This window comes from Eschrichtius robustus, chromosome 3 (assembly GCF_028021215.1).
Source record: "Eschrichtius robustus isolate mEscRob2 chromosome 3, mEscRob2.pri, whole genome shotgun sequence".
NCBI classification, from domain to species: Eukaryota; Metazoa; Chordata; class Mammalia; order Artiodactyla; family Eschrichtiidae; genus Eschrichtius; species Eschrichtius robustus.
Window position 1 is genome coordinate 101,726,155 of NC_090826.1, and position 72,089 is coordinate 101,798,243.

The 72,089-nt window shown below is 43.8% G+C and overlaps 1 protein-coding gene across 2 annotated transcripts; it reads right to left on the reverse strand.

Moving 5' to 3' along the window:
* Positions 1–1,138: 1,138 nt before the first annotated feature.
* Positions 1,139–43,999, reverse strand: TSPAN2 (tetraspanin 2). Of its 2 annotated transcripts, XR_011073570.1 has the most exons (9): positions 43,874–43,999; positions 28,391–28,493; positions 19,885–19,982; positions 18,296–18,370; positions 16,899–16,997; positions 15,602–15,673; positions 13,240–13,323; positions 4,513–4,707; positions 1,139–1,418 (listed from the first exon to the last, which is right to left on the reverse strand). XR_011073570.1 is itself a non-coding variant. In XM_068540566.1 (8 exons), the coding sequence occupies exons 1-8, from the start codon at positions 43,940–43,942 to the stop codon at positions 4,642–4,644; spliced, it is 666 nt and encodes a 221-aa protein (XP_068396667.1). In that variant the 5' UTR covers positions 43,943–43,999; the 3' UTR covers positions 3,399–4,641. The 2 variants fall into 2 exon arrangements, 1 of the variants encoding a protein (XP_068396667.1); XM_068540566.1 differs by lacking the exon at positions 1,139–1,418 and having other exon boundaries at positions 3,399–4,707.
* Between the last annotated feature and the right edge of the window lie 28,090 nt (positions 44,000–72,089).

A 72,089-nucleotide genomic window follows, 5' to 3' on the forward strand; every position in this document is an offset into this window, starting at 1 on the left:
GTTGCAGATTCCTCAACTACAGTTCTAGTCTAGACTTCTTTCCTGAGCTTCAGAGTCATATGTCCAGTGCCTGTTTATATATCCTCTTGGATGTCCTGTAGTCATCTCCAACTTGCATCATCACTACAATCTGCTTTTCTTCCTGTACACCACTATCTTCCAGCTGCCAAGAAACCTAGGCATGACTCTAGGTTCCTCTTTCCCTCAATTTCTCTTGCATCTGTCTACTACTTCTTGGTAGAATTTGCAGTTCATTAGTTAGAAATCCTCATGACTCTGGCTTTTGCCCTCCAATCATTGTTTATACTAAAGCTGAGTAATCTTTAAAAGGCTGAAATTTGATTTTGTAAAAATTAATTTGATTAAAATCAATTAATCAAATTAATTTGATTTTGTTTAAAAATTTCCCAAGGACCTCTGTACAAAACCTAAGACTCCTTAGCACAGTTTAACAGGGCCCTTTATCAACTCACTTCTTGACCTTCCCTCTTTGAATGTTTCCATGCTTTCTCTGTTTCAGGGCCTTCTTCATACTGTTCCTCAGTAATCCCCTTTTCTTTTCTACCTCTATTACTTTTTACTTGACTCATTTGTATGGGTTCTTCAGGACTCAGTGTGGTGACCTCAAAATTCAGGAAACCTCTTTCCTCTGACCATCCTTCCCAAGGTTGAATGGATCCACTCTGGGTTAATGATTATCATAGCACTTACCTCATGGTAATTATACTTGCCTTTTTTCCACTCTAACCTCCTTGAGGACAGAGACTTGTCTTGTTCATCTTAGCATATCAGCATTCTTATAAAGAGTTTTTTCAAGTGTACAAAATAGTAGTTCCAAAACAAAGTAAGAAAACAATTCTAATATTAGAATGGGTTGCGTCTTACAAGGCAGAGCAGGCCCAGAGAATTACAAGGCAGAGAGTAGGCCCAGAGAAAAATATAGGAACTGTAGCTATGGCTCTTGATATGTAGTCTTTAAATTAAAATAGAATTGGGAAATATATAAAAAACTATTCATTAATTCAGCAAATGAATGTGTTCAAATAGGTATTTGGTATCATGCAAAAGTATCTTTAGTTATACACAATTACACATGTTTGATTTATAATTGACAAAAACTCATAAACATAATAATTGTAACAATAGGTAATATTCATTAGTGCCAGGCATGCTAGGCACTTTGTTGGTTATTTCTTTTAATTTAATTTAAATTTCTTCTATTTAATATAAGTAAAACCATCATAAATTATACAGGACAAAAACAAAAACAACACCAAAGTTTTGGAAGTGTTTCTGGCATATTAGCTAAAAACTTTGTGAAATCAGCATAGATTTTGCTTTGCAACATTCAGGACATATTACTTCTATTCTTCATGTATTCCATGTCCGCAGGAGATAGCCATCTGAATAGTGGATTCCTGAAATGTATTTAGTGGTTGTTGTTAAAATGAGAAAACCAACAAAATGATTAATAACAACATTTTGCATTGTAGTCTTTTTACCTTTCAAAAGACACATACATACAGTACCTCACAAGTACATTTTATAGAAAAAAAAATTCTTGTTGAAAGAAAATAGAAACCATTTGTCTATCTTAAAATATACCTTAACACAAATTTGATTTTGATGAGCCCAAACTAAGATGATGTAGTTAAATGACTAGCTTCAAGGGTTCACTAGTGCTCCCTCCTAGGGGTGGGGAAAATGGGGCTGCTGAAATCAAGGGGCTGGTGGTTACATGGGAGTGGTGAACCGGGAAAGCTGGGGTGCACCTCCTGAATACTCAAGGGCTGCCCTTGGGGCCATGGAAACCACATTTTACCCATAACACGGAGGGGGTCTCTTCCTTTTAATCTCTGATAAACTTACTTCAGAAGGGAAAATATGCTATCTCCTTCACTGCCATCTTTCCAGGAGCCTCATTCTCACCACGCCAAACCTACTGGCACTGCTCACAGGGGAAAGGAGAGCACCTGTCATTGATGACTGCATGGGCGGTTACACTGGCCTCTGTATCAGTGTGTAATTTTACAGGTTGTACTATGGATGACAAAGGAGCTGCTCTGGGGAAAAGAGGTGTAATTCAGGTGAAACAATATCAATTGAAATATAACTATATGCAATAACTTTGTTAGAGTGTTGTTTTTAAGCCCAGCTGCTATTAGTAACACTATAGAAAGGTTACTACTCTTTCCTTTTTTCACCATATTATTTGGGTTGATTGATAGGCATTTAGATAAGTTGAATGAGTGTGTGTAAAGATATAACAGGATTTTAAGATAAATCAAACAAGAAATTCTGGTACATAGAAAATTTAATTTGAAATAAGTTAAAATATTTCATCAAGAAGTTTTAATTCTGTGCCTTGGCACCATACATTTAAGAAAATCTTTGGGCCTGATCTCAAATTAGGTCAGGTAAACAGATATAACCAAAACTTTATACGTGTGTGTATATATTTGTACACATATATGTATACATGTATGTGTGTGTATATACATATATACACACACACGTATACATATGTTCAAGTTATATATGTATATATATTCAAGAGATATATATTCAAGATGCATATGTAGATTCAAGATATATATATATATATAATTCTACCCTCACTCAGAGATGAAATTCTCTAATTTTACTCATGGCACATATTTTAGAAAAATTACTCCCAAAAGTCACACTTTAATCACATATGGAACAAATCTCTACTCTTCCACTTTTAGCTAGACTTCTTTAAGGTTAATTCAGATATAGAATGAAACTCACTTTTGTTGAATCCCAGAAGATTCTGAGCTGGAAGAAACCTAAGTATGCCCTTAAGCCTGTTTCCTGTCTTCAGGCAGACAGGTGAAATAAGCCACCAAGAGAGATGGTGGCTTTTTGTTCTTTACTTAAAAAGCTCTACTTCTCAACTACCAGGGTAGAAGCATCTATTTCATGAAGTGAGTTTCTTAAAATAATCTTTCTGTTAGCTACAGACACAGCAAAGTAGCCATGCACAATTAAATTTTTGGCTTGCTTCCAGTCTGACTTTTTTTCTAGAAATCTTCCTCCACAGTTAGTAGCAGTAGCAAGTATGGCAGGAGAAATGTGGTTCCCTGTGGGAGTGAGATTATTTCAAATGGTTACGTGTTCTCAGCAAAATGTTTTGTAAAACTTTCTCGGAGTGCACACTCTCCTTTAGTGCAGACCCAAAGATTTGTGTTCTCACATGAGTACAAACTTACTTGGGGGTTTCCAAAAGTCCCCCATACTTTCATTTTTGTGTGGCCTTTTAAAATGTAATTTGAAAAAATCCATGATTTACTAAATGTACCAAGTTGCTATTTAAAAATGGACGTATATGTCAATTTAGATTGTAAATTTGGGATTACAATGAAGCATCAAGACCATAAAGAACACAAACATTTTATTTTTATAGGAGACCTGCACAGAAGGAACATATTTCTGTTGTGTGTGTATTTTTGTTTCCTTAGCTTGTCTCTGTTGTGTGCACAAAACTAGGAGAGGATGTTTTTCTTTATTTTGGTTTGGCTAAGGATGCTCATGATATAGTATATTTTAAGTGGCAAAAACTGTAGTTCTTAATCTATAAAGAAGAATTCTCTAGGTGAATAAATAAGAAAAATACCAAAAAATTAGGAAAATATGTAAACTCAAGTTATGAGGTATTTCAAAGATACAGTGCCAGTAAAAATTCTCTTTCCCACAATTTGCAACTGCCAGATCTCTTGCTTTAGTCTTTCTATGCTTACATCTGAAGAAACACAGAAAAGTTGGAGATAAAAGCCCTTTTGTGTATGTGGGGGTTACAGTAGTTCAGAGAAGCGTAAGAAAAGGAAAGTCATAAAGCAATATTTAAATGTCTTTATATAAGAACAAAAATATTTCCTTAAAAAGTTGTTAAAAGATTTTCTTTCTAGTCCTAAAAACACTTAGTTTTATAGGGCATGTGATTGTCTGTGTGACACCTCTTTCCAGAGCAAGGTTTTTTTTGTTTTGTTTTGTTTTTTAAATACTAGGAAAGTATGACTTAGTCAAATTAGATTTTCCAAGCTATATTTAGTTTTACAGATGTGTTTAGTCCTAAATTCTGGGGAGAGTATGTATATAAAAAAAATCCCAGGAAACCCTTACACCTAACCCAAACACAGTTACTTTTAACACTGCACCATGATCTCTCAATTCCTGTAGCTTATTGCTTCAATAAACTAGAAATCCCTGAATTCTCTGTATCTAACTTCCTATGGCTAGAGTCTGAGAAACTGACCCACTATCATATTTTTTTCCTAAATAACCAAGATTTTAAAGTTTATCAAAGCTCTTTGATCTTTTTCTGAGAGTTAAATATGTGTTTCTCTCACATAACAAGAATCAGGAATCCCCAGCAAAAAGATTTCATTATGCATATACCAGAAACATGCAGATCACACATGAATATGCTTCAGTCAACATACATAGGCATTCACTCAAGGGGTAAACCAGTAATGAGCCAAACATACATACATGTGCAAATGTACAATTAACAGCAAATTATTTTAGATCCTAATGTCCTTTGAATATTAAAAATGAGCCAGGAGACAGCTCCTGTGACATTTGTATGCTCTAGATTACAATTTTCATGTAGAAGTAGCTTCATATGACATCTCGTGAATTTCGTATCGCACAGCAAAGGACCATGCTGAATATCATGCCAAAGATCTGAAACAGAAGGAACCACTTGTTAATGACTTTCAAATGATGAAAATTGATTTAAAAAAAAGGCCAGCAAACTGCTTGCATGTTTAACTCATGTTAACAAATAATTATAACCAATAATTACTGAATATAAGTGGCACTTTCATATGTGCTGTTTAATTATGGCTACTGGTTAAAGACTTCTGTTAACTGCTTAAAATACATTCCTATTTTATTATTGTTAAAAAATAGCAAGACTCTGCTTTAAGAAAAGGGCTCTATTTCTAGCTTATAGGGCAGTTCTTAATAATTATAAAAGACTCATACACTACTGGTTTTAGAATTTTATATTTCAGGTTAATCCCAGATCTAATTTATATATATGTTTTTGAAATTTTGAATTTTATTTTATTTATTTTTTTATACAGCAGGTTCTTATTAGTCATCCATTTTATACACATCAGTGTATACATGTCAATCCCAATCTCCCAACTCATCACACCACCACCCCCAGCCCCCCACCACTTTCCCCCCTTGGTGGGCATACATTTGTTCTCTACATCTGTGTCTCAATTTCTGCCCTGCAAACTGGTTCATCTGTACCATTTTTCTAGGTTCCACATATATGCGTTAGTATACGGTATTTGTTTTTCTCTTTCTGACTTACTTCACTCTGTATGACAGTCTCTAGATCTATCCATGTCTCTACAAATGACCCAATTTCATTCCGTTTTATGGTTGAGTAATATTCTATTGTATATATGTACCACATCTTCTTTATCCATTCGTCTGTCGATGAGCATTTAGGTTGCTTCCATGTCCTGGCTATTGTAAATAGTGCTGCAATGAACATTGGGGTGCACATGTCTTTTTGAATTATGGTTTTCTCTGGGTATATGACCAGTAGTGGGATCGCTGGGTCATATGCTAATTCTATTTTTAGTTTTTTAAGGAAACTCCATACTGTTCTCCATAGTGGCTGTATCAATTTACATTCCCACCAAGAGTGCAAGAGGGTTCCCTTTTCTCCACACCCTCTCCAGCATTTGTTGTTTGTAGATTTTCTGATGATGCCCATTCTAACTGGTGTGAGGTGATACCTCATTGTAGTTTTGATTTGCATTTCTCTAATAATTAGTGATGTTGAGTAGCTTTTCATGTGCTTCTTGGCCATCTGTATGTCTTCTTTTGAGAAATGTCTATTTAGGTCTTCTGCCCATTTTTGGATTGGGTTGTGTGTTTTTTCAATATTGAGCTGCATGAGCTGTTTATATATTTTGGAGATGAATCCTTTGTCCATTGAATCGTTTGCAAATATTTTCTCCCATTCTGAGGGTTGTCTTTTCATCTTGTTTGTAGTTTCCTTTGCTGTGCAAAAGCTTTGAAGTTTCATTAAGTCCCATTTGTTTATTTTTGTTTTTATTTCCATTACTCTAAGAGGTGGATCAAAAAAGATCTTGCTGTGATTTATGTCAGAGTGTTCTTCCTTTGTTGTCCTCTAAGAGTTTGATAGTGTCCGGTCTTACATTTAGGTCTCTAATCCATTTTGAGTTTACTTTTGTGTATGGTGTTAGGGAGTGTTCTAATTCCATTGTTTTACATGTAGCTGTCCAGTTTTCCCAGCACCACCTATTGAAGAGACTGTCTTTTCTCCATTGTATATCCTTGCCTCCTTTGTCATAGATTAGTTGACCATAGGTGCGTGGGTTTATCTCTGGGCTTTCTATGCTGTTCCATTGATCTATATTTCTGTTTCTGTGCCAGTACCATATTGTCTTGATTACTGTAGCTTTGTAGTATAGTCTGAAGTCTGGGTGCCTGATTCCTCCAGCTCTGTTTTTTTCCCTCAAGACTGCTTTGGCTATTCGGGGTCTTTTGTTTCTCCATACAAATTTTAAGGGTTTTTGTTCTAGTTCTGTAAAAAAATGCCATTGGTAATTTGATAGGGATTGAATTGAATCTGTAGATTGCTTTGGGTAGTATAGTCATTTTCACAATGTTGATTCTTCCAATCAAAGAACATGCTATATCTCTCCATCTGTTGGTATCATCTTTAATTTCTTTCAACAGTGTCTTATAGTTTTCTGCATACAGGTCTTTTGTCTCTCTAGGTAGGTTTATTCCTAGGTATTTTATTCTTTTTGTTGCAATGGTAAATGGCAATGTTTCCTTAATTTCTTTCTGATTTTTCATCATTAGTGTATAGGAATGCAAGAGATTTCTGTGCATTAATTTTGTATCCTGTAACTTTACCAAATTCATTGACTAGCTCTAGTAATTTTCTGGTGGCATCTTCAAGATTCTCTGTGTATAGTATCGCGTCATCTGCAAATAGTGACAGTTTTACTTCTTCTTTTTCAATTTGAATTCCTTTTATTTCTTTTTCTTCTCTGATTGCCATGGCTAGGACTTCCAAAACTGTGTTGAATAATAGTGGTGAGAGTGGACATCCTTGTCTTGTTCCTGATCTTAGAGGAAATGCTTTCAGGTTTTAACCATTGAGAATGATGTTTGCTATAGGTTTGTCGTATATGACCTGTATTATGTTGAGGTAGGTCCTTCTATGCCCACGTTCTGGACAGTTTTTATCATAAATGGGTGTTGAATTTTGTCAAAAGCTTTTTCTGCATCTATTGAGATGATCATATGGTTTTTATTCTTCAATTTGTTAATATGGTGTTTCACATTGATTCATTTGCGTATATTGAAGAATCCTTGCATCCCTGGGATAAATCCCACTTGATCGTGGTGTATGACCCTTTTAATGTGTTGTTGGATTCTGATTGCTAGTATTTTGTTGAGGATTTTTGCATCTATATTCATCAGTGATATTGGTCTGTAATTTTCTTTTTTTGTAGTATCTTTGTCTGGTTTTGGTATCAGGGTGACGGTGGCCTCACAGACTGAGTTTGGGAGTGTTCCTTCCTCTGCAATTTTTTGGAAGAATTTGAGAAGGATGGGTGTTAGCTCTTCTCTAAATGTTTGATAGAATTCACCTGTGAAGCCATCTGGTCCTGGACTTTTGTTTATTAGAAGATTTTTAATCACAGTTTCAATTTCATTACTTGTGATTGGTCTGTTCATATTTTCTGTTTCTTCCTGGTTCAGTCTTGGAAGGTTATACCTTTCTAAAAATTTGTCCATTTCTTCCAGGTTGTCCATTTTATTGGCATAGAGTTGCTTGTAGTAGTCTCTTAGGATGCTTTGTACTTTTGCGGTGTCTGTTGTAACTTCTCCTTTTTCATTTCTGATTTTATTGATTTGAGCCTCTCCCTCTTTTTCTTGATGAGTCTGGCTAATGGTTTATCAATTTTTTTTATCTTCTCAAAGAACCAGCTTTTAGTTGTATTGATCTTTGCTTTTTTTTTCTTCATTTCTTTTTCATTTATTTCTGATCTGATCTTTATGATTTCTTTCCTTCTACTAACTTTGGGTTTTGTTTGTTCTTCTTTCTCTAGTTTCTTTAGGTGTAAGGTTAGATTGCTTATTTGAGATTTTTCTTGTGTCTTGAGGTAGGCTTGTATTGCTATAAACTTCCCTCTTAGAACTGCTTTTGCTGCATCCCATAGGTTTTGGATGGTCGTGTTTTCCTTGTCATTTGTCTCTAGGTAGTTTTTGATTTCCTCTTTGATTTCTTCAGTCATCTCTTGGTTATTTAGTAACGTATTGTTTAGCCTCCATGTGTTTGTGTTTTTTACATTTTTTTCCCTGTAATTGATCTCTAATCTCATAGCGTGTGGTCAGAAAATATGCTTGATATGATTTCAATTTTCTTAAATTTACCAAGGCTTGATTTGTGACCCAAGATGTGATCTATCCTGGAGAATGTTCCGTGCGCACTTGAGAAGAAAGTGTAATCTGCTGTTTTTGGATGGAATGTCCTATAAATATCAATTAAATCTATCTGGTCTATTGTGTCATTTAAAGTTTCTGTTTCCTTATTAATTTTCTGTCTGGATGATCTGTCCATTGGTGTAAGTGAGGTGTTAAAGTCCCCCACTATTATCGTGTTACTGTTGATTTCCTCCTTTATAGCTGTCAGCAGTTGCCTTATGTATTGAGGTGCTCTTATGTTGGGTGCATATATATTTATAATTGCTATATCTTCTCAGATTGATCCCTTGATCATTATGTAGTGTCCTTCCTTGTCTCTTGTAACATTCTTTATTTTAAAGTCTATTTTATCTGATATGAGTATTGCTACTCCAGCGTTCTTTTGGTTTCCATTTGCATGGAATATCTTTTTCCATCCCCTCACTTTCAGTCTGTATGTATCCCTAGGTCTGAAGTGGGTCTCTTGTAGACAGCATATATATGGGTCTTGTTTTTGTATCCGTTCAGCAAGCCTGTGTCTTTTGGTTGGAGCATTTAATCCATTCACGTTTAAGGTAATTATCGATATGTATGTTCCTATTACCATTTTCTTAATTGTTATGGGTTTGTTTTTGTAGGTTCTTTTCTTCTCTTGTGTTTCCCACTTAGAGAAGTTCCTTTAGCATTTGTTGTAGAGCTGGTTTGGTGGTGCTGAATTCTCTTAGCTTTTGCTTGTCTGTAAAGCTTTTGATTTCTCCGTCGAATCTGAATGAGATCCTTGCCAGGTAGAGTAATCTTGGTTGTAGGTTCTTCCTCTTCATTACTTTAAATATGTCATGCCACTCTCTTCTGGCTTGTAGAGTTTCTGCTAGAAAATCAGCTGTTAACCTTATGGGAGTTCTCTTGTATGTTATTTGTCATTTTTCCCTTGTTGCTTTCAATAATATTTCTTTGTCTTTAATTTTTGTCAATTTGATTACTATGTGTCCTGGCATGTTTCTCCTTGGGTTTATCCTGTATGGGACTCTCTGCACTTCCTGGACTTGGGTGGCTATTTCCTTTCCCATGTTAGGGAAGTTTTCGACTATAATCTCTTCAAATATTTTCTCGGGTCCTTTCTCTCTCTCTTCTCCTTCTGGGACCCCTATAATGCGAATGTTGTTGCATTTAATGTTGTCCCAGAGGTCTCTTAGGCTGTCTTCATTTCTTTTCATTCTTTTTTCTTTATTCTGTTCTGCAGCAGTGAATTCCACCATTCCGTCTTCCAGGTCACTTATCCGTTCTTCTGCCTCAGTTATTCTGCTATTGATTCCTTCAAGTGTAGTTTTCATTTCAGTTATTGTATTGTTCATCTCTGTTTGTTCTTTAATCCTTCTAGGTGTTTGTTCTTTAATTCTTCTAGGTCTTTGTTAAACATTCCTTGCATCTTCTTGATCTTTGCCTCCATTCTGTTTCTGAGGTCCTGGATCATCTTCACTATCATTATTCTGAATTCTTTTTCTGGAAGGTTGCCTATCTCCACTTCATTTAGTTGTTTTTCTGGGGTTTTATCTTGTTTCTTCATCTGGTACATAGCCCTCTGCCTTTTCATCTTGTGTATCTTTCTGTGAATGTGGTTTTTGTTCCACAGGCTGCAGGATTGTAGTTCTTCTTGCTTCTGCTGTCTGCCCTCTGGTGGATGAGGCTATCTAAGAGGCTTGTCCAAGTTTCCTGATGGGAGGGACTGGTGGTAGGTAGAGCTTGGTGTTGCTCTGGTGGGCAGAGCTCAGTAAAACTTTAATCTGCTTGTCTGCTGATGGGTGGGGCTGGGTTCCCTCCCTGTTGGTTGTTTGGCCTGAGGCGACCCAATACTGGAGCCTACCCGGCTCTTTGATGGGGCTAATGGCGGACTCTGGGAGGGCTCATGCCAAGGAGTACTTCCCAGAACTTCTGCTGCCAGTGTCCTTGTCCTCACGGTGAGCCACAGCCACCCCCTGCCTCTGCAGGAGACCCTCCAACACTAGCAGGTAGGTCTTGTTCAGTCTCCTATGGAGTCATTGCTCCTTCCCCTGCGTCCTGATGTGCACACTACTTTGTTTGTGCCCTCCAAGAGTGGAGTCTCTGTTTCCCCCAGTCCTGTCAAAGTCCTGCAATCAAATCCCGCTAGGCTTCAAAGTCTGATTCTCTAGGAATTGCTTCTCCAGTTGCCGGACCCCCAGGTTGGGAAGCCCGACATGGGGCTCAGAACCTTCACTCCAGTGGGTGGACTTCTGTGGTATAAATGTTCTCCAGTCTGTGAGTCACCCACCCGGCAGTTATGGGATTTGATTTTATTGTGATTGCGCCCCTCCTACCATCTCATTGTGGCTCCTCCTTTGTCCTTGGATGTGGGGTATCTTTTTTGGTGAGTTCCAGTGTCTTCCTGTCGATGATTGTTCAGCAGTTAGTTGTGATTCCAGTGCTCTTGCAAGAGGGAGTGAGTGCACGTCCTTCTACTCCACCATCTTGAACCAATCTCTCTCATTTATATGTTTATTTTGGAAAATGTGTTTGTAACCACTTGTTTAAATACACTTGTGGTCTAAATAGTTTTCTATTGCCGGCAAAGCTGTGAATTTTTGCAACAGTGACCACATATTAAAAAGTGGAGCATCTCTTCATTCCCAGTTCATTTTTAAGTGTACATTATGCTTTAATATTTAACTCAATAGTTTTACCATAGCATAAATTGAGGTGTTTGTACTATGGTATTACTGACATTTTCTACCACTTGGATGCTTCTTTGAAAAGCCAAATATTTAGCAAAATTAATAGCTACTTAAATGGTTTGAATAGAAGGATGGCAAAAAATCCTTCTTGTCCTCAATCGCTTCCCCTATTAATTTTACAGAGCCTATGATATGCTATCTGTAGGTGCGTTGTTCATAGACTACTATAATGTTTCTTCAAAGAAATCAGTACCATAACTCTCTGATTCTCTACTCAATCCCATCCTACATTAGACTAGGATCTGTAAATGCTGAATTTAAAAAGGCATGTGTTATCAGTTATTGGAAGGGAAGGGGCAGACTTAAGGGAATAGCTGGGATCATGGCTCCAAGCTTTTGGCTGACAGAACTCAGTACCAGTGTGTGGCAGGGGAGACACCTAATGGACATTTTGTTAGCTGATTACATTGTGAAACTCTTACCTTATGAAGAAAAGAATTAAAGAAGGAACTCTGGGGGTTTCTTATGAGTCAAGATGGCCAACACAGGGCCTTCCCCTTTTCCGTGGTTGTAAGGTTGGATGCAACCCCTGCTTAGACCTCTTTGTACCTAAAGGGATCCCCTCAGAAAGAAACTTTTTCAGTCTCATCCTGCCACTGTCATGAGTCAGGGGTGACCACTTCTAGAATGCTCATTCCTTGGGATTGTAGAATTGTTGGGAGGGTCTATTTGATACCTCTGTTAATGCAGAATATTTTCAAATCTTCTGCCTCAGAATTGTCCTTGGGAAGCCGCAGACTGGCCATCAGGCTAGCCCCAGGGCGGGTGGGGAGGCCCTGAGAGAAGTCCCTGGATTGGGAGGTCCTCAGCATAGTATTTTCACCCACTGCCCCAGTCCTCTGTGCTCTAAATACAGAAAGGAGGGAAGATGATTGTGTGTCCCCTGAGAACTGCCAATTCATTGATTTCCTCACAATTCCATTGCCCCTGCCTCAGCTTAGGCCATGAATTAATCTACATAGGAGGGCTAGAGGGTAAGTACTATCTTAGCATTAGCTATTATCACTCAGCTCCTGGACAATGGGAACCTCTTTATGGGCTTACATGACTCCAATCTTACTTCCCTCCAACTTTATCTCCACACTGCACTACAGGTCCTTCCAAACCTGGGTGGCTCCCCTCTACCTTAAGGATAAAGCCCAACCTATCAAAAAGGCACACAAAGAACTCAATTATGTGGACCCTCATAACCCTCTCCAGTGTCATCTCTTGCTACACTTACCATAGCCTTCTGCCCCTATGAACTCTTGCACACTCTTCTTTTGTACTTTAGAAGTACTGAGCTAACTACAGGTGCAAGGATGCACTATGTTTCACACTTCCATATATGGTTTGCCTGGGTTCTGGGTTTGGGAACACTCAGATTCTATGTAGAGCTAGCATTTATTGAGTGCTATGTTCCAGACCCTTTATATGAATTAATTCCTAATAATACTTTATATGTATTATCCCACTTAATTGTCACAACAATTTTCTGAGGTTGGTATATTAAAATCCCCATTTTGCAGATGAGGGAATTGAGACATAGAGAAATTAAGAAACTTTCTAGTGACCCCAGGGCTTGTAAGTAGTGGAGCTAGCAGTTGAATCCAGACAGTGTGATGCCAGAGTTTGCACTGTTAATCACTACACTGTGCTACCTCTGCAAATCATAGGTGAGAGAGTTTAATCTATGTTATCTTAAATATCTAACAAAGGAAGAGACCCAGAATTAAAAATCACTCATCTAGTTTAAGCTTGGTGGCCTTAAAATGGGAAGTTATTGCAATGATAAACTCAAAGTCATAATTAGCTTAAAACTGAAATTTGTATCATATTTGAGAGAACTATTGATGTATTTAATTAGCTTTGTTCTTAGATATTCTGTCAAAAACATCTTTGTCTTTTATGAAAAATCTCTCCTAAGATACTGCCATATCACACTTGAAGAGAAATAAGGTACAAAGGTTCAAGGCTTCTTAGGGGTCAAAGAAGGTACGTTCTGGAACTTTCTCACCGTGAGACCTGCGATTCCAATACCGACAATTCCGATGAGCTGGAGCTTAACACTGATTATGCTCTCAATTTCATCAATGCAATTCTGTTTTGGAAAAGAAAAAGTCAGGAGTAACAACTGATGGTATGTGTGAATCATCACCCTGATTCAATCCTTTCCCTCTCTACAGAGCATCCTGTGAGAGTTAACCCATGTCAGCTTCTGTTCATATTTAAACCATTCCTCCCAGATATCACTCTGCTAACTTTAAAGCAAAAATGTTGTTGGGGGAAAAATGATAATACTCTCCTTTTGGTGGAATTTTCCTATTTAGGCCAATGGCTGCTTCAAAGCCCTGAAACCTGGCTGGATGAAGCTATTCTGGGATCTGAGGCATTAAAAATTGGGGGCTTCTTCTTACTTTCAGCAAATAAAAAAAAGGTAAAATATCCCCAAAATAATAGCCCCTTGCTTTTGGATTGTTATTTATAGTTTAAAAGACTTTCTACATACTTGGTCCAATTTACTATGCAAGGTAGGCATCACGTAGTAAGAAGCTATAAAGTCTGTATAGGTTCAAATTTAAAAAAGGAAAGCCAAGTGTTGGGGGCTGGAGGACTGTTCTCTTCTATGGCGGCTGGGCTGGGTGGCCCTATTCTTTCATCTGTGTCCCATAGAGACTTGTGCAGTGTAGGTCCAAAGAACCTTCATGGATGGAGGAATATTGGACAGGGGGCAGAACAGATCACTTGTAATTGCAATTAGTTTCTCCAACTTCTATTTGGTCCTCTTAAATACAGAGGTATTCTCTCAACCCAATTTTGTCCTTAGGCTGCCCAGGTCCTTTTACTTGTCAATGGTCAGCTCTCTCTGATACCCACCTAAGCAATATGAAACTCTTACTGCTATCCTCACATCTCCTGTCATACTTCATTCATTCATCATCCATTCATTCAACAAACATTTCTTGAGCATCTGCCTTGCGTTAGTCACCAGAATGGCATGGTGGATGTGGAGAAAATAAGACATGGTTACTTTTGCCCTCAGGGAGCTCATAGTTTAGAGAAGGACACAGACTCACAAAAATAATTACAATACATTCTGGTAAAAGTTGAGAACCACTGCTCTAGACAGTGGCTCCCTTACTTATTGGAGTCAAGCCGTAGAAATTCTTCCAACCTTCCTCACCTGTACCTATAAACTTACACACTCCATTCATCAGGTGCCAGGTACTGCTGTAGGCAGCGAGCATGCAGATGAGAAAGGCACACTGCTTCTTACTTCCCTCTCTCTCATTACAGCCAAAGAAGTGCCCTGCTCTGTTGAAAGTCAACCCCTTTACTGGCTCTGGATCTTATTCTCTCATCTCCTCAGGAAGGCTGTGCTGTCACTTATCTCCTTTCCTTCCTACACACTCAGCCTCTCCTTCTCTGTAGCCAAGCAGGCATCTGAAGTCTTAGCTTCCTCCCTTTCACTCCCCACTCACACCCAGTCAGTCACCTGTGCCTGTTGATTCCACCCCTGGACGTCTCTGAATCTGTCGCTTCCTCTCCCTCCCCACGGTATGTGACTTGCTCTAGCTCCTCATCCTCTCTTACCAGGAAAAACATAAGTGCCACCTAAGCGGCCTCCCTCCATTGGCCTCCAGCCTTCTGTTCTACCAGTCACACCCAGCAGCCTGAGTGCTCTTTCTACAATGCAAAACGGATTATGTTAATCCTCTGCTAAGTGCAACGGCTTCTCTAAACTTCCAGGTATAAAACCATGCCATTGCATGCCTTTTCAAAAATGTCCCTCACCATTCCCTCTGGACTCCCTATTCTCTTTCAGTCCTGGAATTTCATGCTTCTGTTCTTGCTGCTTTCTGGGCCTGGAATGACCTTCCTTTGTCAAAACTCGGCTCAAGGATCCATCCTCTGCAAGCTTTCCTGACTCCACTGTATTCTGTACAGATACTCTGCTCTGCCGAGCATCAGCTCCCTTGACTAGTCAGGGACCACTGAAGCAGGGACCATGTGTTTTTCACCTTAGAGTTTCCAGAACCTGGCATACTGCCTGCCATGCAGCACTTAATAAAGGAAGCATTTATCAGTGCGATGACACCCATGGAAGGGTACAGGGCAACATCCTTAGGGTGCACACCTCTGGCCCTGGTGAGCTTAGTTAATGCCACTGCATTTGTATCATTACTGGCAAGTCAGCACACCATTACTCCCCAGGGTACCAGGAGACTGGGACTCATCATTGCTTCACTTATTCTACATAGAATAAAGCTGAGGCTAGAAGCCACTGGCAGAGGGCCTCCCAGAATCACCCCTCCACCCCGAGGGCAAGAACCATCTTAACACCACAGGCAGGATAGGAACCTGGTAGAGAAGATTACCTTGTGTCCTAGGAGCTCCTTTGGGCAGGTGGGTTGGACCTGTTCAGAGCTTTCTTTTCCACAGCACTGAAACTAGAGAGTCAGAAAAGAGATTTTAGGACAAGGAGGGAGAAGCTGCAGCTTCAAGTCTGGGTATCACTGCTAAGGACTGGGTGTGCTGAGGCCGCAAAACAGCTCTGAGGCCTGACACTACAACCCAGTGGCCATTCTGGAGACAGTATGAAGAGTCACATAGTCATGCTAGCAAAGCAAGAAACGACTTCACCAAATCTGTCCAAGTTTTATGACAGGATGTGACTGAAGGCAATCCAAACAAGGCAAGAAGCTAGCTGACAGTGTCTGTGTAACTTGCTGTTTTTTAGACAGGAGTTGGGTCTTTAGACTCTTTCTCTCAGCCTTGCTGAGTAGCTAAAGTTTTATGAGCTTCAGGAAAGGCTCATTAACTGAGGAGAGCCTGGGACGGACAGGAGAAGTGGCCACAGTAAACCCCAGGGGCTAAAAGACTGGGGCTTGAATACTGGCCAGCCAACAGGTGTCCTGCCTTAGGGCTACCCTTCAAAGACAAAGGAACCTGTGTGCTGTCTGATGTCCCTGGGGCAGCTGAAGCTGAACAGGATAAATGGTTGGCACCTTCCAGGACAGATCTGAGACAGACAAGAACTGGGCTACCTGAAAACACCTGGCCAGGAGTTCATAGCTACTTCTCCATATCACAGTGGTTGAGAAATCAGGACGACACTGGCCTGGCCCATCTCCCCCGGGGAGCCTTCCTTGATTAACTGCCTGTAGCTGAGAACACTGCACTGACAGCAGGTTCTCACAGGATGTCCCGGGAGAAAAGGAGCGTGCCTGTCTCATGTGCCCCTTCATTTTACCACTGAGGGGGCTGAGTGAGGATCAGGAAGGCCAGGAACTTGCTCCAGGTCACCAAGCTGTTCCATGGCACAGCTGCAGATAGAGATAAGCTTTTCTGACTTGAAGGTCACAGTTGTTTCTGTTACACCACAAGGCCACTCTTGAGAGAACCTGATATTTACTTGGGCGGCTTTCTCGATGTTCTTGTTTGTGTGTGCTCTTTTGTCTCTTTGGGTGCGTGTCCTGACTTCCTCCTGTCGACTCTTTCTCTTCTAGGTTCTACACATAATGCAAACCATGGCTCCTATGAAGGCAGACATATAGTGCTGTTGCCTGGCTTCACTCAATTTATTTTTATTTTTAATCAAGGTGATTACAGAGAACCTGGCTCACGTATAATGTTTAGAAGATTCAATTTTAAGGAAGAAGTAAAGTCACTTACTGTTGAGTGGAAGGTGATGAGAGTCCCATTTCCCTTTTCCCTGTCTCTAAGGTAATCGTTATAAGCTTCTTCATACATGGTCTGAACATGTCGTATAGCCTGAGAAAAATACCAGGAAAACAAGAGGACGTGAGTGAGAAGTTTCAAACGTTCTCCTTTCATCAAGAAAAAGTCCCTCTTCCCTACTCTTCAAAAATATGGCCTTTCCATATGTTTATCTGGATTTAAGGGTAATTCTGCCTATATGGAACAGATTATAGATTCTGGAGTTTCTAAGATGCTTCTGAAGATGGAAGGATAGATTAACCAAGAATAATTTTCATAGACTAGAAAGATTTCTTAGAGCGGAGGTTCTCAACCTTGAATCGACATCAGCAACAGCTGAACCTCAGTCAGATTCCTGGGCCCCAGCCAGGTGATTCTGGTGCACAGCCAGGGTAGAAACCTATGCATTCTTGGGACTCCATTGGTTACAAGTACTCAAGTCTTTTCATGACATGGTTTAAAAGGTGTTCACGACCAAGGAAAACTGTTTCAGCATTCAAATATCATAGAAAATGTAGAGAACGCTTTTTCTAGTATAATTGCACGTGATCCCCAAATCCATAGGGTCTCAAGAAGTCATAGGATCCAATTCCTCTAACCTACAAATATAACCAGCTACTTCAGAAAAATTCCAGAGGAGGTGACATTTACTTATTCTACATGTTTACCGTTTTTAAAATCTAAAATAAGTTCATAAGCATAATATTGATGGCACATGAATTTATGTAAAATACAGTAAACTTAAGATTCCATTCTTCCTCCTTTTCCATTTCGCTCCTCTCTTCCCCACTGCATGTTTACACCTAAAAAGGCCCCTTCCTCTGTGGATTCTCCTGATAACCTATTCTGCTCACCTATAGTTTGAGCAAAAATCTTAACAAACTGGCTTCACTGGCACCGAGGAGGCTGGCTATAGCCTTTGAGGATGACCTGGACTCTGCCCAGGCCAAACCCTAAGGACAAAGGACAGGCTAACAAGGGATGAGAATGCGTGTTCTTCCCCATCCTTCTTTCTCATATCTGCAATCTAACTCCTCCCACATTCCAAACGGGATCATCTTAAATTAGAGAGATCCTTTTGTTACAAAAAAACATAGGCCCCTCTATATATCTAATGAAAGCTATGAACTATCTCCCCAGAAATATGTGTGCACCTATATGCACGCACACACATACACACATATGCTAAAGTCCACACCACACTCCTAGGTTAAAAAGTTCTGCATAAATGATTATTGTGGGGTTATTTGGCTTTGGAATATCACTGTGGGTACCAATATTCTCACGTCCTTTGCCATAAAGAGAGCACTTTAACCATCGTTAAAAAACAATTATAAGTAATATTTACTTACTACATCCTTGCCTATAAAAGCAAATACTCCAGTGGTTATTTCAGCAGCAAATATCACCAATAGGCAGGTAAAAAACTGTAGAGGAGAGAAAATACTAACTTCATTAATTCAGCACCTTTTCAGTTTACTTAACCTCTTTGACTCTAGTTCCTTTTGAAAAACACTAGGCAAGGTTATTAGTTTGAAGAGATCTAGCAGGAAGCATTTGGCCCCTTAGTTCATTCGTAGTTTGTTCACACATTCATTCACTCATTAATTCATTCAGCAATTGTTTATTGAGCATTTGCTCTGTGCCAGGTACTGTCCTTGGTGCTGGGTATACAGTGGTGAATAAGATAAGATCTCAGTGCCTCTGCGCTCATGGACCTTATAGTAGAGAGAGGAGGATATGATAAATGAGTAAGCAATAAAAGAGTAAGTTAATTTCAGAGAGTGATATAGAAATCCCACAACCTAGAACAGTGCCCAGCACCCATATGTTCAGTGACTACTTGATGAACAAAAGAGATTCTATAAAGATATAAAATAAGACCAGAAGATAGAGGGTGGCTGGTGGGGCTGGGTTTGGGGAGGGGGTGACCTGAGACTGCGTGGTCTGGATGGCTTCCCTGAGGAGGTGGAAGTGGAGGTGAAGGGTGTCCTTCTGGACAGATTTCTGTTCCAATCTCGGGGTCTGCTCTGATTAAACTAAGTTCAGTGATAAACAAGACCTGAGATGCTCAGCAACAGGGGAAAGAGAAAGAATAGAGAACTTAGGGAATGAGTTAGAAACCTTACATGGCAAGAGATCAGGAGAAGGGCTTCCCTGGTGGCGCGGTGGTTGAGAATCTGCCTGCCAATGCAGGGGACACGGGTTCGAGCCCTGGTCTGGGAAGATCCCACATGCCGCGAAGCAACTAGGCCCGTGAGCCACAATTACTGAGCCTGCGCGTCTGGAGCCTGTGCTCCGCAACAAGAGAGGCCGCGACAGTGAGAGGCCGGCGCACCGCGATGAAGAGTGGCCCCCACTCGCCGCAACTAGAGAAAGCCCTCGCACAGAAACGAAGACCCAACATACCCAAAAATCAATCAATCAATAAATAAGTTTATTAAAAAAAAAGAGAGAGAGATCAGGAGAAGCAGCCACAGTTCAAACACCAAAGGTTGCAATGAGTAAGGAGAGGCTGCCTAATAAAACTGCCATTCCTCCTCATGCTGAAACGCAACAACTTTCTTCCTGCTCCTCTTCTTTCTCAGGTCACACCGGCACTGGATGTAGAGCAGTTAACGGAAATTATTTCATTTTTTTTTTAAAAACCAGAGGCTGCTAAACTACATAGGCTTAAAATAAACCACAAGAGATATGTTTGTTTAAATTGCTGATCTCAAACAGCAGTACTTTTCTTATAGATAACAGTACTTCCCTGACTATGGGAATCTTGTAGCTGCCTCACTCACTGTGAAATATTATTAGGCACTTTTTCTCCCAAAACATCTTCACACTAATGACCTATTTTTTTTTTTTTTTTTCACATTTCCCACAGAGGTAGGGACAAAGAGCACGTCCAGCTCCCTTCAGGCCAAGCCCCTCCCCACCTCGCCCCACTTACAGATCCGAGAACACACTGGGACTCCCGCGTGGCTCCACAGCACCCGAAGAAGCCCACGGCCATCATCAGGGCCCCCGCTCCAACCAGCACATAGAGCCCTGGGGGGAAGAGGCCAGAGAAGATGCTGACTACTCAGGATCGGCCCTCTCCCCGGCACCAATGCTGCCAGGCCAGCCTCTGCCACCACTGCCCCAGGCGTCCGGCCCGGCAGGGCCTTCAGTTGTTAATACGATAAGGGTAACCCTTGTGGAACGCTTCTGGCTGAGAGCTTCATACCCCTGACTTCATACATCCTGCACAAGGATCCTGAGAGGTAGGGGCCGCTGTAATCCCCAGGGAACAAAGAAAGCCCATGCGTACAGAGGTGAAGGAAGCCGCTCAGGCTCACACAACCAGCGAGGATCGGAAATCGCCTCTGTCCCACAGCTTACGCTCTTGGTCATCTGCAAGTGCCTCCTACGTGCCAGGCACTTCACCTGCCAGATCTCCGCCACCCCTGTAAAGTGGGCGTTAATACCATTCACAGAGATTGATGACAGTGGTCCAGGGGCGGTGAGGAGCCAGTGCCAGAGCTGGGACGTGAACCCCTACCGTCCTAGGAGCCCGTGGCCCTCGTGGCACTCTGGAATTAGTGGCTGTCCCCATCTCATGAGATGCCCTGAGGACAAAGTGTCTGGGAGGGGAGGGGGGCCGTTGATCTGCCCAGGCTCAGATGGAGAAGCAGGGAGGGGGTGGAATGGAAGAGGGGAGCTTTTAGTCAAGGAGAGGGGCGGAGGACACAGCGATAAGACAATAAGGTTTTGTGTGAATGATAAACTTTAGAGGGCAGTACCATATATACTGGATGCACGCAAGGTGGTAAGTGTTACAAGAAAATAGCCAGTGAGGGGAGGTGATAAGGTAATATGCACCAAGTAATATTCTTATTAATATAATATTAGCTACATTTATTTTAAGGGCTTATTTTCTCCAGGCACTGTTCTAAGCACCTAGCACAGATTTATTAATTTAATCTTCATGAAGCAGGTACCATTATTATCTCCATTTTTTTAGACAGAGAAACTGGGCCCCCAAAGGTTAAGTGACTTGCCCAAGGTCACAGAGCTGGGATAAAAATACCCGTCTGCCTCTAAAGCCAGCTTATCACCACTATCCCATCCTGCCTCTCCAACAATAACGGCGGCCTTAATTCGGGTGGTTGTTTCACTTAGTTCTGAAGTCAAGCCACAGGAACAGCTGTTCCACAGAGAAGGAAAAGGGCAGAGATGTCTTGTTCTGAGAGAAATAAAGGCAAGCCAGTTTCTTACTTCCTTTTCTGATCCTGAGATAAGTTAGAACACAATATGGGGCCTGGCACTCGACTTGCTTAGAATAATGCCAATCACCTCAACTTTATTTTCTGCATTTTATTCACATGAGTCACCTGGGAACCACTCCCATTCATGAGAGGGTGGGGAGCTGGCGTCCCACCTCTGTGGGGCAACCCTGAGGCTGGCCTGCAGGGCGCCTCCGGGGGCCCCTCTCGCTGCTGACGGGGGTTTGTGGGCAGACCTCTCTGTTTCCTGACAGACTAGGTGGCAGGCTGGGCTGCTCTGCTCCCTGCACCAGCCAGGCTGCTCTCAGGGCCCTTTTCAGGGTCCGGGAAGCCCTGCTCTTCCGAGGTCCTGAGATGGGTATTTATTTATTTCCCGATAGGCAGGCTCAGCCACTTCCTCCCTTTTCCTTTTCTCTAAAAAAATAATTTCATGCGGAATGGAGGTGGTAATGAGAGAAATGATACCATATTAAAAATAATACTATTGTTGGTCCCACTGTCGAAATACCTTATTGTTTTAACATTTTTCTTTACTTTTCAAAGCTCTTTTATTTCCATCATCTCTTTGGCTCCTCAAAACAGCGCCACTAAGTAAGGCAAGTATTATACGCATTTCTATTTTACTAATGGGGGTCAGAGCGGCAAGAGGGCTCCAGGCTGGACACACAGGCCTCAAGCCCCGATTCCCACCCACTGGAGCAGTTCCCTCACAGAATGTCTCCTGGGTGGGCCACCTTACTGTATTGATTTCCTACTTACAAGGTTCATTGCCTCTTCACTGCTACACGATACAGTCTACAGATTCTGCTTGGAGTCACTAGAGACGGACCCACTGGGACCCTTATCCATCCTACACGCCAGCTGCATAGGAATTCACTATAATGTGACCCAGCCTACTCTTTTCCACTTTGTACCTCTGTGGGTTCTCATCTATGTCTCTCTCTATAGATGTTAGGTCCTTAAACAAACCTTATTCACCCTACCTAGAATATGCTAGGAACAAGACAGAATTCTCGGTTAGTGTTTGTTGGATAAGAGGATAAAGAGAGAGCAAACTAAATCTGAAGTTCTGGACTGGCTGTCTACTGTTGCCCATCTTTGCTTAGAGATACATGCTGGGGATACATCCCAACAAGCATCCGAGAAGCCACCAGAGGGCTGGGCTCTCCCAAGTCAGGTAGCTGAGGGCATGGCTGCACACCACGGGGAAAGCCTCCTGAGAGTGTGGAGTCTAGGAGAGGGGGCTGCTTCTGAGGAGGCTGGGGTACAGTGGACAGAGGCACCGGGGTCTGAGGAGGACAGACCTGCTCCCCACTGCGAACAAGCTAACTCAGCCCCTTGCCCTTCTGAAATAAGAGCTCCACAAGAAAATTCACTTATTGGTACAATATTCCATTCTTAGGCTATCAGAATTCCAGAGCTCACAGCAAACACCCTGAAAACTGCCCCAGGGGCTCCGATTCCTGAGGCCTCTCCCCAGCAGATCTCCATGTGCACGTGTGGCCACAGGACTCAGTTCAATACCAGATGAACACTGCTGGTTGGAGCTGATGGGAAAATCAGAAGAAATTCTACACGTGGCAAATTTCTTGGGCCTGCTGATTTCAGTTCCAAATCTGGTTGTAATACTCTGCACACCACAAGGCCACTTGTAGCTTCCAAGCATACCTTATCCTTTTTTTTTTTGATCTGGCCCTCAAAACATAGTTGTTGAATGAATACATTTAATTGGCAGTCACATTTTAATTCCAAGATGGTTTCTGTAGAGCCCTCTCGCTCCCGAGGCAGCTTTGTGACAAGTGTATGACCTATTTCCCAATCCCCTGTGCTTTTTGAGTCCTATTTCCCTTGATTTGAAAAAAAGAAAACACTTTGATATTGCATTGTTAGCATTAGTAGCTGGGCCTTGCAATGCCAGTGATCTCCAGGTGACACGCTACCACCAATATCCTGACGATTCCATCACTTGTTTCTGGTTTCCGATCCTTCTTTTGAAGCTAGAAGTATCATTTCAGTTAACACAGAAAGGAGACAGTGACATCCTAAAAGCCTTGTCTGCATCAACTCATTTTTAAATGGCTCCCCTTTTAAGGACTGGATAGTGACATGTTCATCAATTTCAGTGGCTTTTTGGCTGCAGATGATTTTACATACCTGCCTAATGACCGTTTTTCATCTGAAAATATTTTTCTCTGCCTCTGTGCAACTTTCCCTCCCTCCCTGCTTGCCCTGAACACACATAATAATATATGTATTTAGAATATTGGATGGGACTTAGTTTATGGGGAAGGTAAGGACTAGGGTCCTCGCTAAATAACAGCAGCTGTTAGTTATTGAGTGCTGTTCTAGGAGCTTAACATACATTAGTCATGGAATCATTCAACAGTGAGTAACCACCACCATTCCCAGTGCCTCAGCTGCTCTATGCAGCATCTGTCCTTTGCCCTAGACAGGCATTATCTCAGGAACCTGCCACCTGGAAGCCTCAGTGCTACCAGTTGGTGTCTCACCCTGACTACATGGCATCTAAACCACTCTTTTATCTTCCCCTCTCTTACTCTCCCACATCATTGTGCCTCCCACAGGCTGACTCCTTCCTCAGCCTGCCCTCACTGCTGTAATAGCAGCTGACATTTATTGAGGACTCGCGACACAACAGGTACTGCGCTCAAGCACGTTCATAGGTTAAATCATCTCATACTTCAATCCTATGAGGTATGTAGAAGTGGTATTCATATTTCACAGATTAGGAATCTGAGACACGGAGAAGTAATTTACTGAAGATTGCACAGCTAGTGAGGGGGGAAACTGGAACTGAACCTGGGGTTCTATTCCAAAGTGCACACCCTCACTCCTATGCTGCACTTTCAGTAGGAACTCAGAAGAAACGTGATTTTCTCAGCTAGAAATCTGTGAATTTTGCAATTTACAAATGGCAGGAGGGTTCTTTTCCTTCTTCCTTCAGAAAAGTGCCCGAGGGATCTATCATTGATGATTTCTGGGTTTTCCCTTCAAACCACATTGGTGGGAGCTAGAAATCCAGGCCTGTCAACTGTGCCTTTAGGTAAGTCCTCTTATTCCTCAGTTTTGTTATGTGCAATATGGCAATAATTATCTCTTAAGTTCTTGTAAAAATGCTTTGGAGAAATTGTCTCAACAATGTAAGCTATGGCACGTGTCTGTTCTGCAACTACTATGAATCTCAGGTACAACTAAAAATTGAGAAGTAAAAAAAATATTACCAGAGTGAGTCAGAGTTTTTAAAAAGTCAAGCCAGCCCCTCAGCACTCAGCACTGGAATGCTTTCCTCACACATAACGTCCAGCCACCATCAAAGCCGGGCTCTGCGTCTGTGGATTCACAGGGAGGGACAGCCACAGGCAGCCTGCGATCCCGGAGAGTGAGTGGCCGCAGTCTGTGTGGGCAGCCCCTTCTCCATCGTGGAGAAGCCTGATGACGTCCTCTGTCCCCTGCTCACAGACATGACTTCACGTGCTCCAGCTATCTGAGGGCCGAGGGGATCGCGCCTCTCTCTGCCTCCTGGAAAGAAGACCCCTGTGCTGCTTGTACCCCTAAGGGGCAGCCCCAGAGACAAGTTGTAACAGGAAAGCAGAGGGGCACATTGGTGGAACCTGGAAGACACTGGGGCCTTCTCCCAAGAGTTCACTGAAGGAGACTAATGTGGAAAGGGTCTGGGAAACACCAAGTCACCCAGCCTTTCTTGCTGCCAGCTCCACTCTTGCCAGGCTCTCCTTTCTCCACGATAGCAGCCAGTGGACACAACAGCCTGGGTCAGCCTCCAGGTCTCGACCTGAACTCAGAGGTCCTTGAGAAGAGGCGGCAGGCGCAGTCGGTCTGACTACCCTGGCTCCCTGGCCTCATTTCCAGCTCCCCTCACAGCTGGATCCTCTCCACGCTGGCCCCTGCCTGTGAAGTCACCTCCAGATCTTTATTATAAGAAGGGACCTTCTCTCCATCACCAAGGAGAAAGACCCAAGGGTCCCAGAGAGGAAAGCATCCCCCTAGAGGCGGCAGTCATCTTCCCAGAAGCAGGGAGCTAGACCACGTGCCTTCCTGAGGTCCCTCTCAGGGAGAGGTGGTATTTCTTTAAGAGTGCTTCAACGGGCCAAGCCTATTCTCCAGGGCTCTTTAACAATGGGGTGATAAGAGTTTAATGGGCTGATTGCTCTGGAACCTATTCTGAAAAGGAAAATACACAGATCAGTGCACAGTACCCTGTGACATGAAGTGAGATTTTCCAAAAACTGGGCCTGCTTCTTCTTTAAAGTCCTGTTACCTCACACTGTTGGCTATGCAAGTCCATAAAATGGCATCCTGGTGTACTTTTCTTCTCGTTTTATTGCTAGAGAACTGGTGTCTTTCCTATTTGGAAAATTACTTATTGAGGAAAGAAACATCAATTTCTGTAAACATGTATATTGCTCTATTTATATTATAAGAAATATTTAAAGTGGAGAAAATATTCCTGACTTCACAAGGACTTTTTCTTGTTGGCACTCTCCAGAGAGACAGCACAGGGAAACAAACAGAACAAGCACAGGCCTGGGCGTTGGCAGACCTGGGGTGCGGGCTGAGCCCCACCCTGAAGGGCTGGAAAACCACGGCTGGCTGTCAGCACCCCTCCTCCTCTGCTTCAACCCCTGGTCCTCAGTTTCCCTATTCTGTCTAGTGCTAAGACTCTATGATAATCCACTTCTCTGGACTTCAAGCACTGACCGTGAGCATTCTCACCACCAGCCACTCCAGGGTGACTCAGAGAGGGGAGGAAGAAGAGCCAAGGGTGGGCAGACCCACGCCCACGCCCCAGGCCGCCAAGAACAAGCGGGAAGGATTCAGGCCCTGCTGCGAGGGCTGTTGTTTTCCCCGCCCAGAGTTCACTTCCTTTTCTTTTCTATTAGACAAAGAACCCCCTCCACTCTCAGTCCATGTGGTCTGAGAGGGCTGACTCGCCTCAGCTCCAAGGCAGGTGTGAAGCCCGGGCTTCAGCCAACAAGCCCGTCCCAAGCAGCTGGCCACGATGACTGGTGTGGGAACGGGCACTGGACCCAAGATTGCCGGTGACAGTGAGACCCAGGACTTTGGCTGGATCAGTTGGAATGAAAGAAGAGTATACTGTTGCTGAGGTTACCCGGGAGATGGCGCCTGGAGCTGTGGGTGGACGTTTTATCTCGTCTAGGGGGAACCTGCCCCAAACTGGAGCCACAGGAAAGCGGAGCTAAGAGGTGGCTACAGACTGGATCCCAGTCACATCACTTGTGTCCCTGAGATGAGAACTAATCCTGACTTTTCAGTTATATGAGTCAAGAAATTTCTGTTTTGCTCAAGACAGTTTGAGTCAAGTTTCTGTGATTTGCGATTAAGAGTCCTGACCGATATGTCCATAAATATATGATATTTCTTGCATCTTGGGCTGTTCATATTGCTTTAGTTTAGATTAGGAAATAAGATCAGGAATGTCTGTATAGAACTAGTTCGCTCTCCTATTCAATGCAGGAATCTCCTGTATTGATAAACGCTCCATTCTGATTTTTGGTTAAATACCAAGGTATCAGAGGGATCACTTTCATCTGTAGAAGTCTGCTCAGCTTCTTTGATTTACCAAGTCATTAGAAAGCTTTTCTTATGTTGGACCCAAATCTACACCTGTGAAATTGCTATCAGTGCTTTGTTTCTGGAGCAACACAGACAGAGGCTGCCCCCCAGACTGGCTTCCATCTTTCCTTCCACATACCCGCCCCTCTCTCTAACCGAGCAGGGTCCCTTACCTCCGTAACTCAGGTTTCCATCTGAAAACCATGAGTTGTGACTTCTAGGCTTGACTCTGTCTATCATTGATATCTTTTTTGTTTTGATTCCTTCTGTCCCTGAGTTTAACGATGTTTAATAATAATATTTAATAATGCTTAATAAAGTTTCTTGTCTTTCTGTCCTTTTCTTTACAATTCCTATTGCAACCACCATGGGTTATGCCCTTATTTCTTCAGGCCTGACTATATCAATAATCTAGCATGGTCTTTTTCTGTCCTCCCCTCTCATTCCAGAATAATCTCTCTAAAATGCAGTGTAGGTCGTACCCTCCCCCAAACCCTAAATTATCCTTCTATTGTTTATTAAATTAACTAGCCCTCACATTCAAGGCCCTCTATACTTGTCCTCCGTCCCTCCCCAACTTTTCTAATCTTAATTCCTACCATGCCCATATCCTTTACATTCTTGTAAGAGTCCTCTGCCCAGCCTAGGCTTGCTAATCACTATCCTATAGACACACCTTGTGCCCCAAACCTCTGCAGTCCCTAGTCTTCCTTTTCTCTCTTGATTATGGTTGGTCTTTCAAACCTAACTCAAATCCTTCTTGCCTCACCAGTTCAGAATGACCCCTGATGCACCAACTGCAAATACCACTAAGTCAGCACTTGGTTACACACTAGTTTCTCATCCCCTACTTAGCACATGGCCTCAGAATTGGAGGCTACGTCAGCCTCCCACTCCTCACCCCTTTCCCACAGTTGGAGGGAGACGGCTACTACCCCTCCCACACTGAGGCCTCTCTCCATGGCAGCCCTCCCTCTGCCCCTCCCTCCTCTCCCCACCCCCCTCCTCTCCCCCTTCTCTCTCCCCTCTGCAGTCCCTAGTCATGGAGGGACTGAGATTGACCCCTCCACATCTTGAGATGTCTCTCTTCATTTTGAATTATGTGTCTCTCCTAGACAATTTAAAATACAAGATCACAAATACACAAAACCAGACCCTGACTGAGCAGGGGTCCCCTGTCACCCCAGATGGATGAGTGAATAACTGACTTTGTGGTGTACCCACTTCACTCAGGGGGGCAAAGGGGCTTTTCCAATTCTTTGGAAATGGATTGTGGTTACATGCTGGGCTTCTTTTCTGGAAGTGGCTGAAAGAAGCACAACAGTTCAGTCCCACCTGGTCTTCCTTGCTTTTAGAAGCAGAGGGATGAACCATGTGTGGGGTGGGCAGGGTAGGGGTGGTAGGGCCCTCTCCTCTCCGCTTGGACCACACATCCCTACCCCAGGGCCAGGTGGGCATCTGGGGCTCACGTTTGCCTCCTTTCTCTCCCTCCATCCCCCGTCCCAGAAGTCCAGGTGCAGGTTCCACTCGAAGCCGGGGCAGCCCCAGCTAAGGCGGATGAGAGCTGAAGTCACTCACCCATGTAGAAGTACTCTGGGGAACTGTCCTCCGATGAGAAATCCTTCATGGTGCCTCCAAACCGAAACCACAGTCCAAAAGCAATGACAGCCGACCCTGCCAGCTGAAAGGTAAACAGCCTGCATTTTACAAGGGAGGGTAAAGTGTGTGCAGGACCTGGGAGGCCTGAGGCCACAGAATCTGAGGGTTGGAGGGGGTGCCCCTAAGAAACCAGCCCGTCTCCTCTTCACGCTTCTTATAATAGGAGTGGAATGATGTGCTCAAAGCCCCCAGCCCACCCCAGGTCCCTGATGTGATATTAAAACTGGGGTTTCCTGATTGCAAGCCCGGAGTTTCTCCCATTCTGCCAGGCTGCCCCGCGGTTATGGGGCATACACAGCACAGCCCAGGAGGCGTCTCAAAAAGGGTATTCCCACAACAGCCCCCCGGGAAGGTATCTGGTTCCTGCCCTATTGTCCCCTGCTGGGCACTTGGGATTTCCTCACCAACACCACAGTGAGAGGTCACCAAGAGCAAGATGAACTCCAAGACCGGGGGAAACCCACTGCTTTAAATGGGAAGAAAACACGCCAACCTCAGAACCCGCCCACACCTCCTGAGTGCGCAGTGCCCAGTTAGAAAGCCGTTTTAGAGGCGTCTAGAAGCCGTCCTAACCCCCAGGCTGCCACTGTCACTGTGCCGCACTGCCTGGGGATGGTTTTGCAGGCAGTGAGGGAAACTGGCCGGGGTTGTTTTGTTTCTTTTTTTCTTTTTTTTTTTTTTTTGGTTGCTATTTTGGGTTTCCATGGAAAGCAAGAAAGGAAAAAGTAATTTTCTGAAAAAGCCTGGTCTGCGTGCTGTGTGGCTCAGGGAGAGGCTGAGTGGCCGGCGCAGGCAGCGGCTGGGCAGGCTGGCGGCTGGTAGACTCATTGCCCTCTTCTTCCCCGCCACTCTGAGGGCTTCTGTGAGGCTCCGCACCTGAGCTGGAAGCCTTTCCTTTGCAGGACTGTCACAAAGGCCCGCCAGCAGGCTCCAGCCACGGTCTCCTCTCTCTCCACAAACACCCATCTCGAATTTCATTGTATCAGTCAACAGATGTTCACTGGCACCTTCTGGACTCAAGGCACCACAAGTGAGCAGAGATGTAAAAAGAGCCTCCTGGTTCTGCCAACCCATCCAGTTAGTGTTGGGCTCCCCTAACCCATCCCCAGACCAACAGTTTAGAGGCTGCCCTTGCCCCAGCAGGGAAGAGCAGACACAGATGCTGGCAAAAGGGAGACAAGGACACAAGTCAGAGAAGTAGAGGTTTAATAAGGAAAAATGATGTCAAAGTCGGCGTCAGACCAGAGGCCTGTTTATACAAGATCCTTCTGTCTGTGGGCTATTTGTAAAGGGCCGGGGCTATCTGTCTGAATATATATGAGGACTTTATCTTTCTTCACCCTCCATCTCCCCAAGGCCCATTCCCTCCGTGGCCGGCTTCTTCAGAAGAGCAGCATGACCGCCGCAGGGGGAATTGGAGGGGCAGAGTTCTACCAGCTGGACTCTCTAAGGTGGAACAACTAAAAGTTTCCAGGACATAGAGGAAAGCACTAATTAGATAATGTGAGGAACAGCTAAAGGAACTGGGTTCAACCAGCTTTAAAAGATTTTTGCATTTTTTAAAAGGGTAGCAAAGCATGGAAAAATATTCAAAGAAGTCATGTTAAAACATTAACGATACTTTTCTTTGAAAGGTAAAATTACAGGTGACTTTTCTCTTTTCACTATACTTTCTAAGTTTTGTGCGTGAAGCAGGTATTACTCTTGTAAGTTTAAAAGTGTGATACGGTAGTTTAACTGATCAGTCCAGAAAAAAAATGGGGAGAGTTTTCTTGGGCTGTGCTTTAGTTTGGGAGGAAATCAGCTTTGAGGTCATTGCTGTTTCTGGTGCAGGGAAGAGGTCATTGTGAGGTCATTGCCGTTTTCTGATGCCCTTGGGAAAGCCCCATCCTCGGATCGCTAGGGGCTGCCTGGGACAGATGTGCCCAGCAAAGCCTCACAGGCAGCCCTGCCTACCCCGCCTCTGCAGCAACTCGGTGGAAAGAGTTTCCAAGTACAAAGCAAAAATCTGTTGACGGAGGCGTCAGGCCAAGGCCTGTAACCACCGAGCAGACTGTGGAGGAGGTGACTGGTCCCAGGGACACCCTATCACGAGGCCACATTTTTGGCATCTCTGTACACAAGCTCTAATTTATAGCTGTCTGGGATCATCCTCCCAGACGGAATACATGTGTCCATTTCTGGCACAGATGTGTTTGATGCATAATGGAAAATTAGAAGAGAGGTTGCCTTTTAAAGCCAAGGGGCAATGAGGAAAAATCTGCGCCTGCTTATCCACACCCCCCAGCCCAAACCCAGGCTTTCCTCCCGGGTCAAGGAAACCGTGGTGTAGCTGAATGTCGTCACTGCGGAGGGAATCCTCCCAGCGTGCCGCCGGATCAGGAATACTGTGGGCGCGGGCCGGGTCAAGCCCGAGGCTGTGCCCGATGACAGCCAACACCGATTTGGAAAGTGGCATCAACAGAGACAATGAAGTCCTTTGGTCCTTTTTAACTCACTGTTCTTTCAAGACTCTTGAAATACTCTGTGTTCGCTGGACTTGGGTTGCTCTATCACACACCTGAAACTGCTTGAAAAAAATTCACACCAAGTCAAGTCCAGTCCAGTCAGGGGCAAAGTGAGCAAGTCTGGTGTCAGTAAGGCCCATTGCTCTGTGCGTCCCATACCCGGGAAGAGAAGTCTCACTGAGTAGCCTCCAGTGCTAAATTTTAACCCTACTAGACCAACCCCCCAACCCCACCCCATACCCCCATTCTCAGCCCCTCCTTTGCATTCAGATACAACACTGTACCTCTGGTTGCACCTCAGCACTGCAGCCAACATGAGAACAAATAAGGATGGAGAGGCTGCCCCTTCATGTTGCTTTCCTTCTCGTGCCCCTGCCCGTCCTCATCTGCTTTCCTTCCTCCCTTTCACGGAGGAGGTAACTATGGTCCTGATTGGGTACCGCGTTAAGCATTAGGGAAGCAACGATGAAAAAGACATGAAAAGTCTGACGTGGAAGATAATCCCGTAAACTAATAAATGCCACAGGACGCAGGAAGTGTGCTCCGCGGAACTGCTTCACTGCCCAGGGATTAGAGCAAAGCGTGATGACCAGTGTGCAGCAGAAGATGTTCCATTTTGACTTACAGCTTGAAGAATGAGTTAGAAGTGTCGGAGCAGGGAGGGACTGGAGGGAGGAGTGAACGCCAGGCAGAGGGAACAGTGCGGGTAAGGGCTGCGCTTCCTTTCGTGGAACACTGTGCCGGGGAGAGAGAGGAATCTGGGGAAGGTCAGAGTCTGGGGCTTGAGACAGGAGTTAGGGCACATGGCTCACAGCTTGTACTAAGCTTGCTACCATTGTGGAAAGTCCATGACAGGGCCTTGAGGAGAGGGGAGGTGGGAGCCCTCATTCTGATGGGGACGAGTGCTGCCTGATGCCAGACACGATGAGAAGCCAAAGGTAACGACCTGAGTGGTTGAAGGCCAGAGAGGGTATGTTAGGGGCTGGACGCGGTGATCGGCGAGGACCATGATGGATCCACTCTACCAACCAAAGAACTTTGCTGAGGGCTACTCTGCATTCGCGACTAGTACCAATCCCCATGCCTTTGGAACAATTACCATTAGAAATACTGTTTTTCCAGGGATGGACTTTTTCATACAACAGCATGAGTAGGGCTTTGATATTAATCATTTAATAAACATTTGTTGAGCATCTGTCGTGAGCCAGGAGGCAAGGATTCATAGATAAGGAAGATCCAGTTCCTTCTCCAAAGGATCTCAGGGGCTAGTGGAGAAACTGATCCCGCCTCTGTGGCCCAAGAGGGACTCTAACAACGCAGGTCAGGGAAGCAGCCCCTGAGAAGACTCCAGATGTCATCATTCTTTGCGTCACCATTTCTCTCCTGCGCACCAATTGTGCTTTAAACACTCAGAGAATGTGATGCAACAGGATTTTGAGGGCAAAAGTGTGTACACTATTTATAAAGAAGAGAGAAGTAAAATAGAAAAAGAAGATAGAAGTGAAAGGAACAGACAATGACATTAGATCGGGGATTACCCGGTACAATGACATTATGCATTTTCATGGACAAGTCATTTCAGCAGCTAACCATATTCCAGAGAGTCTGCAGGACAAAGCTGCAAACTGTAAGCATACGTCCATGGAGAAGACTGTGTGTGTTCTAAAACTAAAGCAGCAGAAAAGGGGACTACAGACCCAACTGGAAAACTTTTAAAGCAAAGTGGATGAACAAAAAGTTTCCTTTAAGTAATGCCTATCTGCCAGAAACAAGTCATTTAACATGAAGCAAAGCTTGTTATTGGATTTCAATTTTATTGTGCTGTATTTATTTCCACTTTCCTGGGACTGCTGATGAAATGTTCTATCTTGAGGACATATTCTTTTACTTAAAAAAATTTTTTTTTCATGAATCACAAACGTGGTTCTTAGGAAGGCACCAAATTGGAGGGAGGTGAGTGCTGAGATACAAAAATGCGAAGATCACTCCCCAGGCCTGGGTCCTCAGCTCTGCCCACCCCAACCCTTGCCTCCAGCAGAAGGTAGCCCACCCTGATCACAAAGAGCAAATACATGCTACTCTGCTATCTGATGACTAAACCCACCAGAAAGCTCCCTTTCTGGGTAAAAAGCATCACTTAGGGATGTTCTCAGGCAGCTCACGTGCTTTTCCCTAGATAGGAGACCCAGTTAGTTATCCTCAGAGGCTCTAGCCGCACAGTTTCAGTTCCTTCTCCCACTTGGGGACCCTGCTCTTGCTATTTCCTTAGCTTACAAAGTTCTCCTCTGCTCCCCCTCCACCTGGCTCACACCCACTCACAGCTGTCAGCTCTCATGTCACTTCCTCTGCGAAGCCTACCCTAGCCTAGGTATGTGTCTTCCTCCATGTCTCATATAACCACTTCTGTTTAAATATTCCTGTAATTAAAAAAGAAAAATTAAGTCCTGAGCTATGTGAGGGCAGGGACAGGGTCTATACTGCTGTGTCCCAAGCACCTACCCCTCTGCCTTGCACAGACAGCTCCCAACAGACATCTGTTAAATGAATGAATGGAGGGCCTTCACAAAGGTACAATTTAGGCTGTGCTGTTGACTGAATTGTGTTCCCTGCCACAATTCATGCGTTGAAGCCCTAACCCTCAATGTGATGGCATTTCAAGGTGGGGCCTTTGGGCAGTGATTAGGATTAGATGTGGTCATGAGGGTGGGGTTCCCATGATGGGATTCCCTCATAAGAGACACCAGAGAGTGCTTTCTGCCATGTAGGACACGGGGAGAAGGCGGCTGTCTGCAAGCCAGGAAGAAAGCTTTCACCAGGAACTGAATTAGCTGATAACTTGATCTCCAGGCTCCAGAACTGTGAGAAATAAATTCCTGTTGTTTAAGCCACCCAATCTATAGTATTTTTTTTTTTTATGGCGACTTGACCTAAGACAGGCTGATAGAAGCAATTGTGAACAAACTCCTTCACAGCCCTCCAAGGGAATACTTCCCAAGGTACTGATTTCAAATTCATCTGCACCTGGGAAACACTGTGCAGACACCTCAGATGGCACTGTGTGAATACACTGTTGAATATACTCAGCAAAACACTTTCCCACAGAAAAACAAAACAAAACTAGATGGAATCATGTAATGAACACTCACAATTCTTGATCTGATTGCAAATCACATTATGATACCATAAGGGTAATGGGAGTTTCATCCTTTTAGCAGGCAAAAGTCGGAAGCACATTTGCTCTAGAAGATGATACTAATTTTCTCAAAGAGGTAAGCCAGCTCCCAAGATTTTCATACGATTATGCAGTGAAAGCGAGGCAAGGATTGAGATGGCACTTTCTCAAAATCAAGGATTTTGTCAGAAGAAATACAAGAGCCAAATGCCATATGACATCCAGGTGAAACCACCTCTGAGGAAGCTCGCTGTCCTTGCCTCAACATCAGGACCAGGTGAGGTGGAATTGGGAGGCAGGACTATGGCAGCACATGATGAGATGGCTGCTAGGTTGGAAATGCGTGGCTGTCAGTCTGGAAACGCACTGGTTAAATGCCAGTGTTTCTGATTTCCCCTATTATTTTCCTCACAACAATTTCATAAGAACAAGCTCATGCTAAGAAATTCCTGAAAGACTTCCTTCAGGTAAGGATATATTTTAAAAATCAATGCTTAATTCTCTGCACTAATGGACGGGTTCTGCAATTCAAACCACAATAGAGCAGGAGTGTTCTACGCATCTCCAGAAAGATAATCGGGCTACATATTTGTCCTAACTATACCTTCTGCTGTTTGTTTAGGTTGTTATAGTTAACTTGTGTGGATCAATTGACATTGCTGGGGGGTGGGGGGGGATACTACAAAAGTGCTGGGGGGATACTAAGCTCAGGGGAAGGACACTGAGCCAGGATGAAAAGCTTGCTCTGAATGATAAAGCAGATAAATATACATATGGAAAGTGTATGTATTTATTCAGTGGTTGTACACAATGCCTTTTTCTAAAGGAATACAGGGAAAAGGAGAGGAGAGATCAGTAAGAATTAGGAGAAAGATGATGGCTGTATAGTTTTCTTCATACAGTAAAACAAATGCCACAGACTACTGGCTATGATTCCAGTGAGCAGACAGCTTTATCAAATGAAGATCAAATACAACTAAAGTAAAATCCAATCCACCAAGTTATCAAAGTGATTTAAAGCCAGTGTCTATCTCACCTGACCTGGGGGACGAGCTCCAGGAGGATAATAATGGTCTTTTCTATGATCTCTGAACTGCCCCCTTGCAGCATCCAGCTGGCTCTTCTCCCAGGCTTGCCCTCTGAGTAAACCCTCCTTTGAGGGCTACCCTGACTTCTATGACATCTCAGCTATACTGAGCTTTTACATAAGCAAAGATGGAATATTAAACAATATTTATTTTACAGCCTAATATTTTTCAAGGTAGTTTGAGAGAACTACTCTTGAGCAGATAAACAGGATTTTTGAATATCAATCAATAATAACGATCTTCACCCGGTTTTAGTTGTTACAGACAGACAATGGGAGAAAAAAATGTTTCAGGTAAAACTCAGGTTAGATTGGAACAATTCAAAACACTGTGTTTATTAAAAAGTTAGCTTGAATGGAATCCTGAAAGTCTTGTATTTTAGAGAGAATTTTTCTTACCAGCAATTTGACCAGAGATCATTTGGGGTCAGGGAGGCAGGCAGCACTGGGCCACTTACAGGGGACTAGACAGGTACGGGGAGACCACGTGGGCTTCCTGGATGAGTGGCAGCAGCTTCCAGGCCCTGCCCCTGCCCCACTGGGGGGCTCTGTTGTCCCTGCCCAATTAATTCCCTTGCCCTAGTTTATAAGCTGACTCTTTCCCAGTCACCGTTACAAAGGGGAGGGCAGGGCTTGGCACACACTTTGGAACATTCCCCAACTGCTCTTGTAGAAAATTTTACCTCTTCTGAGTATTCAGACTGAATAATGATGCTCTTGGACAGGATAGTAACAAAAACAATCCAGGTGTATACGCTGCGTTGTCGAGGAGTTGTAGCAGATAAAAACGGGGGTTCTAGGCATCCCGGGTTTGAATCAGGCTCTGCCACTTACTAGTCCTGTGATCTCGGCCAAGTCCCTTAACCTCACTAACCTTCAGCTTCCTCAGCTGCAACGTGGGGGTAATAATGGTGCCTCCCTAAGAGATTAAATGAGTTCACCTTACACACTTAGAACCACTCAGAACTGTGATTGCCCAGCACTTATTGTTATTATGGTGGTAGACTCACTAATGTTATATTCAAACTGAAAACTTAATCCTACTCAAGATAGGAAACACCATGGCCATGATTCTAATGACTTAGTCCTCTGCTGCCTTCCTCTACTGATTTTTATTTTAGCACTACACTTTTGCCATGACAGCTGGGATTCCCTTGAGTTTCTAAACCTCTATACTAGGTATGTCGGTTCCGCTTTCCAGAAACTCGTTCCCCCTCTCTCTTTAATTAATTAATTAATTTATAGCTGTGTTGGGTCTTCGTTTCTGTGCGAGGGCTTTCTCCAGTTGTGGCAAGCGGGGGCTACTCTTCATCGCGGTGCGCAGGCCTCTCACTATCGCGGCCTCTCTTGTTGCGGAGCACAGGCTCCAGACGTGCAGGCTCAGTAGTTGTGGCTCACGGGCCTAGTTGCTCCGTGGCATGTGGGATCCTCCCAGACCGGGGATCGAACCCATGTCCCCTGCATTGGCAGGCAGATTCTCAACCACTGCGCCACCAGGGAAGCCCCCCCTCTCTCTTTAGTTTTAGTTTTTATAAGACCCAATAAGAGAAAAACAGGAAAAGATGACTTATGAGAGAAAGAATAACTATATTTAGGCTAGAGCTATCGAAAAGGACTTTCTCCGGTGATGTAAATATAAATGTTCTCTGTCTGTGCTGTCTAATACTGCAGCCACTAGCCACCCATGGTCACTGAGCATTTGAGATGTGGCTAGTGCAACTTAGAAGCGGAATATTAAATGCCTTTTAATATAGATTAATTTAAATGTGAAAAGCCACATGTGGTTAGTAGCACAGCCGCCATATTGGAGAGTGCAGGTCTGGAATTCACATGCTTATCACAGCTTCAATCTTCTCTTCTTGTCAGTCTGTCGACTTGGAGTGGTTAAGAGGACAGTTTCTGGGGCCACGCACAGAAACCCAGCTCTGCCACTGGCCAGCTCTGAGGCCTCGGAAAAGGCTCTTAAACTCTCTGCACCTCTGTTTCCTTATATATAAACTAGGGGTGACAATAGCTGCTATTTCAGAAGGTCATTGTGAGGATTAAGGAAGTTAATATACAAAATGTGCATGGGAAAGCAGCCAGCACGTATCTTCCATTTATATAATGCTTAATATTCTTCTTCAAGTTTTTGCTACTGAAATTAATTTTAAATACTGTCTCTTGATACATACCCTTTCTCAATTCCCATCTTGCTTTTCCTCTGCCTTAAACTGATCAGGGGTGTTCACAACCTTTCTCTTCTTTCTCCCACATGCCAGAGCGTTATGCACCTCTTTGCACCTGCATTTCTGGAATGCATCAAGACAATCCAACACTGGATATAATCTCCCCAGCCATAAACTTCACGTTTTCTAAGCCAGTAGCATTTATTATACCTTATATTCCATGTGCCCTCATAAATGTGTACAATGAAAAGAACACAGGGTTTAAAATCAGAAGACCAGGGTGTGAATCTTGGCTTTGCTCCTCCCTAACTCTTTGATCCCAGACATACTGTGCCTGCCTTTCGGCTTTCACATCTGTAAAACGGGGATTACATTATTTCATGGGATTGTTGTGATTCATGATCAAATGGGATAATGTATGTAAGAGCATTTTTAAACCAAAGCATCATATGAATGTTATTTTTGTCCCTAATTAAATCCAAAGAGGATGAAAAAAGCAAGCCAAGGTAACCCCTATTCGTCTGTATCATGTGCTCTCAGCCCATCTGGTCGTCCCATCTTATGGGCCTCTTTCTCAATTCCTTCTCCTTAATTCCTTTGCAAGCATGACATGATGGTTAGTATAGTGTCACTTGCTTTAGGAGAACAGCCCTGTTGTGATATTAACTATCAGTGTTAAGGTGGGGGATGGAAGTTATGTTCTCTTTTGTCACACATGATTGCAGACCCAAAGATACTACATATTCTGGAATAACACAGTGAAGCATAATGGGCAATGGACAGGTGGCCTCCTGGTGATTGTAGAAACCAACAAGTCTCAATGTAAAAGAAAATTCTTAGAAGAATAACAGTAAAGTGGTAAATGGAATTAAGAGAACTGACACAAGGAAGCCAGGTGAGCAGGCCAAAAGGAAGGGCACTCCCTGCCCCATTCAGAAATGAGAGCCACCAGTGGATCTTTGACCCCTTAAGGCCATGTCTAAACCGGTGCTTCTCAAAATGTGTTCCCTGGACCAGCAGGGCTTCTTAGAAATGCAGACCTACCAAATCAGAATATATATTGGAACAAGATTCCCAGGTGATTTGTATTCACATTAAAGTTTGAGAGGCACTGATCACCAAAGGTTTTCCTATTTCTACCCACTGGCCTCCCCTTGGTAGCACAGAAGCAGGGTGGGGAACAAACAAACAGCTCCAGCACTAGAGTCTATTAGCCAGAGCTCTGCCAGTGACCGCTGAAGCTATTCTAGGTGCTGAGAGATGGAAGAAGGAGGATACCAGCACAGCACACTCCCTGCCCCGAGGAGCAAAGACATTAGAGAGACAGTAAACTATACTCAAAGGCACAAAGGAGCACCAAACAAAGGTCTTTTGAGTGCCTCAAGATCAAGGACTGTGTCTTAACCACTTCTGAATGCCCAGCATTTGGTAGGGTGCTGGGCACACAGTTGGTGGTAAGCACATATTTGCTAAATGACTAATTGCAGAGGAAAGAACCTCTCCTTTTGACTTCAGGCCTTTGATAAGCTACAAGACTCTTGCCACTTTGCTTGGTTGGTTGGACTTAGGACACCTGTTTCCTACTTCTCTTTACCTTTATGAATCTCTTGGATTCTAGATTCCACTTTCCCACTTGTTTTCTAGTGTTTAAATATGACTACCAGTAATATCTATGTTACTGAATATTTACTATCTCATGTACCATACTTAATACTTTACATATATTTACTCTTTTATCTGCACCAAGGTCATACATTGATGTTGGTACTTGATTATGTCCATTACATAGATGAGAAAATGGAGGCTCAAAGAGGTTAAACAGCTTACTAACCAAGCACCCCTGGTCAGTAAATACTATGGCCAGGAATAAACCCAGGAAGTGAGATGCCAGTATCCACCTTCCAGGCTTTGAATTCGTGGATATGAATTGCCACGCTGCCTAGACCTGGCCGAGGTCTACCAGACTCCTGGAACCATAGCTCTGGCTTCTGCAGGCTGGCTCCTATCATAGAGTCCTTGTCCCTCCCAGCACCACTGGGCCCCTCTTGTCCAAAATAGAGGAGGCTGCTGCTCTCTCCCCACCTTGACAGAAATCAGAAATGGAGACTATCCAACGACAAGGCCAAGGAAATTCCTATCTGCCTTCTGGGGTGGTCTAGCTTTTGGGTAGACCCCATAGAATACTTTCTTCAGGTATTTTTTTTAAACCAGTCTTTCTGACAGGTGGTAGCTCTGAAGCTACTGTTTGAAATGAATTTGGGAAAGAGGAGTAGACAAGTCAGACATCTCGTAAGCCCACGAGACAAGGTCTTTCCTAAAAGCACCTGTTAGGCATCACCAAGTGAAACTCCAGAGCTGCGTTCATAACAGTGAGAAGGAAAGGAGAGCAACTTCAAACAAGCCATATATGGCATCTGACTTTCAACAATGAACGGTCCTGCTTCCTGTTGGTCGGCAACCCTGAGCAGCTCACACAGCACAATGATAGGAAAACGCTGAGTACACAACAACAAACCAAGGAATAAACAGAGCCCAGGTTTTTTTTTTTTTTCTTTAAACCAACATATGTGGCTTGGTAGATTGTGGTGTTTTATTTATATTACTATGCAACAGAGGGGAAAAAAAAAGGTGATCGCAGTGAAAGGCATGGGGCCATGCCGTGCTATCTGACTGTAATGTCCGAATTTAGACATGACAGATACTGGGAGGGGTTTCATGTTAGACATCAGCCACGATAACAGAAATTAATTTAGTGGGGCTTGGGGCCAGGCTTTACTTTTGTTTTGTTGAAATTCAATGGTGAGCACAGTCAGCAGCTCTGGGCCGGGGAGAGCTCTGCTGGCTCTGGCAGGCTCTAGCTGAATGTTTATAAAACCAGGAGCACAGCCTAGGGAAACTTCACCCAGCTGCCAGAAGGAGGTCGCAAATCGATTTGCAGATCACAAAACATACCCCACCCCGCCTCTGCGGCCGCCTTCTGGTGAGTTCCTGACAGGAAAGGAAGTGCTGTCACCCAGGGGGACCTCAGACCTCAGAAGGGCAGGCACGCAAGCATCTAAGAGTGTGTAAATAGAACGCTTGAAGTCATGGCGAATGCCTGTCCTTCCAGGAAAACTGTCCCCTGCCCTCTCCCCCTTCCCCAAACTTCCCACAAACCCTCTAACCAGGAAAAAATCAACTTCAAAAACTAGGGTGGGGCTTTTCTGGAATCAGGTTCCCTCAGTTACAGTGAAGGTACATATCTAGACAATTTATCCCAAACAACTGCTTTCCTCTAAATCATTAGAAGCCCGTTTCAGGTCGCCCCTTTCCCTTTGGTTGTACAGTTATAGACATGGGAGAGCTGTCTGTGGCTGTTGCTGGTCCCTGGTCCCCATTCCCCGTGGAACTGAGAGTGAGGAAGGCCCCATATTCTCCTCCTGGGCCCAATCTGTACAAAGAACAAATCGACAGGGAATGAGCAGGAAGAGACAGGCTCAGTCCTCCAGATAAAGTTGACAATTGATTACCTTTGCAAATCGGGAAGGCCAGTTGTCTCAAGTTCTCTAACCTGCAGATTCATCAATTCTTTCTACAGTTATTTATGGAATGCCTTCTATGAGCTGGGTACTATTAGGCGCTAGAGATATATCCATGAACAAGACAGAAAAAGATTCCTGCTCTCAGAGTATTCTAAGTTCTAGTGGGGGAAATCCACAAGTACAAGCTGAGAAGCCAGTGTGTAGTTATCCTAAAACAAAGACAAGCTGCAAGTTACTTGGCAAATATATACACTATTCCCCGATATTAAGGGACTCTGGGGAAAGAGCGCTAACTTTTATTAAATGCTTTCTATGTGCCAGGCACTTAATAATAAAAATAATAATTAAAAAAATTTGAGCACTTACTACATACTGGGCTCACAGGAAGGTGAAGTCAGATACTTTACATATTTCCTTTGAATCCTCTCAACAACTCTTTTACCTTAATTGTTCAGCTAAGAAAACAGGGCTAGAAGTAAAAATAACTTGCTCAAGCACACTCCGCTTGCGATCTCTGCACTTGAGCCTGATCAGATGGTGGTCACACTCACCCTTGCTCTGTTCCTCTGCTGGTGGGTGGCGTGTCACCCCCTCACCCTTGTCCACCTCCATCCTACCAGTCCTTTGAGCTTCAGCTTAAACATCCCCTTCTTCAGGAGAACTGTCCCAACTCCTCACTATTGCTGTGAACTCCTTAATTAGATCAGATATATAAAAGGTCCTGCCTAACCCCAGTGGCTAATACATGATAGGCACTCTAACATTGCTTTGTTCCTACTTCCCTTCCTTCCTGTGTTTAGAGTCAGAGGTGTGAAATTTGTCACTTGATTATATGCTGTCGTTTTTGTTTGTTGTTGTTCTATATTCATTGGTCATTTCCTCAACCAGATTAGCAGCTTAGGGAACAGTATTTTTAATTTATAAATTATATATATATATACTTTTGTCAATATAAATTATATATATTTATTTATATTTACATATATAAGTTATTTTTACAATTCTTGTGCATTGATTCTTTAACAGAGTGGTTCTCAAACCTGAGCATGCATAAGCATTTCCTGGACTCGTTTAAATAGATTGCTGGGTCCCTCCTCCAGAATTTCTGATTCAGCAGGCCTGTGATGGGGCTGAGAATGTGCATCTCTGACAGGTTCCCAGGAGGTGCTGATGCTACCGGCCCAGGACTCACACTTTGAGAACCACTGGTTAACTACCTGTACCACTGTGCTTAGGAGCATGAAGGCTGAGTTTGAGTCCCACCTCTGCCACTCATTAGCTGTGTGACCTTGGGCAAGTGGACCTATTGGAGCCTCCGTTTTTCCTTATTTGTAAGAATGGGGATAATAATAGTATGCACATCAGGATTGTTGTGAGGATTAAGTTAATAATGAATGCAATGTGCATAGCACTGTCCCTGACACATTGAAAGTGCTCAATAAATGTTGCCTATTATCTCTGGAAAGGCTGGCACAACATCAGGCACTAAATAAGCACTGTACCCAGCCTAAGAATTCCTTCTCAGACTTAGATAAAACCTCTTTTGAATTTGTAAGCAGTGAGAGTGAAGAGTGTCACTAAAGCACGACATTTATAATTAACAGCTTTTGAAATTAAGCCAGACTATTAAAAAGCACAACATAAAGGGCCTTTAGAAATGCCCTTCCCGATAGTATGCTGGATGTAAATGCCCAAGCGTACAAAAGCCATGTGTATTTTTAAAATTCAGGGCTGTCTATGGGGTACCTCCTTCACACCTTCCCCTGCTGCAGGATGCTGAGGATGGCAACTTGACCTCTGAGAGCTTGGAATTGCTGGAGTCACCCAGGCATCTGGGCTAACGGGTTGTTAGACACAAGCAGAGACCATCCTTCAATAATTAATTAGTTGGAGTCACGGGAAAACAAACTCCCCAGAGCAGATAAGACAAACAGCACCCTCCTCTATCCTAGTTATTTTAAAGCACCCAGCCCCCTGCTGCTCCCTCCCAGCTCTAAGAACTTCCTCACCCAAAGCAAGATCTGTATTTTCCTTCAGGGTCTGTCTGAGCAGTTATAGTGACTGACATTCCCTTGAGGAAGCCCAAGAGGGAATGCGCAGACAAGACAATTTTCAGACCTGTCTCCCAGTCCTTCAGGGCCTGAGACAGAATATCCAGGGATCTAGGGATGGTCTAGCCCTAATCTTGTCCCAGTAATACAGGAGACAAGGGTCATGGCCCTATCAGCCAGTGAACCACTAATCCTGGGAATGTTGTTCATTCAATGCAAAGTTGAATGAGATCATCTCTGGGAGCAGTAGGATTTAGCAAAGGCTTGGAGCTGGGGGTTGTGGGGAGGTGCTGCTGCCCCTTGGAAGCCCCTCCCTTCCGCCCATTCCCTCACAGAAGAGCACCACCGCCTCCTTCCATCCAGCGGTACCCTCCCCTAATGCCCAGAAAAAGGCTGACCCCCGCAATACCACTTCCACCGCTACCCCCAATTTCCTACACAAGCCCGCCACAGCCAGGTGATGTCTCTGCACACGCCGGATGGGGCACCACCTCTGGCAGTCCCGGCGCCCTGGCGGGCCCCTGCTCCAGCGGAAAGACAGAGCGAGAAGGGGGTGTGTGCGCGGAGAAGCTGGTGGCCCCGCACCTGGTGTTACCGGGCTCCAGATGAAAACCGAGGCAGAGAGGTTCCTCAAAGGGAAGAACCGCACGGGTCTCCCCCCTTTTCACCATTTCTCATTGCTCAATCTCTCTCTCTGTCGGTTCTCTCCCCCTCCATCTTTCCCTCCCTCCCCACCCCGCCCGCTTTGTCTGCCTTTTTCTTACCTCCGTCTTTCTGAACACCCTGCCTTCAGGAGCCCGGCTGGGACGCCGCAGCGGTCAGCTCCCCGGGGACCCCTGCCCTGCGCCCCCGCCCGGCCCCCTCCCCTGCCCGGCCCTCTCCGCTCCGGCTCTCACCCAGAAGAGCAGGTTGAAGCCGAGCAGCAGGTACTTGATGCACCGCAGGCCCCCGCCGAAGCGCCCCATGCTGCGGCCCCGGCGGCGGGATCCCGAGTACCCAGGCCCGGGCTCGGAGCTCCGGGAGCGCCGGGAGCCGGCGGGGAGGGGGCGGAGCGCGAGGGGCCTTGGGCGGGGCCTGCGGGGGGCGGGGGGGGGCGGGGCGGCGGGGCTGGAGCCGGCACAGGGTGAGAGAGGGCCGGGGAGGACCCCGAGCCAAGAGGCTGGCGATGGGTGGGAGCGCGGCTGGGTGGGGGTCGAGCGGCCAGAAGGAGCAGGTATCCCGCTCACCCCCGGAACGAGAGGCCGCCTCCTTCCCTCCCCAGGCCGGGCGACGCGCCCCGCAGGCACCCCGCTCGCGGTGGTTATCGGAGCATCTGCGAGGAAGGAGCGTCCACTGGGGACCCGAGACCCATTTAATCAGCGCTCTGTGCAGAGACTCATTTGAGGCCTGCGGTGATGGTTGAGAATAAGGACACGGCCCTGGTGGCTATGGAAACTAGGAAGATGGCCTCGGGTAGAAGAGATAAGTAGGACCCAAGGCCGCCCAGGAGCTGGCAGTACCCGTCGCGGGACACCCGGCCCGGGGCACCGGGTCCCAGGTTGTGACTCCCCAGCGCCTTGCGAGCGCACAGGCCGCGGAAGCAGCTTCTAGGGGACCCTCCCTCGGCCCCTTCCGCGCGACGCCAACTCTTACCTTAATAGGCAAGAACTGGGAGAAGAAGGCGTGGGATGCGGCTTCCCTGCGCCCAGAAGGCTGCGACCCATCCTGCTCGGCCTGGCCAGAGGAGGGGAGTCAGACACCCCGGGTCCTGCTGTATTCGACTGATGGGAGAGCTAGGAAAGGAATCGAAATCCTCGGGGATTATTGTGATGTGGAAATGGGAGGAAAGGGGGGAAGGTTTTGTTTCGCTTTGTTTTATTAAGTTAGGGGTCTGGTGGGGAAACCAGGCTCCCACTCCCATTGACTAAGTGTCTGCAACACGTGGTGCCGGGCAGTACGGGGGCGACAAGAAAGTGTAAAATCCAGGGAGCCTATGCATTAATTCAGTGAAACTTTAAGTGCCCGTTATAGGCCAGGAATAGTAGCAAGCCCCAGGGACTCGACAATGAGGAGACAGCCAGGCCTGTTGCCCTGGCTCTGGTGGTAGAGACAGATCTATAAGCAAATTATAGCACGGTGAGGAGGTGGGGCAAGGTTCTGGTAAGCGCCGCCTGCCGTCTTGGCACTGGGCAAGGAAGACTTTGCTGAGGAAAGTGGGCCTGAGCGAGTCCTAAATAAGTCTGAGCAGAGGGGAAGAGCAGACGGGGCTGCACGTGCCAAAGCACAGGGCTGGAGAAGCCAGGGCCTCCTGGGGGGCCTGTGAGAAGCGGAGCAGCCCAAGTGGAGCACAGGGAGGTGAGGGGGATGGTGCTAGGGCGCAGCTTTCAGTCAGCTCACAAGAGTGCAAAACTGTCCTGGGGCCTCAGTTTCCTCATCTGCAACATGGAGACACTAGTACATACGTCGTGGAGTTGTGAAGGTTAATGAGTTAATATTTGTAAAGTACCTAGAACAGTGTCTGGCACAGAGTAAGTAAGTACAATATAAGGGTTAGCTGTCACCGTGTTGTACTCTACCAGTCAGTTACTACCATGTTGCCGTCTTTGCCATCTGTGTCTTTGGACATTTGTTTGAATATCTCATGAATTTTACTTATGAAAATGAAGAGAAGACAGAAAAATGAACGTGTGGATTCTGGTAATAAGCATAAGCCCCAAATAGTGAAATAGAGGCAGAGATGGAAGTCATTAGGAATGCAGAAAGAGGCACATCTTTAGTTTCAGTCAAACACTTATTGTCCTCTCTGATCTATCAAAAAAGAAAAGAACTAAACTAAAGAAGAGTGTCTAGTACGTGGTAAGCATTCAGTAAATCTCTGAACTAAATGAACAACAATGACATGATACTTTAAATATATTGTTGAATTTTATGTCTCTAAGACAAAATACATTTAGAGACTATATATTCTCGACCCTCTGGGAACAGAACCCCTATTATAAATCTATTATTCTTTCACACTACAATTTTAGCACACATGCACTAGAGACAGGGGGCTGCCTGCCTAACGTAACAGATATAGATTTTGAGGGTAGACTTCCCCAGCCACCCACCCTCCAACAAAGCTGTGTCTTAGGGGAGCTGACCCTTGACAGGACTAGGGTATCCTAACTGATAACACGTGTTCAAGAGTACGTCATTATATGAAAGTAGGAGACTACATTAAATGAAATAAGGAAGTTAGCCTTTAAACTAGACGTTGTGCAAAGCCAGAGACAGGAGCTAAAGCAGGGCGTAAGATGGTTAGATTTCTATTTTTAGTCAACTTGGGGCTGCATGGAGGATGCTTTGAAGTTAAGGCTTGAGACTGATTAAGAGACTACTATTGCAGTTCAGGTAAGAAATGAGAACCTGAACCGAGACAGTGGCAATGGGTATAGGAAGGAGGCTCAGATCTGAGAGGTATGCAAAAACTTGATGAAAGATCAAGACAGATTGGAATATAGGGATAGGAGGGGAAAGAGAGGAGAGGATGACTCCTGGGTTTCTTACTTGGGTGAGTAACTAGGCAGATCATGGAACCATTAACAGAGATAGAGCTTATAGAAGATGGAGCAGGTTTTGGGGAGAATGTTACAGATACTGTAGGTGGGCTCACCTGTCACCCAATCCTATGTCCAATTTAGAGGATAGGAAGGTTAAGTACTTGCTTCCTGGTATCCTTTGCAGGTAGGGGTGGTAGTCGGACACAGTTCTGATTAATGGGATTTATGTGGAAGTCTGTTGGGAGGTTTTTTGGAAAACCCGAAATTGTCTTGGTAAATGGTTCAGTTGTGGGACTTCCCGTAGTTGGACACAGTTCTGATTAATGGGATTTATGTGGAAGTCTGTTGGGAGGTTTTTTGGAAAACCCGAAATTGTCTTGGTAAATGGTTCAGTTGTGGGACTTCCCTGGTGGTGCAGTGGTTAAGAATCCGCCTGCCAATGCAGGGGACACAGGTTTGAGCCCTGGTCCAGGAAGATCCCACATGCCGCAGGGCAACTAAGCCTGTGTGCCACAACTACTGAGCCTGTGCTCTAGAACCCGCGAGCCACAACTACTGAGCCCATGCGCCACAACCACTAAGGTCCGTGCACCTAGAGCCCGTGCTGCATAACAAGAGAAGCCACTGCAATGAGAAGCCCGTGCACTGCAACGAAGGGTGGCCCCTGCTCGCCGCAACTAGAGAAAGCCCGCGCGCAGCAACGAAGACCCAACGCAGCCAAAAATAATAAATAAATAAATAAATAAATTTATTAAAAAAAAAAAAAAAGGTTCAATTGTCACTGGCTTTGCTTCCTTCCCATTTTTCCTGTCTTGAACTCAGGCATGATGCCTAGAGCTGTAGAACATTTTGTGACTATGAGGAAAGGCCAAGAGAATTGCAGACCTGCCAGCCAGGATATCATTGAACTGCTGAACCAACACCAGCAGGCACCTATCTCTAGGTTTCTTGTTATGTAGGAAAAATAACCCTCATTTTGTTTGACACTTATATTCTGTTACTTGTAGCTGATGATATTTTAACTGACATATGAAGACAATCAGTTCATGTTTAGATCTGTTGAGTTTTAAATGTGATGGGAAATCCAGATGATGTGTCCAGGAGACAGATGGAAATATGACTGGGATTCTGGAGAGAGGTTTGGACTGTAAGTTGTTAAAGATTCATCAGCAAATGATAATAGAAACCAGTGGTCTCCAAACTTTTGCTCACATGTTCCCTAAAAGAATTATGAAAAAATATATTCTCCCTTGCACATTTCCCCCAATATTTTATTATGAATATTTTCAGGCATACAAAAAAGTTAAAAGAATTGAGCAGTGAACACCATATACTCGCCACCTAGATTCTACTATAGCTAATTCACTTTGTTATAAAGCAGAAACTAACACACCATTGTAAAGCAATTATACTCCAATAAAGATGTTATAAAAAAAAATTCCAATCAGAAATTTTATCATGATTTACAAGAATCAATATCTAGTGATGTATAACATTTTTGTATATTTCTATTTTTGTGACATACTGTCGGTAGGGCATATGTCAGTCAAGCACACCCATACATAACTTATTTCCAGTTTATTAAAAGTCATATAATTCCATCGGCATCCTCAAATTACCCTTAAGGCATTTTAGTAGCATAGTACACCCAAAAATGTAATATACCAGCATTTTTACTCATAACAAATCAGATTTAATATTATGCTTTATCAGATTCAATCTTCAGTTTGTATTATTGCAGATATTATTCTACTTTAAGAAATAAGCTGCATTTAAAATTTTAAAATTCACACCAACTATCAACTCCGTTTAGCAAGTGTCTGCGTACATCAAATAATATAGAAAGCCTTCTTCACGTAGCCCTTATTGCGAAAATCATAGCTTTTTGGAAGTACAATAAATAGTTTGAATTAATAAAAACGTTTGAACTTAAAAAAATGTTTTTTGCTTTAGTTACATTTCTTACCTCTACATCTGTCCATTTGTCAGCCTATCTTATTTTTTATGCATTTCCAGATAAATTTTAGACATTAATACATTTTACCCCTAAACTCTTCAGAATAAATAACAGTAACGAGTTCAAATATTTGCTTATAGTCTTTCTTTTTTTAGATAAAATTTATCTGAATGAAATGTTCACATTTTAAGCATACCCTTTGATGATTTTTGACAAATACTTTTGCCTTTCTAACTCCAAATCCTATTAAGGTGTAGGACATTACTATCACAACTGAAAAGTTCCCTTGTACCTTTTCCCAGTCAATCCATGACCCCACCTCTCTTAGAGAAAACTACTGTTTTGATTTTTTTTTTACTATAGATTAGTTTTTCCTGTTACACAATATTATATAAATGGAATTGTACAGTATTTACCCTCACACATTGTTGACATATAAAATTGTTTATTATAAGTTTGAATATATGCAAAAGATGTCATTTCTGATGTATTTCAAATTTTGACATTTTAAAAGAAAATGGTCGCGTCCCTCATTTTAATGCATTCAATAGAAACTAAATACCAGTGTGATCGGCTACCAACCATCATCCATTTTTTTTCTTTTATCAGATTTGATATTTGAAATGACAACATGAAATTTTTGATCAAGACTTGTAGATGATGGTGTCTTCAATTTTTAAACATTCCTCAATGATGAGAAACTTAATTCAAAATAATTTTTTAAATTGAGGTATAATTGACATGCAACATTATATTAATTTTGGGTGTACAACATAATGATTTAACATTTGTATATATTCATCATCTATTTTAAAAAGTACATGAAAAACTCCTCTTTAATACGGTGAAAGTTTTATGTCTTTCTTTTTTTTCCTCCTTAAACTTGTATTTTATTTCACTTTTTCCATGAATTGTAATCCTAAAGCAATGCATTTTTATGTGTGAAAGATTTTTCTTGAATGCTCTTTTATACTTGTTCAAACAAATATTATTATATGTTTATTGAAAGAAATTAATGTTTCCTCCTGAGACCATAAGGCTCTGAGTGTTAATTAATTTCTTCTAGGCTGAGTTATCATTAAAATTATTCTTAGTATACAATTAATTAAAATAACAAATACAATTTAAATAAGCAATCATTAAACATAAAATATTACTGGAAATGCATCTGTTAGTGAGATTGGTAGGGTTGGGATTTTTTTCTACTAGTTCATGTATCCATGAATGAATATTACTTATTGCTAGAACAACACAGGGCTCAGTATAATTTCCCTTAATATTTTTTATTGCTTTGATATTAATGCTAAGAAACTTTGTTTAGACAAATAAGTAGATGAGGATGGAAGGAGTTGTTACAGCAATGCCAATCAATTCTTTAAACCCCTTCTGAATTGTATGCCCCAATTCACATACTGATCTATCATCAAAAACTATTTCTAATGATCAATCAGCTGACAACTTTAGTGTTTCTTCAATTTTATTGAAAACATAGTTGGAACCCTTCTAACTGACAAGAGCATTTGTTACCCATGTTATAGTCATTCACTATATTAATGTCATTGTTAGTGGTCTCAGTACCTAAGGAATTTTTCAAGTTGCTGGCCCAAAGATTTTTATATAAACTCTGGAGAAATGTACTGTAATCGGATTTCAGATGAGTGAGAGGTAGCTTGTGAGGGAAGACACCTTGATCACAGGCATATTCTCAGGCAGATTGATTCTAGGAAGGAATACACGTGAAAATTGAGGATCTGGAAAATTGATTCTTCTAGAACTATTCACGTGGGAGTACCCTCTGGAAAGATTTCTTACATTGCCATTATATGCATGCCCCAGAGATAGAAGGCTGTTTTAGGCCATGAGAATGGATGATATGACCAGGGAGAATGTGAAAAGGGTTGAGAACAGAAACAGAAACTTAAGAACAACAGCAATTTAGGAAGTGGGCAGAGATGTAACACTCAAAGTAGACTGGGAAGAAATGACCAGAGAGGTAAGAGAAAACTCAGAAGAAAGTGATGTCACAGAGGCCGAGGGAGAAAAGAGCTTCTGAGGAGGGAATGGCCACCGTACAAATACCTCAGCAATAATAGGTGGATTATAGTCCATTGGAATTGGTATTATGGTAATTTAGGGCCTTGACAACTGGTGTAAGAGCTATTTCAGAATAGTGGAGGCAGCTGTGCTGGAGCCAGACTGCAGTTTAGGAGTGAAAGGACAGTGGGGAGCTCATGATGATTGCTCTTTCAGGAAGCTTAGCTAAAGGGGTGAAGCAAGATAAGGGGGAAGCGAGTTTTCCTTTTTTCTTTCCTTCCTTCCTTAATGGGAAAGATCTGGACATGTTCTTAGTCCTTGAGGAAGGTGTCTATGGAGAAAGAAAGGTTGAACAAGAAGTAAAGCAAGGGCAGAGTCTCGGAAGAAATAGAAAGTGGCTGAGAGCCAGAGCGCTGGTGGGGATTTACATCTGGAGACAGGAGAAAATAGGTAAGCGTGGAGTTGTAGAAAGATTTTGTTTTCTGTATCTCATAATCCCAATATTTGAACTCTCTGTCATCTGATTTTGCTGGCTGTGGAATATGCTGCTTGGATTTTCGTGTCTCGCCTCCTTGTGTATTGTGTGATTTCTTTCTTCTTTCTTTTCTGATTGTAAGCTGCTCATTTTCCTTGGAAAATTGTAGAGATTCTTTGAGTCCTCAGTTGAGGTTTTGTTCCTCCAGAGAGGGTATACTTTGACTTCTGCAAATCATCTTAAGGCACTACCACAGAGTATTAATTCAGATAACAAGTGCATTTACAGGCTGGCTTTACAAGTTCCCTGGGGAGATTTCCCCCTACTCACCATGATCAAAATACGTACATATCCTTTTGCATGATGGGGTTATTTCCTATCTACTCGTACCTTGAAGGTGTAGCCCTTGGGAGGGGGCACGAGGTTTGGGTGGGGTCTCCTAATAGACTCCTTACCTTAGTGGGATCTCAGGCTTTACTTCATGAACCCCAAGCCTTTGCAACTGTTGAAACAGAAACTCGGGGCCAGAACTGGTCTTGGTAGCTGCTTACTTCCTCGGGTTCTTGCTTTCACTTCATTTTGGCCTTTGTAGATTCCCTTCCTTTTGTGCTAGCTAAGCAATGTGTTTTTTAAAAGTTGCTTAAATATTTTCTCCAGTGCTTAGTTTCAATGGAGAAGGTAGTTCAGGATATCAAGTCTGCCCTAGTGCTGGAAAAAGAAGCCCAATGTGCCCACTGTTGTGATTTTGGTTTTGATAAGCAGGACATGAGCTGTGTTTTATTTTTATTTTTTTAAAATTCACCAGTTTGTTGTTTTTTTTTAAATTAATTTATTTATTTATGGCTGTGCTGGGTCCTCGTTTCTGTGCGAGGGCTTTCCCCGGTTGTGGCAAGTGGGGGCCACTCTTCATCGCGGTGGGCGGGCCTCTCACTATCGCGGCCTCTCGTTGCGGAGCACAGGCTCCAGACGCGCAGACTCAGTAGTTGTGGCTCACGGGCCTAGTTGCTCCGCGGCATGTGGGATCCTCCCGGACCAGGGCTCGAACCCGTGTCCCCTGCACTGGCAGGCAGACTCTCAACCACTGCGCCACCAGGGAAGCCCCATGAGCAGTGTTTTGACTGCTGGGTTTGCAGCATATTAATCCTGTTGCTATGCAGTTGTTACTGGAAAATAGTCTGTGGGCTCAGGGTTTCTAAACCAACCATGTCTTGGATACCCAGAGAAGGAAGGAAGGTGAGGGCCTTGGTTTGCTAATTACAAACTATCTCCATGGTCACAGGTTACTGAGCTCTCCTCTCACAATGTTTTCCCAGCAGCATTCAGGCAGCTATGGCTTCCTCTCATTATTTTGCAGCTTCTGGTGTTTGCTGGTGAGAGGAAGGAGTGTATACGTGCTTGTGCAGGCATGTATGAAGCAAGAGAGGACTATGAAACAGGAGAAGGGGGCAAACTCAAAGGATAATTGATTGTTTCCACAGGACAACCTTAGGAGTAGGGAATAACATACTCATTTTAATTTTCACTTTTATAGGGGGATGGAGGAACATAACCAATTCAGGTATAAGTTCTAACTCTGAATGTTTATTGTGTCTTCTAGATGATCCTCATTTGAATCATCTGAATTAGGAAATTAATTAATTAAAATTTACAGAATAATCATCTGGTATTATTTTAATGTGACTTTTCTTTTTGTTTCTAAGTTTCAACAGAAGTCCCAAAAGACAGAGGGCAAAGTCATAGGTACTTAAGGACCCTTACATTCTAAAGCAAGGTGAAAGATTATCTGCATAGGCAGGGTTCTCTAGAGAAACGGAACCAACAGGATGTATATGTATATATAGTATAAGGAGTTGGCACATGTCATTTGGAGGCTGAGAAGTCCCAAGATCTGCAGTCCTCAGGCTGGAGACCCTGGAGAGCCAATGGTGTAGGTCCAGTCCAAAAGCTGGTAGGCCCAAGATCCAAGAAGATCTGATGTTTTCAGTTGGTGTCTGAAGGCAGGAAAAGACCACACAGCTCAAGGAAGTCAGGCAGGAGGAGTTCCCTCTTACTCAAACTTTTTGTTCTATTCGGGTCTTCAACTGATTATATGAGGCCTGCCCACATTAGGGAGGCAACTTGCTTTACTCAGTCTACCAATCAAATGTTAATCTGAACATAGACACATCCTCACAGACACATCCAAAATAATAATCATCACACTGTCTATGTAGGACTTGCAAAAAGATGGAATGAAACCTGGTTCTGCCACCCAAGGGCATCCCTTATCATCTTGGCTAAGAGAAGGCTAAGAGTACATTGACAGATTGAAAAGAGAGGGTCAGTCGCACTTCACCAAGGAGAGCAGTGAGGGAGGGGATGCTTTCCTTCCCCAACTTCAAGTCAGCTGTAAGAGGCTTCAAGAAAACCCCTGGAGGGCTTGATGTATGTCCCCTGGAGTTTGAGGGACAGAAGAACTGGTCCTTGACTCATGATAGGGCTACAATGAGAGTGACAGGACCTAATGACCCAAGCGTTTCCTGTGGACCAGACATGGGCCCTTTGGAGAGACCTGGACTTGGGATGTCCTAAAAGAGACCTTGTGCAAGAGGAGTTCCCAGCAGAGGTGGGGACAATTAGAAGTCAGGGGCTTAAGAGATATTCATGATTGCATGGCTGGAAGGGGCCTTACCCAAATCAAGAGAGCTAAAGATGGGGAGGGGGCTTCAGAGACCTTGCAATGTGGCCCTTGAGAGAAAACAACTAATGTGGACATGTGCTACCTCTAGGGGTCAAGTAAGACCATCTTTCTTTTGCTTGCTTTGCGTACTTGACCCTGGAGAGTGGGGGAGGGGGAGGATGGGGTAAAGAGATGGGAGTTACCACAGTCTCTTCCCTTCAGGCTTCTTAGTCTCAGATAGGCCCAGGCTAGGGCTGGGGGAAGGCTTAGATGGAATGAGGAGCTGGAGATTTGAATTATTCTGGACTGGGATTCTTATTAACTGGAAGGCACCAGGACAGCTTTGGGAACTGCCTGAGATTTCATGCAAGGGTGGTGAAGATGACTGCTGCAGAGCAGATATCCTGGGTACGTGGTGAGAAAGGACAAAGTTGCTTGTTTGCACCCTTCTGAGTGTGGAACAATACCTTCAGTGTCCTGAAAAAAATAACTGCCATTCTAGGAATTTGTACCCAGCAAAAATAACCTTCAAGACCACAAGAAACAAAAATATTTTCAGGCCAATAGAAACAGTCTTTGCCACCAAAAGACATGCATTAAAGAAAATACTACAAAATGTATTTCAGGGGCTTCCCTGATGGCACAGTGGTTAAGAATCTGCCAGTCCTGAATGCAGGCGACATGGGTTCGAGCCCTGGTCTGGGAAGATACCACATGCTGCAGAGCAACTAAGCCCATGCGCCATAACTACTGAGCCTGTGCTCTAGAGCCCGTGAGCCACAACTACTGAGCCCACGAGCCACAACTACTGAGCCCACGTGCCACAACTACTGAAGCCTGCACACCTAGAGCCTGTGCTCCACAACAAGAGAAGCCACTGCAATAAGAAGCCCATGCACTGTAACGAAGAGTAGCCCCCACTCACCACAACTAGAGAAAGGTGTCACGTGGCAACGAAGACCCAATGCAGCCAATAAATAAATAAATAAATAAATAAATAAATAAATAAATAAATAAATAAATAAAAATGTATTTCAGGCAGAAGGAAAATGGTCCCAGCTGGACAGTCAGAGTTGCTAGGAGAAATGAAGAGCAAAGAAAACAGAAAATATATGGGTACAGTAAGTCCCTTACATATGAACCTTCAAGTTGCGAACTTTCAAACATGTCCCTGTATGCCAGCTGCTGTACTGTACTACTATACTTTTCAAGGTACTGTACCATAAGATTAAAAATGTTTTCCTTATCTTTTGTGTTTTTTTAATGTATTATTTGTGTGAAAAGCATTATAAACCTATTACAGTACAGTACCATATAGCCGATAGTGTTAGTTGGGTACCTAGGCTCACTTTGTTGGACTTATGAACAAATTGGACTTACAAACACGCTCTCGGAATGGAGCTCGTTCGTATGTAGGGGACTTACTGTATATCTGAATAAACAGGCAGCCACAGTTTTCCCACTAAACATGGAATGCAAGCTTAATCAGTTTAAAAATAATATTAAAGGAGGGTTGACAGGGGAACTCTTGAGGCAAATGACGCTTGGTTTACTCTTATGGTATCTGGTAGTTTAGTGATGTTGAGGGGTGAAGACATGAGGGAACTAACTAGAAAGCCTTTTAAGATTCTTTTAAGGAGAACATAAGAGTTGGAAGGGACCCTAAAGGTCAATCATTCTAATCTCCTCTTTGTACAGCTGGGGAAACTGAGGTCCAGGGAGGTCATGTGGTTTGTTGGTGGTTAAGGCAGGGCCAGATCTCAGGTGCCCAGATTTCTCACCAAGGTGTTTTCAACTCATAAATGCCCATTGTCTTAGGTGTGTATATTGAAATACTTCCATCTTCGTGCACTCACATTATCACTTTATCCATAATGAATCTCATTTGGCCATGTTTCTTCTTCTTCACCCAACTTCTAAAGACTTTTTAGGAATTTAGCAGCAAAAATTTACTGTCATTTACAAACATGGAAAATTCATGGGGCATTCCATGTTCAAGCTAGCTACGCAAGAATTACATGAGACTCATCCGGTCGCAGAGTTTTTGATGGGAATAATGTAAATAACAGACTTTATTGAGCATGTAATGTGCAGAGCTCTATTCTAAACTCATTACAGTTATTAATTCATTTAATCCTTAAGACAACTGTATGAGTTATTACCATTTTAAAAATGAGGAAACTGAGGTACAGAGGAGTTAAGTAACATGCCCAAGATAAACAGTGATAATGTTTGGTTTCAAATCCCAGAGGTCTGGCTAGAGAGCTTACATTCTTACCCTTGCATTGGTCATTCACCAATGTTGAGTACTTACTATGTGCCAGGCATTGCGCTAGGCACTGGGGATATTGAATAAGATACCTGCTTATGGGAGCTAATGGGCCAAAGGAAGCAACAGTCTTTTAAAGGAGAAATTCTAATATCATTGACAAGTGCTTCAATAAAAGGGGAGGGGGAAGGGTAAGCTGGGACGAAGTGAGAGCGTGGCATGGACATACATACACTACCAAATGTAAAATAGATAGCTAGTGGGAAGCAGCCGCATAGCACAGGGAGATCAGCTCGGTGCTTTGTGACAACCTAGAGGGATGGGATAGGGAGGGTGGGAGGGAGAAGGAAGAGGGAGGAGATATAGGGATATATGTGTATGTATAGCTGATTCACTTTGTTATAAAGCAGGAACTAACACACCATTGTAAAGCAATCATACTCCAATAAAGATGTTTAAAAAAATGTATATAATGATTTGGGAACACAGAGGAGAGCTAGGAAAGGCTTCAAGGTAGAGAGGCCATTTTAGCTAACACTTGAGGACTGAGTTGGAGTTTGACAGAGAGGAAGTATGTTTCATGGGTTGCTGGTAGGGAGACTAGACAAAGAGATAGCAAGGAGTTGGGTGTGGCTAGAGACAGACTGTGTGGCTGGGAGGAGAGCGGAGAGATAGCAGAGTGGATAAAATGACATTTGGGGCCAAATTGTGAAGGACATTTTCTCTTTATGTCTGCTAAGTTATTGGAACTTTATTTCGTGAGGAGCAGGAGAATGACGTCAGATTTGTGTCTTATCAAAGAGAGGACTGAATAGTGAGGGGGGATACATTCATTCAATAAGTGTTAACTGAGCCAGACCCTCTGTAAAATGACCAGCTATGGCCTCAGAAAGCCTGCAGATGTTCTGAAAGAGGAGAAGGCGTCTACCCAAACCTCCTATTTCAAGACCAACACTGAGTCCTAAGTGAGAAGTACCCAGTGCTCCAAGTGCAGGGAGAGTTCAGAGAGGCGAGACGCCTTCAGGCCGGGAGAGTCGGGGAAGGCCTCAGGAGTGGGGGGCATCGGAGGGCTGGGCTTTGAGTGATTAATGTGATTTGAAAGGCAGAGAAGGGTGGTGGGACAAACATGGGCGTGGGCAGTGTGTGCAGGGAAAGGTGAATCGTCCCTTTTGGCCGGAGTGCAGGGTACATGAAGGGCGCCTGGTGGGAGCCACGGGCAGGCCTTGAATCATGTTTCCCAAAGTGTGGTGCCACTAGGGGATTCACAAGATGATTTCTGGTGGTACATGATGGACGTTTTAAAGTTAGGTGTTTAAATTCATGTACACTGAAAATATGTAAACAGTAATTATAATATTGCTTACAGTGATGCAAAGTAAATGAGGCAATTTAATCAATATTCAGGAAGTAATAATATAGATGGTACATTGATATGACAGAATCATCAAGGAAATAAAGATTTGGGAAAATTGGGCTAAGGAGTTTAGAATGATTTAGGAGGGTAGGTGCACCAGAGTGGTGATTCAATAGAAAGATCAATCTGAGAGCTCGTGTGAAGTGGATTAAATTGGAAAAAGAGATCTGAGCTGGAGAGATCAGTAAGGAAACGACCATAGTGCATCAGTAATAAGAGTTTCCTCTTTCAGGAGCCTGTGCTGCTCAAGTTCTTATTGTAAATTCATCGGCTTGCGGCACATGGAAGCCACACGTGCTGTCGGAAGTGGCCACGATCTCTCCCACCGCCTTTCTACAAGAGAGGCATCTCTTGGTTTTGGCAGTGGTGTTTTGAAGATTTGACAGATTACACATCACAGTTTCATCTCTAAGCTCCTTTCCTTGGAATCACTGCCACTCTTTTTGCACCAAAAAGTTCATCTAATGCGATGGAAGAAGTCTGTGAAAGAGGGGAAAAAACAAGTCTTTCAGAAACTGTCAGGCCGATGCCTCAAAACTGCACAAGAACCTCAAGCTCTATTCCAACGAAGCAAAAGAGCACGAAGGTAAGCCAAGTCTTCCCGTCCCACCCCAGTGTCCAACTCTTGTGCAATTTTTATCTTTAGGCCTTTTGCAATGTCTTCTTAAGATACTGCAACCCACATTTGAAATGTTCTTCCTGTGAGAAATTATGCGTTGAATTTACGCATTTTGAGCAAAGCTTGCTTGTCCAGGAAGGAAACCACAATGTTATTCTAACAGACAGATCTCTAGTAGCAGGGGAAGTGGCTCTGCCCATCTTGGGTGCTTCCTGCCTGCAGGTGTGTCAGCAGGTGCCATGACGTATTTTCCTTTTGTCCTGCACACCTGGGGTCTCTTCAATAGGTAATGCTTGTCTCTTCCTTCACCCTCCAAAGCAGAGGAGCCTGTCAGAGGCAGAGGAACATGCTTATACATAAGTATTGGTTGAATGAATATATTTCTTCTCAGTTTCCTCTGTCACCTCTCACTATGCTTGGTGGCTTATTTGTTTAGTGGTTACCTTATCTCTCTGAATGCTATAGATGACTCAGAGAATGAGGCCAGGGGGAGGGTTTTGTGACGTGTGACCTGATATGAGTTGCTGTCTGGTAGCTCCTTTCTCTACTTCCCATCTCCCAAGCCTCCTATACGGTCCACACCCTTGACACGATGCTGTCTGAGTTTGTTTCCTGGGCAAAACCATAGGAATCCAGTTTGTCCTTAATGATCCTCCTGCCTTTCTTTCAGAATCTGTGGTAGGTCTCTGATTTTTTTTTTCCAGAATCTTTTCCCACTTCTTTGGGAATGTCACCACATTTTTTGGTGATTTTCCTTTGGGGAACACTCATCCCTCCTTGGAAGCTGTTTTATCGAGAGACTGCCAGTCTAGGTGTATTGTCTTGTGGCCAAGCTGAGCCCATGAGAGTTGGGCAGATTCCTTCTGATGGTGGTGACCATCCCTTAGTCCCCGCTGCCTGCATCTGTGGCACTTCCTTTGTTCCTGTCCTTTTCAAGGTTCGGTTGTTCCGCCTTTCCTTTGATGTTACAATATCTGCTTCCAATAAATTAGTATTTTTCTGAAGTAAATCAGACTGTTACTGTTGTTTAAGATCAAAGAACCCTGAAAAGGCCACTCCCTGCTCCCTTTTCTCAGTGCTCTTCTAGCTCCCCCTCTGCTTCAAACGCTGTCGTGGCTGCACACTTTTGTTAGACCAAGACCCAGATCCCAACCACAGCCTGCAGACACAGCCTGTCCCACTTTTGGTGGCCTCTCCGCCCACCTTCTCCATCACTCTCTCTGCCGCATGGTTCACTGTCTTCCCTTATCTTGAGTGTTCCATGCACTATCGTGTGGGGAATTCACACACGCTATTCTCTGCCTGCCCGGCTCTTGGAGTTGGCCTTCCCATGCCCTTCCCAACTCATGGCCAGGTTTACTGGTTAGGTGCTCTCTCAACACACCTGGTACTTCCCCATCATAACACTTGTCTCAATTTGTATACATATACACATATAGCTACTTGTGGCTTATGTGATCATTATTTGTCTCCTTCACCAGGTGACAAGCTCCATGAAGACAGGAACTATGTTTTTGTCCCTGACTGTATGCTGATGTCTAACGCAGCACCTGCTATGCGGTAAGAGTCCAAACCATTTTTGTGGAATGAATACATAAGAAAACGTACAATCTGACCTTGTCAGACAACCTGAGATGTGAATTGTGCTCCCAGCCTTCCTCTCATCGGGGTTTCTGAGTTTCATCTGTCCTCTTTAGGGCTCTGATCTGCACTGGGCAATGGTGGATGCAGTGGTTCAATCAAACACATAAACATAGTTTCTGCTAACAAGCTTTCCCACAGCTCACCTTTCTCCAACATTCTCTCATACCCCTGCCTAATGTCCACCTTATACCACCGGATTGTATTCTCCTTTGGAGGCTCATTTCATGGGAGGATTATTATACCCGTGAAGGCAGGAACTAGGGGTGCAAAGACTAATTCTTTTTCTGGTTCTGCCCAAGTAGCTGGGTGGACATTAGCTAATTCATTTAATCACACTGAACCTTAGTTTCCTCATCTTTAAAATGGGGATAATACCTGTTCTACGATATCATACAGTCAGTCTTCTCTTGGTGTCCACGGGAGAATGGTTCCATCCCCTCCCCACTTCCCACATCTACCAAACTACAAGATGCTCAAGTCCCTTATGTAAAATGGCATAGTATTTGGATATTACCTCCCACATCCTCCCTTATATTTTATATCATCTCTACTTATGGTACTAATACAGTGTAAATAGTTGCCCATGGGGCAAATACAAATTTTGCCTTTTGGAACTTTCTAGAAATTTTTTCCCTGAATATTTCCGATTTGTGTTTGGTTGAACCCACAGATAGGAAGGGCTGACTACCTGGTGGTGGTGAGGATGTGAAGAGATGATGAATGTCAAAGCACTTGGGAAAATTGCTCAGTGGATATAAAGTGTAAGAAACATTATCACCTCCATTTGGCACACTCCAAATACTACAATGCCTTAATCTCTCTGCCCTTATTTCATCTAGTAAGTGAAATAAGATGTACTACTAGTTACCACTGAGTACCTACCAATAGCCAGGCATGGAGTAAAAGGCTTCATATATGGGATCTCATTTCATCCTCACAAGACTATGAGGCAGACAATAGTTTTCATCATTTGACTGGGGAGAAAACTCAGGCTGAGAGAGGTTAAGCAATTTATTCAAGGTCACACAACTTACAAGTTGGGGAGCTGGGGTTCAAATCTGAGCCTACTGACTCCAAGGCCAGTGCTCTTCACCAGGACCCACAGGGCCTCCCCTGCAAATCCCTCAGGTGGCCAAAAAAAGGCCCCACGCTGCTAAGTGCTCCCATACTCTGGGCACTGTGTTGGCTGATAGACATCCTTCCTTTCCCTTAATGTTTACACTATCATCATCATTTCACAAGTGAGGAAGCAGAAACTTAGAGAGGGAACCTGGACTTCCGCTCCTGGGTAGGCTAGAGAGAGTTGCAACAGGCCACCACCACTACCACTGCAATAACACAGTAACAAGAAGAAAACTGGGTAAGTTGTCAGAGTCATGTACTGAAACAATGGAGAGCAGTGGAAGCAATGAGCAGGAGGAGAACTAAACTAGAGAAGAAGGAGCCTTTCCTAGGCCAGCTGATCCCTACTCATTTTCTTCCCTGGGGGCACTTGCCTATTCTGAGCATGGGTGTGGACTTGACCTGAGCGAGCAGACTCCACAGAGGGAAAGAGAAACCACAGAGGTTGTGGCCATCTCGAGGGGCTGGTACGACAGACGAGAAACCACAAAGGCCAGGCTGGTTTTCCCCATGGGACGTTGGCTGAGCTCTGGAGAAGCTGATAAGAAGGCTCAATAAGCCGGGAGCTAAATCTGGGACTGATTTGCCTGCATCACAGGCCAGTTTTGTTTTGAGTTTCTTTTCTGGGGCCCATGGGGCCCAAAGGATCCTTTCCACCTCTTCCCTTTGACATCTATATTCCTCTGCACCAATTCTGTCTAGATTTTCTGCGACAGGTAGTTTTTCGGAGACATTGGCGCCCCCTGCTGTCAGAGAGCAGCTCTGCAAGGACTTGGAGCCTGCCTTTAGCATCTTCTGTCCTGATAACCATTCTCCCAAGAATCAGGGGTTTAACCTCGATGATCATTTCCAAAGTCTGAGATTTTGTCTCACTGGTCTCCCTCGAGTGCTGACTGTCTAGATTGGTAGATGCCCGTGGCTGTCACTTCCTCGTCTGTAAAACAGTCAACGGTGACCACTTCCCAGGTTGGTTGTGCATTAGGAAGGCAGTGGATAAAGTTCTTAACGTTGCCTGGTATACAATTAGTGACTGGTAAACAGTAATAATAGCAGTGGTGTTTGCTAAGGCTGCCTTAGGTTCTTCTCAAAGCTCCTCAAAGCAGGCAGCCCCAGCTGTCCCTCTCAGTGGTGGTGAGAGCTGCTCTGACTCTGGATGTTCTGGGACGTTCAGATGTTCTCAGCCCTCCTCGCAGTAGGACACCAAGGACCTGGAGGCTGGTGCCCAAAACCAGGAAGAGGAAGGCCTGAGCTGCGGCAAGGTGAGTGCCAGGCAGTTCCCCTGACTTCAGCCTCCAGTCTGTTAACTGGGTAGCCTTGGCAATTCTCAAGCCTCAGGCCTGTGGGAGCTGAGGTTGCTAAAACTGTCTCTGAAAAACTGCCTTTCTGAAGGTTGCATCTTGGATCCCTCTTAGAAGATGAAACCTCCGACTTCCCTTACGTCTGAGTTGACTTCGCAGGGAGATCAGGCCTTCAGAGTCTGTGGCTTTAGCTCTGGTTCACGCCGTTTCCTGTTTTTCAGTTTCTCCAGCTCTCAAGTTCCCGTGTACCGGTACCCCTCACAGCGTGGGTCTCGCGGAGGTTTCTTTCCTGGCAACAAAGAAGACTTCGCATCACTCTTCATTTTGAAAGCGCACACCGTCCCTTGGGCACCCCTCTCGGTTCCCTAGATCTTGGCACCACCTCCCCCGAGGCCCCGCCCCTGACCCGCCCCCTCCCAGGGTGCTTTGCGTCAGCTCTGGTCGAGCGGACGAGTGGACGCAGCTGGCTGCAAAGTCGCGGGACTTCTTACCCTGGATCTCACGCGGCCTACGACCCAGGGACGGGGACACAGCCAGCAGCAGCCTGCGGGGACGGTCAGAATCTGAGGTATTCCAGATAACCTGGGCACTGCCGGGCAGCCCCCTGCTGACTCTGAGCCACTCTTTATTTTCTGCCTTCTCAGCATTTTGACGCTATGACTTTTAGATTTCTACCTGCTCACACATTGCCGCATACACGGACTTAGGTTTGGGCCTTGTGATTTTGTTCAGTTGTAGAGTTGCCAGATACAAGATATCTAGTTAAATTTAAATTTCAGATAGAGAAGGAAGCCTTTTTTTTAAAGTTTAAGTATGTCCCACATATTGCACAGGAGATACACTAAAAAAAGTTTGTTTATCTGAAATTGAAGTTTCACTAGATAGCTTATGTTTTTATTCAGTAAATGCAGTAACTCTATTCTGGTCTTCCTTGTCAGGGGCCTCCCTGCGCTAAGGAACTTTCTGGAGGAGGCTCTTTAGCTGACAGCGGGGACTGCACCACTCTTCAGATTAGGAGCGTCACCGCGATGATTTCTTCCTTAGACTGGGAGCTCCTTGGAGGCAGGACTGGCGCTCTCCTCCTCCCACTACCGCTTCAGATGCTCTGGGTAAACCTGTCTGCGTGCAGGGTCTCGAGCTACGGCCCGAAGGCTGGGCCCGTTGTGAACCATTTGGGTGAGGGGCTCCCTTTCCTGAAGAGGTACCAGTCAGGGCTAAAACCACCCGTGTCCTGCTGCTGCCTACCTGCACGGGGACTACATTTCCTGAAACAGTGACTGGCTTGTGAGCAGCAGGGAAACCTGGAGGGGGAATTCCCACGGTCACAGGTCTGGTGATGTCTGCCGGGCTGGGGGATGTGACCTGAGCTTCCACCCAGTGGGCTTCCTCCGGGTGCCTTGTGCCATTTTGCAGGACACAGAGGTTCATTTGATACTTTTCTGTGGCATGTGGTTTAGGATAAAGGGCAGACCTGGACTCCCTCCTCTACGCAGTGGCCTTTCAATTTCCTGGCTTGTGCTTCATCTCAGAACAAGGGGAACAACTCCTTCGTTATGTGCATGAGGAGAAACAGTTTGAGCAGAATTCGGCTCTTTTGGCTCTCAGTCCAGTGCTTAGCACTGGCTGTCTCTGGGGAGTTGGCGAAGGAGGGTGCAGAGGAGGATGGCTTGGGGCAGGAGATTTACCCGTGCCCCAAACTCTGGCAGCGGCGACTGGTTGTTGCTTCTCTTCTCAGCAGAGATGACAGAAAGTGTCAAAGCCACATATTCACTGGAGGCAGAGTCTGAACACTTGAAATAAGATTTAGTGACTCATTCGGTCCTGGGCTTGGGACTCTGAGAATCCCTGCAGGTTATATACACTGATAGCTGAGCTAATCTTAGGAAGGTGGACAGGGCATCTTCTGGTGTTTATATTTTGAAATTTCCCCTTTTCTCCTCCATTCAGGAAAAATAAGTTTTATCTTTTTATTGTGAAGCTGAGGAGGCCTCTGGAAGCCTGTCATCAGTGAATGACAAAGTCAAGGTCTGAACACTAGTGACAGAGAGCCTTGGGCTCAAGCAACCCCCTTCCCTTCTCCCTTCTTCCTTCTTCCTCTCTGCCCTTTGATGTCCACTCATTTCCAGTAACCTGTGCTGATGTGCAGATCAACCAACGCAGGTTCTCTTACAGGCGTAGAGGTTACCCCTACTGTCCCCTGCCTCAGTGGGGCCCATCTGAAAGGGTGTCTCTTTTTTTAAAAAGTGCAGCTGTTTCTGCTTTAGCTGGAGCTCTCCTTAGTTCATTACCCCCACCTCCCATCATTATCATTGTCTTTTGCTACATTTCACATCTCTAAGTGCCCCTTAGAGTCCTCTGTTGGGACTTGCCCAGTCCTCTGGTGGGGGAGGGCTACTCCTGCCAGTTGGTATTTCTAAACTGCAATCCCTTCCCTTGGGCTCTTTTCCACTTCCCCACAAACTCTTGCCCACCTGGCAGCTCTTAAGGGTGACTGATGGTGTTGTCTCCCATTATGTTGCCAGAGGGGAGAAGGTGAAGAGGCTGAGTGAAAGAGAGGGGCCTGGGTCTGGGGGTAGGTGGGCTTGTTTCCCTGAAGGGGCCTGGAGGTCCTTTTTTTTTTTTTTTAATTAATTTATTTATTTATTTATTTTTGGCTGCGTTGGGTCTTCGTTGCTGCGTGCGGGCTTTTCTCTCATTGCGGCGAGTGGGGGCCATTCTTTGTTGCGGTGCACGAGCTTCTCATTGCGGTGGCTTGTCTTGTTGTGGAGTGCGGGCTCTAGGCACGCGGGCTTCAGCTTCTGTGGCACGTGGGCTCAGTAGTTGTGGCTTGCGGGCTCCAGAGCACAGGTTCAGCAGTTGTGGTGCACGGGCCCAGTCGCTCTGTGGCATGTGGGATCTTCCCGGACCAGGGATCGAACCCGTGTTCCCTGCATTGGCAGGCAGATTCTTAACCATTGCGCCACCAGGGAAGTCCCTGGAGGTCCTTTTTAATACCTTAAATTTCATGCATGGACTCTCTGTGGTCAGTAATGTAAGTTTTTATTTAAAAAGCAAGTTTTAGAAAGGACTTCTCCCCCTCCCCCCAGCGTTGATGTTCTGGCATGAGAATAGTTTATCCTTAAACAAGACATAAAAAGAATTTACCGTAACGTTGATTATATTAAAATAAAGAATTTATGTTTATTAAACATCTTAAAGACAAGTTGTACACTGGAAGAAGATATTGGCAATACATGTAACTTGCAAAGGATCAGTATCAAGATTATACATGCAGAATTCTTGCAATTCAATAAAAAGAGAACGAACAACTCAATAGGAAAGGGATAAATGACATGAACGGGGGTTTTACAGAAAAGGAAATTTATATGGCTAAGAAACATGTGGAGAGGTATTGAGTCTCATTAGTTATCAAGGAAAAATAAATTAAGACAACAATGAGTTAACATTTATCTGATTGACTGGCAAAAATTACAAAGTCTGTTAATACAGGGCATTGGAAAAGATGTAGACATTCATTCATTTACTCAATAAAAATTCATCCAACCCTACTTTGCACTAGTTACTCTTTTAGGTGCTCAGGACATAGCAGTGAACAAAAAGACAAAAATGCCAGTTCTTTTGGTGGCTTACATTCTTCTGGGAGGAGATGGACAATAAGCAATAAATATAATAATTAGCTAGTAATATAGTATGCTAGAAAGGGAGATGTAGAAAGAGGTGAGGATAATTGAGCATGATGGTGGGGCTGGTGAGGTTAATTTCAATTTAAATGGAGTAAGTCAGGGTATACCTCATTGAGAAAGTGACATTTGAGAAAGATTTGAAAGGCGTGAGGGAGTGAATTGTGCAATGCCTGGGGGAAGAGCATTTCTGGCAGAGGGGATAGCCAGTGTAAGAGCCCTGAGGTGAGAGATAACAGGATTTCTTATACCTTGTCAGTGGAATGTAACTTATTAGTACAACCTCTTTGAAAAAACGGTTTGGCATTATCTTGTAAATTTGAACAGCAATTCTACTCCTAAGTATATACCCCAAAGACACTCTTTTAGATGTGTGCTGGGGAAATGTACAAGAAATGTTCATAGCAGCAATGCTCACAATTGCAAAAAAAAATGAAATAACTCAAATGTCCACACATGGGGTTTTAAACCGTACTGTCAAGGTATAAGTTCCAGTTATATACTGCTGTAAAACAAATCATTGTTTAGTGGCTTAAAACAATGAGAATCATTTTGTTATCTTTCATGGTTTCTGTTGGTCAGAAATTTGGATAGGTCATAGAAGGAATGGCTTGTCTCTCCTCCACAACATCTGGGGACTCAGCTGGAAAGACTTGAAGATTGGGGTGACTCAACAGCTGGGATCTAGAATTATCTGGAGATGTCAGGAGTCACATAGTTTGTGGTTGATGCTGGCTGTTGGCTAGGATCTGAACTGGGCTGTTGGACAGAAAACCTACACATGGCCTCTCCATGTGGGATAGTTTGGACTTTCTCACAGCCTGGTGGCTGGGTTCCGAGAGTGTGTGCCCCTGAAGAGCAAGGCAGCAGTGCATGAACTTTTTATGATTTAACCTTTAAAATCACGGTGTTACTTCTGTCTCACTGTATTGATAGAGGCAGATACAAAGGTCCACCTAGGTTCAAGGGGAAGGGACGTGGACACCACCACTCAATGGGAAGAATATCAGGACAACGTTGTAAGAAAAGCATGTGGGATGGGAGATACTGTTGTGACTATCTTTGAAAAATACAACTTGCCACAGTCTACCCTCTGGCCACAACAATTCAAATCGCTCTCATACACAAAATACACTCATCCCCTCCCCTGAGACTTCCAAGGCTTATCCCATTATAGCATCAGCTTGAAGTCCAGGATCTCATCATTTAAATCAGGTTCAAATGTGAATGAGGCTACTCTGATGAGGTCCTTAAGGATCAACTTGAGTATATTCTTCTCAATCTGAAGAACTGTGGACTAAAGAGATGTTTTCTGCTCCCCACATAGGCAACATACAATGGTAGGTTAGGCATATGTTCTAGACTCTTTGGTTCATAAAGAGGAAAATAAGAGGCATATAGCAGTCACTGGTCCATAGTAATTCTGAAATCTATTTGAGTGCATACTGCAAGTTCGTTTCACAATTAGGGCTCAATTCTGCTCTCTGGGAATTATTGTACGTAACTCTTGGCTCTCCCCTCTGGGATCTTGGGATTTTGATCTTACCTTCTGAGTCTCTTCTTTTTACATGTAAAACAGCTCATGTTTACAGCCGAGTGATTTTCTGAGCCTACCTTCTGCTTATAGAAGTTTGGGGGTTCAAAGCCCTCTTCATTTTGTATTGTCTGTCTCTCTCAATTGAAACTGGTATAATCCTTTGAAAACTTTGTGGCCTTTTATGTATCAGTTTATAATCCACTCCATTAATCAAAAGCCATGCCCACAGTGATGTTTGAGATAAGGTCTTCTCTACATTGGGCTCCCAAGGAGGCTGCTTTGAAACAATGCCTTTGAGATATTACGAAGCTCTGTTTTTTAACAGAGAGAATCTGCAAGACATGCCCTTCAAATCGTTATAAGGGAGGAGGCATTTTGGAATGGTGGAATAAGGACCTCTGAAAATCAGTTCCTCTATAAAAGCAGCTAGAACACTGGAAAAGAAATGCCATAATCAGTTTTTCAGAATTCTGGAAATTAACAAAAGACTTGTAACAATTAGATGATTGTTTATTTTAAGAAACCCTCTTGGCAAGAACAGCAAGCTTTGTGGTATTTTAACTTGCTCTCTTCCCATCCACTCTCCCAAGCTCTGTGGTAGCCTTGAAAACCAACAGCCTTGGAACTATGGACCCTGTGAAAACCAGTGGCATAGCAATCACTGAAGGGGGCAGAATGGGTTTGCAGTGCCCCAAGAAGCCCCATCTCCATGAATGAATAGAGAATTGTCATCACTTGACCAGTCTGGCAGCTTCCTGGAAAAGTCCCATTCATAGTGCTTATCTTGATTTGCCTGACTCAGAGTAGACTTAGTGAGGAAAGCTCTATCCCTTGAGTATTTGTTAAAAACAATCAGCTGCAGTTGTTTAACATCAAGCTACTTGAGGCAGTGATACCACTTAGGGCAAGAGACTGACCAAAAACTTGGAAGAAATATCTGAGGAATAAGGTGTACATAGAGGGCTCCATCCAAGAAACTCAACAAGCTCCAAGTAGGATAAGTTCAAAGATATCTACACATGTCATAGTCAAACTGTTGAAAGTCAAAGACAAAGAGAGAATATTAAAATAAGAGGGAAACAACTTACCATATACAAGTATTCCTCAATAAGATTAACAGCTGGCATCATGTCAGAAACTGTGGAGGCCAGAAGGCAGTGAAACAACATATCAAAGTACTGAAAGAGTAATAGTGTTAACCAAGAATTTTATATTGAGCAAAACCCTCCTTCAAAAATGGAGAAATTATGGCATTCCAAGAGAAACAAAAAATTAATAAAAAAATTACTAGAACTTCCCTACAAAAAATACTAAAGGGAGTCCTTCAGGCTTAAATGAAAGGACACTCACCAGTAACTTGAATCCACATAAAGAAATAACATCGTAAAGATAACTACATAAGTAAATATAAAAGGCAGTATAAATATATTTTTGTTTGTAACTCTGTTCTTATCTGATTTAAAAGAAAATGCATAAATCAATAATTATAAAATTGTGTTGATGGGTTTACAATGTATAAAGATATAATTTATATGACAGTAATAGCACAAAGGAGGCAGGGAGTGAATAAAACCATATTAGAGCAAAGTTTTATACTATTGAAATTAAGTTGGTATTAATCTAAATGAGATGGTTTTAGTTAAGATGTTAATTATAATATTCCACCACTAAGGCAACGACTAAGAAACTAAGTAAAAAAATTAAAGGAAACAACAAGGGAATTAAAATGGTACACTAGAAGATATCTATTTGACATAAAAGAAGGCAGTGATGCAGTAATAGAGGAACAAAACCCGTAAGACATATAGAAAACAAATAGCAAAATGGTAAGTGTAAATTCTACCTTATTAGTAGTTACATTAAATATAAATGTATTAAATACATCCAATCAAAAGGCAGAGATTGGCAGATGGATTAAAAAGCATAATCCAAATACTCAAGTCTACAAGAGACAAACTTTAGATTCAGTGACATAAATAGTTTGACAGTAAAAGTCTGGAAAAAGATATACCATGTGAACAATAAACAAAAGAGAGCTGGAGTCACTATGCTAAAATAGGCTTTAAGACAAAAATTGTCACTAGAGATAAAGAAAGGCATTTTATAATGATAAAAGAATCAATCTAGCAAGAAGAGATAACAATTATAAACATATATGCACCTACATGAATAAAAAACTGAAAAAATTAAAGGGAGAAGTAGACAATACAAAAATAATAATTGGAGGATTTATTTAAAGATGGCGGTGTGGGAAGATGCAGAGTTAGTGTCTCCCCACAACTAGGGCACCTGCCAGCCACCGGTGGGGGACTCTGATGCCCAAGGAGATGGGAGGAACCCCAGAGTGAACCGGCAGGATGTAGTGGGACTGAGGGGGGAGGAGAAGTGGAGGCCAGACAAGATTGGCGCCCCTGAGCCTGGGGAGGTCAGGAGAGGCAGGTGGGAGGGACTCTCCGGGAGGAGCGGGAGAGGAGCAGAGGGCGATCACCTGGCTCACTGGGGCTGGGGAGCCTGCTGAGCTCCCAAGCTGGTTTCCCCCCCACTCCAGGGCTCCATCCAGGCCACGTGGGTCCTGGGGGCATAGGAGGAAGGCCGGGGAGATCAGGAGTGGCAGGTGGGAGGGGCCCTCCAGGAGGAGCAGGAGAGGAGCAGAGGGCGATTGCCCCACCCACTGGGGCCTGGGGAGCCTGCTGAGCTCCCAGGCCAGTCCCCTGCAATCCAAAGCCCCCTCCATGCCACGTGGGTCCTAGGGGCATAGGAGGGAGGCAGGGGAGATCAGGAGAGGCAGGTGGGAGGGTCCCTCCCAGACCCCAGACTGGAGGAGCAGTAGAGGAGAGGAGGGCATTTGCCCAGCCCACTTGAGCCCAGGAAGCCTGCTGGGCTCCCAGGTGAGGTCCCCTGCCCTCTGAGACCAGGGGTTGGGGGCACGCATGGGATACTTCTGTTCCTTGAGCCTAAGCCCCACCCCCACAGCCCCCAGGGCCTTTTCCAGCCCTGTGGGTCCTGAGCATTGGTCCCGCCCACTGCCCAAACCTCACCCTTGCTTAGCCTTGCTCTCCACAGCCAAGGCCATCCCCCCTGCTTTTTTTTTTCTTTTCCCTCCTCCTTTTTTTTTTTTTACTATTGTGATACTGATCTACCTTCTGGTTGTTGATTCATCTATATTTTAATTTTTACATTCTTTCTAACATCTGTTAATTTCTTAGTCTAATTTTATTTTTTACTTTGTTATTGTTCTCTTTTTTTTTTTTTGGCCACCCCATGCGGCTTGCAGGATCTTGGTCTGTGAGCCTGGGGTTGGGCGGAAGCTCCTGCAGTGGGAGCTCCGAGTCCAAACCACTGGACTAACAGAGAACCTCAGACCCCAGGGAATATTCATCAGAGTGAGGTCTCACAGAGGTGCTCATCTCAGCACCAAGACCCAGCTCTACCCAATAGCCTACACACTCCAGTGTTGGAAGACTCAGGCCAAACAACCAGTAAAACAGGAACACAATCCCACTCATAAAAAAAAAGAAAAATGAGATGGCAAAAAAAATATGTCACAGATGAAGGAGCAAGGTAAAAATCTACAAGACCAAGTAAATGAAGAGGAAATAGGCAATCTACTGGAAAAAGAATTAAGAGTAATGATAGTAAAGATGATCCAGAATCTTGGATATAGAATGGAAGCATGGATTGAGAAAATACAAGAAATGTTTAACAAAGATCTAGAAGAACTAAAGAACAAACAGAGATGAACAACACAATAACTAAAATGAAAAATGCACTAGAAGGAATCAATAACAGAATAACTGAGGCAGAAGAACGAATAAGTGAGCTGGAAGACAAAATGGTGGAAATATCTGCCGAGGAGCGGAATAAAGAAAAAAGAATGAAAAGAATTGAAGACAATCTCAGAGACCTCTGGGACAACACTAAATGCACCAACATTCAAATTATAGGGGTCCCAGAAGAAGAAGAGAAAAAGAAAGGGTCTGAGAAAGTATTTGAAGAGATTATAGTGCAAAACTTCCCAAACATGGGAAAGGGAATAGTCACCCAAGTCCAGGAAGCACAGAGAGTCCCATACAGGATAAACCCTGGGAAAAACACACCAGGACGCATATTAATCAAACTAACAAAAATTAAATTCAAAGAAAAAATATTAAAAAGCAGTAAGGGAAAAATAAAAAATAGCATACAAAGGAATCCCCATAAGGTTATCAGCTGATTTTTCAGTGGAAACTCTGCAAACCAGAAGGGAGTGGCAGGATATACTTAAAGTGATGAAAGGGAAAAACCTACAACCAAGATTGCTCTACCCAGCAAGGATCTCATTCAGATTCGATGGAGAAGTCAAAAGCTTTTCAGACAAGCAAATGCTAAGAGAATTCAGCACCACGAAACCAGCTTTACAAGAAATGCTAAAGAAACTTCTCTAGGCGGGAAACACAAGAGAAGAAAAAGACCCACAAAAATGAACGCAAAACAATTAAGAAAATGGTAATAGGATCATACCTACTGATAATAACCTTGACTGTAAATGGATTAAATGCCCCAACCAAATGACACAGACTGGCTGAATGGATACAAAAACAAGACCCATATATATATGCTGTCTACAAGAGACCCACTTCAGACCTAGGGACACATACAGACTGAAAGTGCAGGGATGGAAAAAGATGTTTCATGCAGATGGAAATCAAAAGAAAGCTGGAGTAGCAATACTCATATCACATAAAATAGACTTTAAAATAAAAAATGTTTCAAGAGACAAGGAAGGACACTACAAAATGATCAAGGGGTCAATCCAAGAAAAAGATATAACAATTATAAATATATATGCACCCAACATAGGAGCACCTCAACACATAAAGCAACTGCTAACAGCTATAAAAGAG

Excerpts from the sequence above, each read along its gene's own strand:
- TSPAN2 (XM_068540566.1), bottom strand. The coding sequence starts at position 43,942 with ATGGGGCGCTTCGGCGGGGGCCTGCGGTGCATCAAGTACCTGCTGCTC. Across the intron at positions 13,324-15,601 it reads AGGAGCTCCTAGGACACAAG|AATTGCATTGATGAAATTGA; the intron begins GTAATCTTCTCT and ends TTTCCAAAACAG. Across the intron at positions 4,708-13,239 it reads TTGGAATCGCAGGTCTCACG|ATCTTTGGCATGATATTCAG; the intron begins GTGAGAAAGTTC and ends CTTCTGTTTCAG.